Genomic DNA, 70,202 nt, shown 5'->3' on the forward strand with positions numbered 1-70,202 from the left:
TTTTTTACACAAAACTATATCGTACTCATTTAAATGCCATGGGGTTGACTCACACTAGCATGCCATTGTGATACTCCATTCCATTCTCCATTATTAGAGTAGTCATAAAAGATTTTGAAAAAAGAAAAGAAAAGAAAGGTTTTCCCTACAATAAATTAAAAAACTCATTGCACATTAAATACGTCAAAAGAATTTTTTTAAAAAAAAGGTCGAGAAAATGAGAATTTATAATAAAATTTTTTTTTTATAACGGATTAACTCGGATCCAAATCCAAATTGAATATGACCTGGACGGAACCAGGAACGTGTACTCCAGTTCATATGATGCGACGACGCCAATTCTACTCGCTCTAATAACGGAACAAAACTAACTACTCTGCTAACTCTGCATCCCAATATCCTACCCCACTCTGACCCGACCCGTTTAAATCTCTCTCTCTCCCCCGGTCCCTCCCTGTCTCTTTCTTCTCTCTCCTCGATCTCTCTCGCCATAGCAGACTCGAAGGTGAAAGTTAAGGAAGAAACACACAATTCTACGGTTTAATTCACTTTAATTGTCATTATCCAATTTCTGCCATTTTCACCTTAACTGGTTATCATCTCGTGTCAATTTCGCCTGAATTGGTTTGTTTTCTTCATCAAGTTTAATAATGGGTTTCAATTGAGATTTTATTTTCTTTCTGTAGTTCATCTTCATCAAGGTTTGACCTTTTTTGATAAAGGGTTATATTCTTCTCTATAACTTGTTTCAGGTACTAAGATATACAGTATACAGCAAGAATGGATTTAGTTTCCAAGTACCAGGTGATTATTTTATTTAATTTGCCATTTTATCTTATTAGTAGCTTGAGAATTTAATCTTAGCTATTGGTTCATCTGGAAGCTGAGACTTTTCAATTTCCTCCAGTTCTTTTTGTTGGTTTTAATATTCTGTATTCAGATAACGGAATGCATAGCTTGAATCTCGTTTTGCTCTAATTTTCAATTTTCTATTCCCTTAAAAAAAAAAAGAATTCCTTTTTGCTTTAGTGTGTATTAAAATTTTAATTCGCTGAGTATTACTAATTGTGCAGGGGTACGTTGGACGTGTCTTTGGAAATGAGAACTCGGGTTCGAGTGAAGATAGGTAAATTTCTTGTTTCGTGGATTGATTTATGTGTATGTGTACGAGTGTTAGCTTTGTTTGAAAATGACTGGGAATAAGGAGGAGGTAAAAACTTGACTAACTTGTCCACATAAGTGAGAAAGAAGTAGAATGTCAAGGAGTGTAGGAAATATAGCAAATGTAGGCCTTCTAACCAAGGGGTGTGCTATTAGATTCTAGTTGAGATTTTGAGCCGTGAGTTCTTCTTGTGAGTTTGGGACTGTCTTTCTTTCAATGTAGATTCTATATCTTGTTCTTAGTTCATGTATTGTGACAACAGTTATATCGAACGCTTACTTGACCGGATAAGCAATGGTGTACTGGCTGAGGATAGGAGGGCTGCTATGGCTGAACTGCAATCTGCTGTGCCTGAAAGTCAAGCTGCACAGTTGGCTTTTGGGGCAATGGGTAATTGCTTCTCTCTTATGGATGAATTTGGTTTTTTTTCCACAAGTGGGTAACTCACCCTTTGAATTAATGCTTTTCAGGCTTTCCAATACTTTTAAGCGTCTTAAAAGAGGAACGCGATGATCTTGAATTGGTTTGAATCCTTCTGTCTCCCTTTTTTCCTGTCCCTTTTCATATTTTGATTTTGATTATTGAATTTCTATATTTTTTTGTCAAAAATTCTTGAATTTCTATTATAGTTCCTTCATTTTGTGGTCTAAAATCTACATGTAGTGCTGGGAGTTCATTCTGGAAAAGTAAATGATGTTGATATCTAATTTACTGATTGTCCATGTGCTAATTTTGCTGAATATATTCGGGTATCTTCCCTTTGTGGGAGGCTTACATCGATCACTTTTGAATGTTTAAGCTTTCTGGTTGCACTTAGCACTGGTTGTTGTTTAGTCTCTAATATATGCCATCCCTGTTGTGGTATTCTCACTGTTCATACTTCTGGGTTGAGTAAAGTGTGTTTTTGCCCAACTATCAGAATAGAGATGAATAATTAGATGAATAAAACCCATTGTGATGATTTACGGTCGAGCACATTTCATGAATATAGAGTGTCTCTGGTTGTTAGATAACAATTTACACTGCTAAGTTGCACAATCTCAACTTTAAAGACGGAACACCTTTTGATCTTTTTCCTCACCATGCACTTGTATTAGATACTAAAATGTTATAATGTTGACTGTTTGAAGGTTCGTGGAGCTCTGGAAACTCTTCTGGGTGCCTTAACTCCAATTGCTCATAGCAGAGGTCCAAAAAATGAGGTTCAACCAGCTCTAATGAATAGCGATTTGCTTTCTAGAGAAGTAGACAGCATATCTCTTCTTTTAAGCTTGTTGGTAAGAAAACCAACTTTTGGACTAATAATCTGCATATGTTTTGGTTTTGGTTTTTCCTTTGCAATTGCTAATTTAGTGTTCTGGCAGTCGGACGAGGATTTCTATGTGCGCTACTTTACAATTCAGCTGTTAACAGCACTTCTAACAAACTCTCCTAGTAGGTAATTTTTCCTGAAATGTTTTATACATGATGTTGCTTAATCATTTCTCTTGTTGCTTTGTAACTTCTACTTTTCTTAGAATTTTAAATCGATTTTTCAGGCTGCAAGAAGCCATTCTCACCATTCCTCGTGGTATTACACGGCTTATGGATATGCTCATGGATCGTGAGGTATGAAACTATAACTAGCATTGAGTGGCTTTTAATCTAATCTCCCTGTTGTTGATGGATCATGAGTTACTTTTGTTTCTTTTTGTAGGTTATAAGAAATGAGGCTTTGTTACTCCTGACTTACTTGACCCGCGAAGCTGAGGTGACATTTGGCTATATTCTTGTCTCAGATTAATTTCGTTTTGCTTTTCTATTTGACCTGATTTCTTGCTGTAATCATATCAGGAAATTCAAAAAATAGTGGTTTTTGAAGGTGCTTTTGAGAAGATTTTTAGCATTGTCAAAGAGGAAGGAGGTTCAGAAGGAGGTGTAGTTGTTCAGGTGGTTTACAATTTAAATCACATGCATTTGTCATTATGGTGCAGTCATCTTTATATGTCTTTCTCCTCTTCCAAAAGACCCAAAATTTCCTTGTTTTCTATCACTTCTTTTTTGGTGGTGTATCAAATTCATTCTGAAGTTTTGCTTTTATAGCATTAACCTGATTAGGGTGTCTTCTTTACTGTTAACTACTGATACTTTTGCTTCTTTGTCAAAGATGGAGACTTGGCTTCCTAGGACATAGTGAATTTTTTTTTGGCTTACTTTTCATTTATGATGCAGAAAGAAGTTCAATTTCATTTGTTTAGATATCAAGTAAAACTAATACCTTGTACATTGTCCATTTTGATATCGTATGAACACCTTCTGGCTAACTTTTCATCTGTGAATGACAAACACAGGGGAATTGTTTTTTTTTTTTGGCTTACTTTTCATTTATGATGCAGAAAGAAGTTCAATTTCATTTGTTTAGATATCAAGTCAAACTAATACCTTGTACATTGTCCATTTTGATATCGTATGAATACCTTCTGGCTAACTTTTCATCTGTGAATGACAAACACGGGGTTATTATGGCCTTCTTAGGTGGTGGTGCATATAGGTTTAGTTCTGGTTATGTGAGGTTTATTGATATCTGTAACTATTTCACAGTCTTTTCATTCTTATTTGTATTTTATATGGATATGATTGTTCCTGGTTTCTCTTTGGTACTCTACAGGACTGTCTTGAGTTGTTGAACAATCTCCTGCGTAATAATGCATCTAATCAGGTTAGTTAAGATATTATTTGTGGTTAAATATGCCTAGCTCTTAATCTGCAACTAATTATTTTTGCCTGATTTAGGTACTGCTTAGAGAAACAATGGGCTTGGACCCTTTAATGTCAATTCTCCGAGGAACCACCTACAAGTTTACTCAACAAAAGGTTCAAAACTCAAGATTACATTATTACAAATGTCTTGCATCTAGTTTGAAATGATTGTCCCTGCTGGGCACGCTGTAGCAATTACTGATTTGCTTGTATAAGCCATCAAAGAAGCCTTTCTTATTTCATTTCTTTGTTCTTGTGAATCATTCAATTGCCAGTAGACAATAAATATACTCAGTGTTCTGGAAACGATTCATTTGCTCATGATTGGAGGTCGAGAAGCAGATCCTGGCAAGGAAAAAAATAGCCTGACTAACAAAACAGTCTTGGTTCAGGTTGGTTTCAATATTTCTCCTTTGTGAAGTTTCTCAAGGCTTTGACCTCAATTTTCTAAGCAATTACAGTTTATGTATATTGTAGAAAAAGGTTTTGGACCATTTGTTGATGTTGGGAGTTGAAAACCAATGGGCCCCTGTACCAGTGCGTTGCATGGTAATGAAACTTTAAATCCCTAGCCTGGTGATTTTTTTTTTTGATTCATGCTATCCTCTCAGTTTTCCTCTTCACTGGGAGAAGAATACAATGTAGAATTAACTGTTATGCAGGAAATAACAAGGTAATGAGAAATTGAACAACATATATTAGTCTTTTTTATTGACCATGAGGGCCATGGCTGTTCTTCAGAATATATCTAGTGACAATAATGAAAATTTGGAGACCTGTAATGCGCTTATCGATTTCACTTTCATACTATTCAGGCACTGCAATGCATTGGAGACCTGATTGCCGGTCATCCTCAAAATCGTGACTCTCTTGCAAGTAAAGTTCTTGGTGAGGAACCACATGTGGAGCCAGCTCTGAATTCTATACTCAGGATTATCTTACGCACTTCTAGTGTCCAAGAGTTTGTATCTGCAGACTATGTTTTTAAGAGCTTTTGTGAGGTTTGAATTATCAGCTTTATCTTTATGATGGTTTCCTATAATTTTTGCATCTCAAAATGCATTGTCAGTTACCAATGGCTTCAATTTCTAAGTTATCATATCTTCTCTCTGTTTGAGGTTTTATGATGCTTCTGTTCCCCCCCCCCCTTTCCCTTGTACATGTCTTCAATAACACTTAAAAAGTTTGATTTAATTATTGGAAGCAGAAAAATCCTGATGGTCAGACAATGTTGGCATCAACGCTAATACCACAGCCGCAACTGATGACTCATGCGCCCTTTGAAGACGATGTTCACATGTCATTTGGAAGGTAGTTCTATTTTCCTCTTGTTCCATTCTTGAGCTTTTTTTGGTTAACACTTAAGCTTGTGCTGGCAATGGTTATTTTGAAAACAAAGCATTTGGAAATATTTTCCTGTCTACCTCATGTTCTTTCTTAAACATTAATCCCTTGCAACCCCCCCCCCCCCCCCCCCCCGATGAAAAAAAAGAAAAAAAGGAGATGAAGGAAAAGGGTAGTTATAGTGAGGTCACAACGAGGGTAATGAAGAGAGGGAGAGAAAAGTAAATTTCCTTTTAGAATAATAAACTTTTATGAAACCTGTCTTGGCAGCATGCTGTTACATGGTCTTACAATGAGTGAAAGCAATGGTGATCTTGAGGTATGTATGCTGATCGTTATTGTTTTGTCTTAAAGGAAAAGCATGTAGAAGGATTTTCTGAATTTAGGAAGAGGATTTTATCTTCAAAATGAAGTTATGTTGTTGTTGTTATTTTTTTATTTTTTATTTTTTTTGGGTTACACTGGCATGTCCATTAGTTTGCTATGAATTTGAAACTGTAAGCTCATTATTGCAGAGCATTGATAGGTGGGAGAGAGACAGATGAAATTTCTTTTCATGAATCATTCCACTTAATATAAATTTTGTGTTTCTTAATGTCCCTATATGTAGGTTGTCCGTTGGGCTGTAATCTGACTTTGAGAATCCATTTCCATTTGGAAGTTAAAAATAGGGAAATCGTGTGAACTTTTTTACTTTTGCAAATTTAATGTTGAAATCTGACCTTAGATTTTATACAGTTCCTGAATATGATGAATTCTAGTAAATATGTTGTTAACCAGGTTTGGGTTTTGACTTTTATGACAGAGCTATGCCAAGTTTCTAAGTAGAAGACATTATGCTTGTTGCTTTTTATAGTGTACTTTTACTTTGTCAGTTTTTTGTTTTTTTGGGTCTAGATTGACCTGTGTGCTCTACATGACAAGGAACAGTTTGGGGATGATTAAAGAAGCCGATGAAAGAAAAAGATCATTTGTAGAAATGCAGTTCATTGTTTATTTCGTTTCTAGAGGTCCTGACGATGAACACTGTTCCAGTGCCATCTAAACTACTTTTGTTTCTAATTCTAGAGGTCCTGACGATGAAAACTGTTCATAGCCATCTAAACTATTTTTGTCCTCCTCTTGATTTAGTCGTCTCAGTATCTGAATCATATCTTGAATAAGTTTTCATGCCTTTCGTACTTTGGTTCTGTGGTCCTTGTTGCTCAACATGTAAAACCATTTATACTATATTTGAAATGCAGACTTGCTGCAGAGCTGCTAGTGTGCTTTCTCATGTCCTCAAGGATAATATGGAATGCAAAGAAAGGGTATGCAATTGCAACTTTCCATGTGAATTCTTGATGTCCTTACATTTTATTTTTTAGAAACAAATAAAGATTGAGAGTATTGGCTTTGAGTACAGTTGCGGAAGTCGGCCAAGTCTTATGGTTGTTTTTCATACTCTTTGATATATCATTTGGTGCAGGTCCTTAAAATTAAACTTGAAGCTCCAATGCCCTCATTAGGAGGTCCCGAGCCTTTAATGCACCGTATGGTGAAGTACCTTGCTCTTTCCTCTTCTATGAATGGTAACGATGGAAAATCAAGTGGGTCTGGCAATGCCTATGTCCAACCATTTATCTTGAAGCTACTAGTTATTTGGCTTTCTAGTTGTCCAAATGCAGTGCAGTGCTTCCTTGATTCACGCCCTCATCTAACCTATTTGCTTGAGTTGGTTTCAAATCGAGCCATGACTGTCTGTGTTAGGGGATTGGCTGCAGTGCTCTTGGGGGAATGTGTAATATTCAATAAATCTAATGACAGTGGAAGGGATGCTTTGAGCATAGCTGATGCCGTAAGCCAGAAAATTGGGTTAACATCATATTTTCTTAAATTTGACGAAATGCAGAAAAGCCTATTGTTTACATCTGCCAAGCCAACCCTGTCCCGCAAACAGTTAACCAGATCTAGTGCTGCTAGCATGGCAGAGATTGAAGATGTTGATGAAAATGAGGCAATTGATCTGAAAAATGATCATGCTATGCTGGTTTCTACATTGGATTCTCAGTTTGTCAACTTTCTGAAGCATTTGGAGGGTGAAATCAGAGAAAAGACTGTAGAAATCTACAGCCATCCAAAGAGCCAGGTGGCAGTGGTGCCAGCCGAACTAGAACAGAGAAATGGAGAAGCTGATGGTGACTATATTAAGCGGCTAAAGACATTTGTTGAGAAACAATGCCTCGAGATACAGGTATATTTTTGTGAATCTCTCCTTTCATTGTATTCTAATTTAAGGCTTCTTGTCCACTAAGTATGAGAACCGCCAATTTCATCAAGATTATGGGAATATAGCTCGATTAAGTGTAGTTGCAGTTTCCATAAGCATCCGATTTCTTGGAAGCAGGATGATATCAGACCTTTGCTTGACATTTAATTTTGAGGCAATGGTAGTCCTTGTATTTGTCTAATCAAACTAGAAAATCAAATGCAACGCAATGTTTGGCTTTTGCAGCCAACTTGGCCATCTTGCGGCGTTATTATGTGAGCACGACCACATGCACCTGTCTGTCTTACATGATTTTATTTTTTGCTACCTCTTGTCGAATAGGACCTTCTAAGTCGAAATGCAACTTTGGCGGAGGATCTTGCAAGGACAGGTGGGAATGGCTCATCGGAGCTTGAGCATAGACCTAGCGCCGGAGCAGAAAGAGTCCATGTTGAGGCACTTAGAAGAGACCTTCATGAGGCTTCTCAACGACTTGAGATGCTCAAGGCAGAGAAAACCAAGATTGAGTCTGAGGCTTCCATGTACCGAAATTTAGCCGGTAAGATGGAAGCCGATCTGAAAAGCTTATCCGATGCATACAACAGCTTGGAGCAGACAAACTTCCATTTGGAGAGGGAAGTAAAAGCTCTAAGTAGTGGTGGAGCTGTCCCCATCCCAGATGTGGAGACACTGAAAGCAGAAGCAAGAGAGGAAGCTCAAAAGGAGAGTGAAGCTGAATTAAACGATTTGTTTGTCTGTCTTGGACAGGAGCAGAGCAAGGTAGAGAGACTTAGTGCAAGATTAATGGAATTGGGTGAGGATGTTGGAAAACTGCTTGAAGACATTGGGGACGATCCAGGACTTCCTGAAGATGAAGAAGATGAAGATTGATCATGGTTTTCGCATTTTCGGTTTTAGGTTGTTTTTTAGTCTCTCCCTCTCTGTCTCTTTCACAGGGATGTCATTTGGACTACTTGTATATCTTTGGTGGAATGTACAGTACGGTGTTTTTTTTTTCCTTCCTTTGATGATGATGGAACTCGGCCTTTTTTTTCCCCTTTGTTAACTCTTTTTTAAATTTTGGGGCATTCCAGAAAATAAAAAAAAAAGAAAAATTGAAACATGCACATTCTTTTTCACGGCACTAGAATGTTTTTGCCACTAAACTTTCCGAGTTTTTTTATCGTTCTAGCTGAATTTCGAAAATAGGATGAAACTTTGGGCTTCGCTTCTCTATATAAACAGTACTGTTATATCCCCTTTGAGCTTTCAAAATTGATAAATTTTTTCACATTAGCCTCCGGATGATGGCACCCTACACCGGGGTCAATATCCGAGGGAGACTGGACGAAAGTTTGGGTAGAAAAAAAACTGCTGATGTTTCACTTTCAGGAAGATTGGATGATGGAAGTTTGAGTTTGACTAGTGAGGTTGTTGATTTTTCACGTAACTCTGGTGGCGTAGTTTTGCCGTGACTGAAATCAGGCTTTTTTTTTTTTTTGGGGATTAATGATTCCTGGGATTTGAAAGGAAATAAAATCGGCCCAATCAAGACAAGGTGGTGGGACTGACTGTCTTCCATTGCAGACATTCCAGGGCTGCAGGTAGTTGTATTCAAGCGATTGTGGCCCATGGGATTCCATCCGGGTCGACTCTTGAGAACTTGCTAAAATTAATTTTCCATTTTTGTATTTGATGCTCCAGTAATTAATTCATTAGACCCGATTGAATTGAGGCACTACACCTCTATTTTGTACTTTTTGAGGTGCAAAACACTAATATTTTTATTACGAAAAGCCCTTTCAATGTGGAGTGTCGGCCGTGGGCTGAAATTAGAGATATTTCAATCGTGGAAACTTGGACGGAAAAGAAAAAAAGATTGTAAGTTCAAAATTTTTCATTTATATATAAAAAAAAATTCTTATTATTTCAATAGTAGTGTAACAACTGGAAAAAGTGTTGATTTCTTTTCCTATATGATTGAAACGAAGAAAATGATTTGACTTCAACTCGTCTCTTTTTTTTTTTATAACCCTTGGAGAAAAGTTAGCTCAGATTTATCACAAAAAGAAAAAGAGAAAGAGGACAAGTAAAGTTGAAATAGAGTAGGAAGGGAAGGACGGTGCCCTTTTTCTCGGGGCAGCTACTTACCACATGCCCGATTTAGAACTATTGGTTTCACTGGATTTTTGAGTCCGTACCAATGTCGGTGCTCTTTTTCATTTTCATTTTCTTTTATCCTTTTGATTTGAAAAATGATCTCATGCCCAAAAGTTTCTACCACACTCCAACATGTGCTGGTGATTCATGATGAAGAGAGAGGAAGACACAATTATTGAATAACCCAATTCACAACAATTGCAATGTATAACTAATTCTGCCAAAAATATATATATATATATATATGTGTGTGTGTGTGTGTGTGTGTGTGTTTCTTTGTCATAATATTGCATTGTTTCAAGCAAAATAAGCTAGGCTAATGGCATCACATCTCTTTGTCTCAGATTTTCTTTTCTCTAAACGATTTTTGGAAAAAAAAAAAAAGGGGGGGTTCTTTTGTATTTAAGAGAAGACTCAAGTTTTATAAGAGGGAAGGGAAATGTAAAGAGTTTGAAAGTCGAATCAATAATTTTACGTTAACATCCTTATCAACGAAACTGGGCAAAATTTTATCTACAATAATGTTAGAAAGTTTGGAAGATGTTTCTTGAACTTTGAAAAAATTAACAGAAGAAGAAGTTGGAGCTAATGGGTTTTGCTTCAACTCTACAATAAATTAGAACCCTCAAATTAAAATAGACTTCTTGTTTTTTTCAAGAATCTAAACTTGTTTGTTGGATCAGTTCTTCCTTCATGTTTTTCCAAGGGGCCAGGCTGTAGATATTACCGGTCCCAGAAAGCTCCAATACAAGGCACTAGAAGTCTAGACCGGCAGAAAACAATTATACAACGAGTAGCATGAGAGACCCATCTCCGCTTGTCGGCTCCACCTCCAATGAGTGATCGCAGCTGCAATAGTTATAAGTTAATAATCCCTGGGTGTAATTGTCGATAATAGCCGGACGGGTACAATGATCGTCAATGAAGTGGACAGAGGAGTAGGGAGTAGAGACCCGTAGTGGACGATCTAATTTCAACAACTAACTGGGGTCTCTCCTGCTTTTTTAATTGAGACATCGATTTTTGTCCCCAGAGTCGCATTCATCACTACTCTCCTAGTCATTAGTTTTAAGTCGCTTTCTTATTCTCTTGAATTGATTTTTCCTTGCAGGGAATGCAGGATTTAAAAAGCCGGCGAGCGAGGGGAAGGGAGATTTGAATTCCGAACTTCTGATTCTTGAAACTCTAATCTTAAATCGCTTTCTTAGCAAGACCTAAACAAATTGATAGTTATCACCGTAGAATAAACTATAGGGACATTAATTAGATGATTATAAGGTCCGTGATTCAATTTTCAAAAACTTTCCTTTTCTTTTTTGGTTTTCTTGAAAAGTTTGAAGTCTATTTTTTAAATAAAAAAAATAGACAGTATAGTTCTTTTCTTTTAGTTTTGTCAAACCAACAACGCCACTATAAAGTAGTTGTACTCCTTGTTCGAAATGATCGCATTTTCAGTGCTCCTCAACCTTTTCTGTAATCTAATAGGAGTAGTTCTTTTTGCATCGCCGGTGGTGGGGGTGGAGAAGTGGGGTGGTGTGTTATCAAATACGCTTTCCCAAGTCATGTCCTCAGAAAGAAAGCTTGCGTAAACAAAAATTTGAGATGGCAGTCCGCCTTTCCATAGAAAATAAAAAAGAAAAGAAAGTTATATTAACAAAAAGGGTAAATCTTATATACACACGTCACGTAACGATGGTATATACATCGTTCGGTTGAATATACGACACATACGTAAAAGTTGAGTTTCAAATTCAAATTTGAATTATGTGTCATGCATCTAACAATGAAATTGTATATGTTGTCAGTGTATAAAAGATTAATTTTAACTAAAATATGTTAATAAAATATTTCAAAAAAAATTGTATTTCCAAGTCAAACAAAGTGACAGATGGTTTCCCACCTTTCGGGATAGGGTAACAACAATGAGCAATGAGCACCATGTAAGATGGTTGGACGAGATTGCATATTGTTATTTTATTACTGTGATCTGTCGCTCGTTCCGACCTGCCTCAGTCCACACATAATAATAATCTTTTTTATGCTTGCTTACACCAAATTTTTAATAGCAACACAGGTTATCCAAAAGGCAAAAGTTGATTGAAATTGTTGTACCATATAATATAGGGTCCACGACAGCATAATTTAGAATTTCACATGCAAAAATGCGTTTCCACGGTCCACTGGATGATCTTCTTGGCTAATCTTGAACAAAAATATTACTGCATGCACTTTTAAGACATGAAGAATTACCTCTATATTCAGAAATGATTATGAAATTACAGGACAACCACCGGCACCAACCCTTGCCAAGAAAGCCTAAAGCATTCTCAAGAAAGGGCAGGGCGGGCACGCTGAATTCCCCCTCGAAGCAAAGTAATCTTTGCCATTGATTACATGGTCAACCTGCTCTCCTCCATCTCACTGTTGTTAACACACACAACTATCAAAGCAAAACTAATCAATGCTCTTAACTTTAAGCAGCATGGTTCGCATGGTTTAAGGCATAAGCTATGCTACCATGCTCCTTCGTTCACAAGTATGCCTTTTTGACTTTAAAAGAAAAAAAAAAAAACACATGCCACCACCATAGGAAGAACAGAATGAATGAATGAATCTTTCAACAACAACATCAGCAGCGTATAAACCAACTCTAAATAACATTTGATTCTGTTATCAACTCCACGAAACCCCTCAATGTTTGGGGTGACATCAAAAACTACATTGGATGCAATAATCACATCAATGTCGAACGCGTACAGCTACAAACATTTTTACAGTAAATCCTCCATCCCTGCCTCTTCCCCCAACAATCTTCCTAAATTCCTACTATGCCGATGAACTTGGAAAGACCTTCCAACAATAGTGACGGCCTTAACTTAACAAATAAAGATATAAAACTACAAATTGAACTGCAAAAAAGTTGGTACAAGTGGAAATAGGGAGAGAAACAAAACCAAAAATAGCTCATGAATTTCACAGTTACTGTATCTCACTTATCTCCCCTTCTCTACATACACCTACTTCTATAGCCAGGCTTTTCTTCTTGGAGTCCAAGATTCTGCAACAGTTTCTCCTTGGAGACTGCCACAATACAATTCACAAGAGGGGTTAGAGAGAACAAAATGTAGCAGTTGAAGAGAAAAAAAAAAACCAAACTTTCCCACTTTCTGCCATGGTTCAAGTATGAGTTGAATTTCCTGTTACTCATGTAATGAGTGGAATGTTGACATGGACAAATGGGTTAAATGAGCATTCACAGGATTGCCTAAGCCGATCTTCACTACGCCCAAAATAATTTTTTGAAATACAAAATTCTAATAGATGATTTATCCAGCAGCATACGCATTGGAAGCTAAAATGTTAATTTTCAAGAAGAGTTGCTTACCCTGTTCCATAGTTCTGGATCGGGCTTCTTATAAACCTCTACTTTGTCAAGTTGAGCAGGATCCACCATCTTCCATTTGCAAGCTGGATGAGGAACGCGATGCTTAACGTACTCAGTAATTGTTAAATTTCTGGAAGAATCAATTCTAGCCCCAGATAAATAAAACACGAAGGGCTTTTGACATGGGTTCCTCATAACGGGCCTGGTGTTAAAGGCGTAAGCTGTATAATCTGCTCTCCTGTACCAATTCAAGAAAGTCCTTGATGGCATTTCTATCTCTCGAGGAGATAATACACCACGAAATATTTGAATGGCAAATCCCCAGGACACTGACACTGTCCAACTTCTACGGCTGTCATAACAAATGGATTGTTGCATTAAACCAGCTGAGTCAAGCTTCATAGGAACTAAGAGTCTCTGAAGAGCTTGAACTCGAGTCACATTAGGGAAGATCGGCTCCACGACATCAAGATGGTGTAATGTCACAAATGGAGCCACTGGGTGTGCAGCTAATAGACCAAACAAGTTCCCATACACATCGTACTGAATCAGCCACCGCACAAGAAGAAATTTGGTGTTAGAACTGATTGACAACTGGTTTGGTGAGCAGCAAAAATAAATTAAAACCATTCACACTCCATGCCAAACTTTAAGCTGTATTTGAGCCACATGGCGCATGGCCTGGGGACTATTGTGCCACCAAATTATTCTTGAAAAAGGAAAAACGCTCTTAGTCTACCCAAAATAGCCAACAACCTCACGCTAAGCACAATTGTCAGATTACACAATGAACACATTAACCTAAACTGTCCCAAAAGAACTTCTGTATTTTACAGTTTAGGTTCCAAACCTATCATTTAAAGCGCAGCAATTCTAGCTATGAACCAGCAACATTTATCATAAAATCTTAGTGTAGAAACAGAGTAGAAGTAAACTTTTATTTTGCTAGTGCAACTAATTCTATACAAGCTTCTCCTTTTATGTTTTTCCCCTTTTAGGACTCTGGATGGGGTGGGGAGGAACTGCAACTCTTCGTCTAGACTAATGCTACAAGATTTACTAATCCTACTAGAATAATACAAGTAGCTGGAACTGATTAAACATAATAACACAACTTAAATGCTATAGTTTACTTTAGATATTGTACGACAAAATCCATTCTAGATAGTATTGCTATTTAAGGCTTTAAGCCCTGTACTAAATAACTGTTGGGCTGTTGCCAAGGTGGAAACCGAAATGTAGGCGTAGATAAAACCGACATTTACTGCACTGCAATTATACTCCATTAATGGCACTTTTCAGCATATGCACTGTCGGCAAGGAGACCGAAAATTGGAAAAAAGACTGACCTGGTGAAAACCGAGTTCTTTGGTGAGTGGTACACCGAGTTCAGCCATACAAGCTTGCATTCTGTCATCAGAACCATACAATCCAGGGTACCTCTGAATACAACTATCTTGCATTTTCTCAAGAGCCTTAGCCAAAGGGTAACTAATAGCAAATCCACCACCCCCATATGCCATCCCATAAGAAAAATAAATATTCTGCAAATGAGACTCGCTCAAACTACCAATATAATAATATTGATTGTGATCATACTTATTCAGAACCCTCACTAAATTCTCGGTAACAAAAACAGTGTCATCATCTCCCATCACAAACCACCTCACATTTTCCATCCCCATCCTCAACGTCTCCGAAACAATCCGCGAGATCCGAATCGCTGACCGGTGGCCCTGCCGGTTAGTATAAGCAAATTTCGAAGTGTCCCCTGAAATTCTTAGCTCCGGAAGAGTATCGCTTTCCTCTTCCCGGGTTTTGACGGGATTATCAAGCCAAACAATGCCCCTCATTTTCTCCCCCTTCCACCAGAGTTTAATGTAGTTTTTTCTCTTATCCCATAACTTAGCAGAAGCAGCAATGCCGAAAACTATGTGGTCTAATCCGGTTTTTTCTTCTTTCGGGGGCAATGTTTCGTTTTTGTTATTGAAAGTATTGAAGACTAGAGAGGAAGTGTTGCGCCCAGAGCCGATGGACAAACTACGGTGGGGGGTTGGGAGAAAATCGTCGTCGCAAGAACGAGAGTTGTTGAGAAGCTTCAAAGTATAAACAACATAGGTGGCAGAGACAAACAGAATCAGCCAAACCATAAACTTTGGTAAAGCTCGATTGTGGGAGCCGGTGACTCCAATGGGCGTCCCGGAGGGACTTCTCATCTGATCCCAGATGAATTTCTCCGGATCCTTCTGGTTTCCTTTCATTGTCTTGCTCAAGAACTCCCAAAAAGACAAACAATTACAACAAAACAACGGCAATATATTAATACTAATAATACACTAGCCAAAAAAATATGCCCCGAAATGAAGAGAAAGAAATATCAACGATAAAATCAGCTGACGGTGATTTTCCTCAGCGTTGGTGGGAAGTTTTAGCAAAGATTGAGGACCCTGTACCGGGTTATTTAAGAGGATGATATTTTGCCATGGTTGTGGGAAGATTTGGGGGGTAGACACATTAGATCTGTGGAAACAAAAGGTGATAACTTATAAAGGACACCGCCGGGAGAAAAAGGAGAAGGCGGTAGAAGGAAGGGGTAGAGGAAAGAGGAGAGAAGAGGGTTGAAGGGGATCCCGAATGGAAGAAGAAAGCATGCAATGGTGCGAGGTTGCAGCAGAGTCTCCCTCCCGGATGGGAGCTGCAGCGCACGGGGGCAGCACCTTATCAAATACTTCGATGAGAGCTGTGAATCGCCAGGGATTCACTGTCCCTGCCCTATACTACTACTACTACTACTACTACTACTGCTACGATTCCTTTCCCATACCCACCACTTATAATTCCCTCTTCCCTACAATACTAATTATAATACTAAGAGAATGTAGGAATACTAATGTATGCTTTGTTTGCCCCGTGTTCCTATACACTAAAAAATCTCGCGCAAGTATATCTATATATTTTTTTAAAATACATATGGCAAACCCATACACTGATTTTAAAATTGTCCATGGAGATGGGATTGGAACGGTGAAAATCGCACATTTATTACTCGTATAAGACAAGGGAAATGGGCTTGCCTTCTAATGTGTTTTTTTTGTTTGGCTGGCACAGGCTTATGCCAGACTAAGTCCGTGCAGTAGTGCAAAGTCTGTTCTAAGGATGCACCACATGGATGGTAGACATCGAAGGTCGACCTGATGACCGAAGGAGGTATCATCCGATCTGAGCTTCTAATGTGTTTAATTCTTCTACGTGGTCGTCTCGTGTAGGATGGTTTCTTTTAAGTCCATCTACGGCAAAGGACATTTGAGGCGTTGTAAACTGCAGTTGTAACGCCAGCAAAGCCATGGGATGGGCCTCGAGCAATTTTTCTTTTGGTTAAAAAACAAATATAAAGATTTAGATGAATTGGAGTTCAATCAATATTATGGATCAAGGCATGATCTCGAAACATACATCGTACATTTTTATAGAATGTCTATTAACGTAATTTCCATGCCAATAGTGAGACTTAAAAGCATAATCTTCATTAAAGAAATAATCCGTTCTCATCAATTGAATTAACATCAATTGAATTAACGCATGCTAATTAGGCCTGTGGCGATTGCCCCCACACTTCCCTGGGGTGTAGACTGCAGAGCATTTTTTTTTTTTCCCTGTGAATGATTGATAGTTTTGCTAACAAAAAAGATTCTAGCGGCATCATACGCGCATTGTATAACTTTGAATGGTTGTTTGCACATTATAATTTTGAAAGGTTTTTTGTGATATTTAAAAAATTCACGAAAGTGTCTAATAATTAGGAATAGAATTGTCTAAAATACGAGAACTATAAAAAGAAAAAAAAAAAGAGATTTGGAAAGAGTGGTCACAATCATATTTTCCTTAACAAAAATATTTTTTTGGATTGTGATTTTCAGCACAAAATATTTAAGTTTTTTTTGTAAATATACTTTTAATTATTATTTTATCTCATGTACATCAAATTATTCTAATATACTTTTTAATAAAAATTTTTAAAAATAACAATCCAAACTGATAAGTGAGTCCTCCTTAATTCTGCGAGTATAGACACGAAGGGCTCACCCTACTCAATTGATGGGACAGGATTGATGTTAGTATATCCAGTAAAAGTAGGCCATACATTACATTCTCATTTATCGCCAAAGTTTCTTTTGGACTAGCATGTGGATAGATATGTTTTGTAATTCAATAAAACAAAAAAAAAAAAAAGTTAAATAGTGGGGTTCATTGGGGAGCACTATCGGACTTTTGAGTTTAAAAAAAAAAAAAAATTCCTCAATGCTTTTATACAAACATGAAACGACGGTCCAATCCTCCTAATTATTGGTCTTAATAAAAGAGAAAAAGGGAAACAGCCCGCATGGTGATGTACTGGACTATGGTGGACCATGGGCGCGGTCGGTAGAGTGTAGACGCCTAACGTGTTGATCCGGTTTAGGATGATAGCTCACTTGAAAGAGAGAGAGAGAGAACGAGAGGCTAATAATGACGCGAGACGGATATAATCTTAGTTCTAGTCAGCATTAACGTAGACCTATCAGCATAATTTACGCTAGGCCAAAGTACAAATACCATATTGATCCGACTACTGTTTCTGGCCTCGACGTAGAGAGTTGATTCATGCGTGGGAATAGGAAAGCCCGCATCTTTTCTACGAGTAGGAGTATTTGACTAGTAGTATTTGTCAATGAAAGAACGCGTATTAATTTGTAGCGAACTTGAAGATGATCCTACTCTGTTAACCTTGAACACGTGCACTAAATAATCTTGACATTTAAATGATACTTAATGCTAGGTCAAATTTAATGGAAGCACCTTTTTTGCTTGTATATCTAGATTGGAGGGTTTGCTTATAGTTTTGAATGTTTGGATCAATTTGCTGAGAAATTTTTTTTGATAGATTGGGCGTTTATACTAGGAGTATGACCAATCTCTATTTGGATTAACTGTGTTTTGGGGTGTTTTTGAAAAAATTTTACTGTAACAGTGTATATGAAAATTTTTTAAAATATTTGATATATTGTATGGATAGGATATTTTTTGAGTTATTGTGTATTACTGTAGTATTGTATTTAAAAAATTTATTTTTGAAAAAATGATCAATCCAAACGGAGCCTATATACTTTTACATTAATTACAGTAAAAATATTGATGAAAGTTGCACCGTTCAATGCACAGCAATTGTTGAATAAGATAGGTTACACTAACGAAGTATATCAAAATAAGGGTATTTTAAAATAGTTAAAAGTTTATGAATATATTTTTCAATTGAAATGTGAACCATAACTTTGAACGGACGAATAAGAAAAACGGGATGATGACTAGTTTAGGTTAAATGATCATGGTAATATAAGCAAAAAGAAGAAAGGACTCAGCGTCCGAGTAAATTAGCCTCGAAGATCAAAATTCACAGAAACCATCAACTAACCGTTGACCTGGTTTGAAAATGATGGTCTAATACTGCTTGCTGCATCGCTTGATCGATCTAAGTCATGTCACTTTGGAGTTTGGACTGATTAGGTGATTTGTTAAACCACTAGTATTTCCCGAGCACATTCATGAAAGCAACCGATCGATTATGGATTCAAGGTAAGCCTAGAAATTTGGCGAGGAAACTACGGAGATTTCTAGTTGTGGTCCATAGAAACCAGGGATTGACGTATACTTTGCGGCCTACTCGTTTGTTTCACATTACCTTTATTTTAATGTTACCGTAAAACATACGATGCCAGATGTAGAATACTACCATATAAATTCCTGTTATTAAAAGCCAATAACCTTCTTATATTTTGGTATGATTTTCATGATTTCAGTTTAACATGTTAAGATTGTTGATACACATATTCACAATAGTTATAATAATAGGATATCCTTAAAATAGTTTATCTGCTTACGTGCTAAAATATCCTTAACTGAAAAATGTTCTGCAAATTCTTAAAACTTTTTTTTTTCTAGTCGTTTTTTCAGTGAGTGCGTCTTTTTACTTCTCTAATTTCCTTGGAAATCCATACACCAGAGGTTGATGATTAGCTAACGATTAAACACTTGTATTTTCTCTGAGACTTTAATGACTTTTTGAAAACTAAAAGCATTTTTATATGCATATTTTGCAATGAGAAATTAGTTCAAAACCGCCTTTTAAAATAATACACAACCAATTAGAGTAGTACTGTAGTATTTATTTTTCAAGGAACCTCGTTTCCATCAAACCCAGGCCCAAAATTCGATTCGAACTATAGTACTCCGACAAAAAAGAATAAAAAAGTGCCAATACTTTTTTGTTTAAAGCCCGGATAGGCAATTGGACTGTTCTGGACTGATCCTAGCCCCAAAATAATTCGAATGTACCATCATCACGCAATCGCAACTTATACAGTCTTGTCATTCCTCTTAAGCCCATGCTTTAATCATCTCAAAAAAAAAAAAAAAACTCTCAAATTTCAACAAGAGGGCATCAAGGACAGATCTTTCCCTTTGATTATCAGCAATAGTAGTGTTTATTCTTGTCGTTGCCAATACAAAGAGATGGTTGAGCGATTTGAAGTTTGTTATTACACACCAAAAATATGGTTGAAAATGTGGCTAGCTTATTATGTAAATAAGTAAAAAGAAAAAGTTAAATTCTATTTTTTTTTTGGGCACTGAATGCACTTCCTCCTATACATTATAATATTGAGTGTGTTTGGTTTACACGTTATTTACATTTTATTCACACACACACTGATTTACTTGTATTATCAACAACATTTTCGAATTATCTTTTTATCTCACATATATCATATTAAAAAAGTGTTATAGTATTTTTCAAAAAAATTATCCCAAATAATTTTCTATCCAAACACATTCATTGTCTTGTAGGAGACGTGATGTAAAGATTGATGAGCTCGGATAAAGCTTAAAGCTTGACAAACACAATTTGAATCACACATTTGTAAGTTTTAGTGAGCTAAATTGGGGTTTAAAAATATTCTGTGAGCAAAGTGTGAAACATACTAGAACTCAGCTCAGAAAACTCAAGCCTGAGTAAAAGAACAAAAAATAATCATTTGTTTGGATGAAGCTTCTTTTCAATTTTTTTTTACAACTCTAAATACATTGTGCATTTACCTAATAAGAGCAGAGTATTTCACTGATCGGTAATCGAGATTTCCTTTTTCTTTCTTTATTTGGTTTTGGGGTGCGAGACTGGTCCTCAAATTGGTGTCCAAAGTTTAATTTGATTGATTGGAAATGGGTAAATTGCTTTTCGGTGAGGTTATAATAAACGGCTGACTGTAGAATTGCAAAAACCCAGACTCCGGCCAAGCAAGGCCAACAGGTGATGGATATTAGATAGTGGTTCTAGCTAATCTGCAGAGTCCAAGTCCCGGACCCCCGCCAAAACTAATCATGAATGAAGAAAGTCACCGCCAAAAGTATCCCCCCCGCCTTCACCGCCATCAAATCTTTCCTCCGCCAAAACCTCTTTCCGCAGGCCCTGAAAGCCTCCTTCTCACTCCCCACTCCAAATCTCACCATCACGGACGCCCTTTATTCTCTCTTCATCAAATCAGGTTTCACTCTCCACCCCTTTCTCTCCGCTTCTCTCATCTCCCATTCCTCTATCACACTCCCCACTGCCACTTCATTCTTCCCGCGCGCCATCAACCTCCTCAATGACACCGTCTTCCCTGACGTCGTAGTTTACAACTCTATCCTTTCTGGGTTGGCCCGTTTCAGCCAACCCGACCCTGTATTTCTGGTCTTTAACCAGTTGAGGCAACAGGGTCTCAAGCCTGATGCTTATAGTTTAAGTTCTTTAATAAAGGCTTGTGTTGAAATTAACCACAATGGGATGGCTCATGCTGTTTCAGTTAAACTGGGGTTTGCTAAAAATGCGTTCTTGATAAGTGGGCTGATTGAAAATTATTCGAAAAATGGGCTTTTGACTGGTGCTGAAGTGTGTTTTCAGGATAATAGGTGTTTGGATTCTGTGGTCTGGACTTCTATGATTAATGGTTATGTCTGGAACAATGAGTTTGATAAGGCTAAGGATGTTTTTAAGGAAATGAGAGGATTGGGTTTGGAAACGAATGAGTTTACTCTGACTACCATGCTTGGTGGAGTTTTGGAGGTGAAAGAAGGGGAGCAAATACATGGGTTTAGTCAAAAGATTGGATTCTTAAATGGGATCTCAATCTGTTTGAGCAATGCAATTATGAGTATGTATGGTAGGTTTGGGTGGACGGTTGATGCAATTAAAGTGTTTGAAGAAATTCCGGAACGAGATGCTGTGTCTTGGACACAGAGGATTAGGATAGCTTATAATGGACTGGAAGCTTTTGAGGTGTTCCGGTTTTGCATTTCTGGAAACTTAGAAGTGAATGAATATACAGTAGTTAATGTTCTATCAAGAATTGAAGGATTAAAAATGCAAAAGTTAGGAAAGCAGGTTCATGCATTCTGTCACAAGGATAATTATCAGTCTGTGGTCTCTGTGTGCAATGCCTTGATTTCCATGTATGGGAAGGTTGGCGAAGTGTTAAAAGCTGAATGTGTTTTTAACGAGATGATTGCTAAAGATTCTGTTTCTTGGAATGCTTTGATTACTGCTTATGCAGATAATGGAGTCACCGGTAAAGTTATTTCTTTGTTCTCTCAGATGCGTAAACTTGCCTTGGGCCCTAGCGAATATACTATTGCAAGCATTCTTGACGTTCTCTCTGGTTCAAACTCCTTGGGATTGGCAATGCAGATCCATTCATTTCTGATCAAATGGGGATCTATGTCAGATGATTCCATGCTGTCTTGTCTCTTGAATTCTTATGGAAAATGCAATGGAATCTATCATTCTAGGAGGGTATTTGACGACATTGATGTAGTGGATGTGAAACTTTTGAATGCTATGTTAAGTGCATTGGGTCATGCTGGTAACTACAGCGAGATTCTAGAATTATTTCAAACAAGATGGAGCTCATCCCCTGAAGTTGATAATGTGACTTTTAGTTTAGTTCTCAAAGCTTGTGGACTTCTGACGGAAATGGAACAAGGCAGGGCTATTCATTCTTTGGCACTTAAGTCGGGTGCTGATGTGGATTACTATGTGGAAAGTGCTATCGTAGACGTTTATTGCAAGTGTGGAAGCTTAGATGATGCCGAGCATGCTTTCAGGTGTACAAGCAAAGATAATTTGGCTGCTTGGAATGCCATGATGATGGGTTATGCACATTGTGGTTTCTACGACAAAGTTCTTGATATCTTCAGTGGCATGGTGGAATCTGGAAATCAGCCTGATGAGATTAGTTATCTTGCAATTCTGAGTTCATGTTGCCATGCAGGTTTAGTTAACGAGGCTCACTATTACTTGAATACCATGTTCAAAATTGATAAAATAATCCCAAAGTTAGAACACTATGCCTGTGTTGTCAACCTGCTTGGTCATGTTGGACTTCTGGAAGAAGCATTGAATATCATTGATGAAATGCCCATTCTCCCTGATGCTCATATATGGCAGATTCTTTTATCAGCTTGTACTATAAACAATAATATAGATCTAGGAAAAGTTGCAGCCAAAAAGCTCCTCGAACTCCAGCCTGAGAATGATTCTGCATTCATTCTTCTCGCAAATCTCTATGCTTCAGCTGAGATATGGAATGAAGCTGTAGATTTGAGGAAGGAAATGGAAGAAAAAGTGGTTACTAAGGAGACTGGTTACAGTTGGATTCAAGTTAGATGATTCACTAACAATTGATGAAATCCCATCCTATCATGAAACCAGTGTGAAACTGCAATACTTACAAGGCAGATGCTAGGAGGGGAGAATGAAACTTTAACTTTTGCAGGATTTGGATATTTTCTCATACTATTAGTGGCAGTGGTTCCTTGATGATGCTCTGAAGAAGGTGAGTGGTCTTTCTTATGTTAATGAAAATATTGCTATAAGCGCACACTTTTAGCCCTGCAATGAGATAGCACAGTGCTACCTCCTTTATTTTTTGGGCGCCTTCTCGAACTTATTTAGGCTAAGAGCAGCTCTTTTGAAATTGATAAAAGCTACTTTGGAAAAGCAGGCTTTGGATTGCTTTCCAGACCAGCTTTTAACTTTCCTAAGTATGGAAAATGGAATCATCATTCAGTTTTTTCAACAGATTATCATATCTACCTTTTTCAGTTTTGAAGAAAGCTGCTTATAGCTTTTCGTAGGCTGTTTAGAATAAGGCCTCGGTATAGTTTGAACTTGTCATGAGCATATGAAATTTATTGTATGTACAACCGTACAAAGACGTGTGTATACCTGTATGCAGACAGGTTTTTAACATATGTGAAAATGTATACGGAAATATATGCTTTGGAAATGTTTCCTTGCCTCTGCAGCGCTTTGATATGGTTCTTCTACAGATTCATGTTTGGTTTGTTCGGTGGTATCTGCATAAAGCCAGCTGTTTGAATAGCCAAAAAAAGGAACAAGAAAAAAGAAAATTTGAATAACTGGTGGTTTATGCTGCAACCGGCAATGATATTTATGACAAAAGTAATATGGCACCCTCCATGATAAATAACACTACAAATTGCAATTACAATCAATGGCAAAAAAGATAGGATTAATACTGGTGACATCCGAGCTCTTATGATTTCACTCTCTCTTGGTTTGTTTTTCCTGTAGAATAGTGGTGATGGAATGAGGCCCTTGACAGCACCGTAGCAATAGAATGAAAAGCATTGGCTGCAATTCTTGATTTTATCTGCCCCCTCCTAGGTAAGGGCCTTGCCCTCCTCAAACTTTCCATTGTCACTGCAGAGACTGCACCGAATCTGTGATTCATGATTGAAGATTCAATGAGATCACTCTTAGGTGTGGATTGGCAGATACGTGATCCTTGTTTCAGCTGTTGAGAAAATTAGCTGATCTATACAGCTGGTCTTGTTTTCTCAAGCCATCCTGAGGGTCAGTGGTTTAAATAGCAGAAAAGTGAAGCACTGTAGCAGCAGTTGTTGCTTGGGATGAGATTATCGAGGAGATTGGATATTACTAGTCTATTTTTATTTTAAGGCGGGGGTTTGGGTGGCATGCCAGCAGGATAATTTGTCCGGTCAAGATTCTATGCGCCCCAACTTGCAGCAAATCAAATGCTCAAGATGACTTAAAATTATTGCTTGATGAGATTGATGACCAAAATTATGTGCCCTTCATCATGGTTTAGACTTCCTGGGAAGCAAACACGTGTGGGGTTGACCCACAGCAGGATGGATTAGTTGCCAAATACCTCTGGTTTTTCTTTGGATGGATGGGATTGCAAACTGCGGGATGGATTAATCAAGCATTGCATATTGGTAAGATTTGGCTGCTTTTTTTTGTTTCTGATATCTGACAGCTGGATTAATTGATTCCAGTGCAATGAGGAAGGTTGTAGGGTGTGGTAACAGACCGTGCCTGCCCACAGGCAAAACTATGCCGTTTCATGTACCTTAGCACAACATCAGGAGACATATAGTTTGACCATGCTGCGCATCGTCAAGCAGCAGCTTTGCCAGCAAAGTATGATATTGGCATGCATAATCAGAAGAAAGATGACGTTTGCCATGTCGTCACTGATGGTCCTTTAGCATGTCCTAAAATTTGCCTACAAGACAAATGCTACTAGTAATTATATGCGGTTTTGCGATGTTCCCGAAGAGTAAACAGTGCGACACATTGCACCCATTGGCAAGTGGATTGCTGCCTGTGGCAATGGTTAAGGATTTTGCATGAGCGACGTCACTAGTGTTTATCGTCCACCTAAAATCAAAACCGGCACGAGGTTTAAGACATCCTCCTTTTGCTTCTTCTGTTTTTTTTTATTCCCCATCCCCATAGGAGACAAATTAGACGACTTTGTTCAGCCACACTAATGAAAAAGAAACATTTTTTCTTCTTTAAATAAAGCAAGATGGTACCTTGGGCACCAAGAAAGCCGAAACTGATTAAGGAGAAGAAACGAGGTGAGGAGGTTTTGTGAAATTGCTTGCGGCGAATCTTTCGAGGTCAAACACTTGAGTTGGCAATGCCCCGCCTAGAAGGCTACTACCTAGTGCAGAAGAATCAGAAAGTCAGAAGCCTGGCTGGCTGGTTGCCATGGAGCAGCCCCAACAATATGAATGTTGTCTGTTCATCAGCTACCGTTCTACCGAACCAACAATAATGACAGCCTGGACTCTTTCTGCCAAGGCCTTTATTTAGTTGATTCTGAAGCTGCTGTTGCAGCTGCACTAGAGAAAAGTAGAAGTTCAGGACAAGGTTTGCTTAATAGTCCCTAAGCGCGGAACAATCAAGAGAAGAATAGCAGCAAAGGCATTTCAGGGACTTGTAGTCTGTAATTAAGGTGCCCCCTGTTGGAAGTTCAGATTTTACCAACTAATCTTTAGTTAGAAAGCAGCTCATGCTGTTTAACCACTTCGTTCGTGCTATATTTTCATCAGTTCTTTGATTGTAGCAAAAGATTTTTGTCATTGAGCTTATGCATGTTACTTAAAAGAAGCATGTAAAAACCCATCCATCTCGTTAGCCTTTGGACTATTGACAAAGCATTTCTACAGAATTCGAGATTTTAACAAAGCAAGAATTAGCGTCCATTCCACAGTCAAAACTATAAAGTAGAGACAAAGAAAGGATTGGTGCCAGTGGACAAATTCTTGGAGATTTCCGTATAACCATTGTTGAAATTAAAGTTATATGTTACTGCCAATTTGCTCGCGGTTTGGCTCAGATGAATTGTAGCTCTAGACGGTAAACTGATTCCAGTGTAATATACTCAAAAAGGTTGGTTCTTTGATTACGGGCCACTCCACAAAACACCATATAGATCCAACAAACAAAGATTACGGAAGACCCCGAAATGATGCCTTTTCTCCATCGCAAGGCAAAACAGCAGCACTCATTCTCTTAGATTCTCCAAACCCATGTATCTAGTCTCACGCTAAGCCTTAGATTTTAAGATGGCAACAACTGCTAAATATTACTGATCTGAAACTAGAAGGACCTTTCTCGATGGCTGTGACAATGTCTGGAAGAACCATTCGACCGGGTTGTTTCGCAGCAACGGGAACGCGCTCACCCATTGTCTTTTCAAAAAGAGCACTAAAACTTCAGCATACCGAAATCAATGGACCGAGAGAGCTAATGTTCAGAAAGGGCAAAGTACAGAGCAAACCATTATCACAGGTGGCTTTGGCAACGGACAGTGCTGATATCAGCATTAATACCCCCGCAACATCCAACTCAATTATGCAGTTCTACAAAAGTATCAACGACAAGAAGTTGAAACAACTAGAGCAGCTCTTGTCTGATGATTGTTTCTTTGATGATTACTCATTCCCTAAACCATTCGAAGGGAAACAGGTATAACTTGGTACTTTTGTTTACAGAATAAATTTACGTTTTATTTAGTTATTTAATAAGCTTTTGCAAATAACTGCAGGAGGTAATTAAATTTCTTGAGCAACTAATCACATCTATGGGCCAGCACACGGAGTTCAGTGTAGAGCATATTTGTGAAGGGGATGACCTCACAGCTGCAGTAAATTGGCACCTAGGTATCGCATCTCGCAAGTCACGAGCATGAATTTTTCCTACCAGCTAAGTATGAATAGTATTGCAATCAAATATGACCAGAGAAGTTAAAACAAGAAAATTTCCGGTTGACTGCAGATTGGAAGAAGAAACAGGTCCCATTTACAAGAGGCTCCAGCTATTTTGGATTTGCAAGAGATGGGGAAACGTTGGTCATCAAGTACACTAACCCACTAGCTTCCATACAATTTTGAACCAAAGACCTATTTAACTAAAAACAAACATGACATTCTTATCTGTGTGCAGAAAAGTGCAGGCAGTTATCGAATCACCAATCAAACCTGGAGGCCTGGCACTGGTGCTTCCTTATACCTACTCCAGAAATAATAGAAAACTGATACACCATTAAGTCAATAGTCAATTCGCATATTCTACTTCTTCTAGTTATCATTTTGGAGTGTGCGTGCACAAAAGATTGATCCTTCATTTTCTTCTTCTTGTTATTGTTTTGGATTGTGTGTGCATGTGAGATTGATCCTTCATTTTCTTCTGTCCCCTTTCACTGACAACTTGATGTTCTAATCTGGAAAATCAGGGTCTATTCAAGATTATCACTTCATTATTTGATGCGTTCCCGGGGGCTGCAGAGAGTACGTTTGTCTTATTTGCACATTATGGATTGCTGTAAGATTTTATTTAGCTGACTTGCTCTGGCTCATGCAGGGTTCCTAAAAAGTCCCCATGTTATATTTACGCTGTTGCTAAAGATCTACAACATAATTCTACAGCCCATTCTGAACCCACTGATAGCATGGTATCTCAAGTTGTGGAGTTTCACAGTCGGCATTATCAGCATCACACTCAAGATATTGCAGTACATTGCAAAGAGTATTAGCTCGTAAATGCCATAACAGTTTTATTTGCGAGCAGTAACTTTTCAACTTCACATTCAAGAAAACATGTACATACACATTTCAGAGTGGGCTTATCTACAAAAAGAGGACAACCAAAACTTGCATTTGAAGCAACTATTCACAATTCATTAGCTTACTCAAGGGAAGGCCTTAGTTCAACTTTCAATCATCATCGCCATCCCGTTGTAACCATGACTCCAACAGTGAGAAAGCAACTAATGGTCCAAGAACAGGTGGAAGCGGAGGTGGTCTGCCGAAAGCAACAGTTGGATCAGGATTAGCCTTAGTCTCTACCATGTGTCCTTCCTCAGCATCATCATTAGCTTGTTTCTTCGGAGTCATAGTGCCCACTATCCAGTTTGTGAAATTAGATTACTGTCAGTTAAGTAGCATAAAATTTTAATAATGAAGTAAATTAAAAGATTATGATCCATGTATTTACCCCATCTTCCTTCTGAAAAATACATCCATCTACAATTCTTGACAACATTCCATAAAGCAGTCGTTCTCAACATATGGAAATTTGCTCTATCCGTTCTTCAACCAAGTGAAGTGAGAGTCCTGCAAAAGAAAGTACAGTATCAAGAGGGTATTCAACCCTTGAATATTTGGTTTCAACAAGATAATGCAGAACCCAATGCAAATTTTGATTTCATCAACTGAATTCCTTGCGATTTGCACCTAAAAAATATGCTTCATCTATCAAACATTTAGCCATGTCGCGCTTACCAATCTCATTCTCTTAAAATTTTCCTAAAGTAAAGAATTTGCTTCCAGGAGCATATCTCCCAGCAACATATACAGAGGCAACCTCCAGGCCAACAACATTCACAACACGGACAAATTAGAAATTAGCTACAGCCCAGAAACCAGCCTAATTTATTTTGGATCTTAGACCACAAATCATTAATCAGCAAAATCATACATCCTCTTAAGTCCTTAATAACCGGGGATAGCTTTTAAGAGTAAATCATAGAAAAATGAAATCAACACAGGACCATAGTTTTATCATATTGATTATGCCTGCAAGAAACAGAAAGCTTTTGCCTTTTAGCATTGCTAGATTGCCTTAAATGGCGCTCCATTACGCGAAGAACAAAATAAACGAACTACAAATAAATGATTTAAATACAAACTAAAATAAAGAAATATTACAAGGCAAGGATACCCGATTACCAGTAATGGGTTTTGCCCGGGCCCGACGGAGGTGAAGGAGAGATTTTTTCTTTTTTCCCTACAGCAGTGAGCGGAGTACGACGTATCGGAGCTTTTCAGAAGAAGGTAAAACCAAAAGGCAAATAAAAAACAAAAAAAACAAAATGAAGGCCTGCAGAAAGTTCTTGAAATTTCGGGCGTATTGAATTTGGGTGGGCTTAGGTTAGCATTAGCGGTAGTATGGGCCGAAAAAGAATGATATGGAACCACTTTTGAGATCACCATGAGTAGCCCATGTAAATTTGGCCAATCTATTTCAGAATGTTGCCATTTGCTACATAGCTTACAAGGACGCTCCCGATGTTGTTAAAGCACATGGCTCTTAACACTTGGTCACACTTTTTTTTACCCTCAGCTTTAAAAATTTATATTTCACTCCCATGAAGACTAGTTAATTTTAAAAATCTTAACTCCGTAGGGGGAGGGATGGATTTAGCCTCAACTTTAAAAATTTATATTTCACTCCTATGAAGACTGGTTAATTTTAGAAATATTAATTCCATAGGGAGAGGAATGGATTGGATGGTACGAGAGGAGACTGGAGAGGAAGTATTAGTCATTTGTGAGAGGTTTCAAATTTGATACCTCCTATTTATACTAAAAAAAAAAAAAAAAGAACTTCATTAAGAAAAAGTGAGTGTTATGATGACATTGCCCTTTTGTTGCCAAAATTATTTATAATTTTTAAATATTACCCTTTTCTGGGCAAAAACTAGTGAAATTTGATTCAATCTCTATTTTCCTCCTATAAATTTAAAAATGAGACGTATCAACCCTTTTAACAATTTTTGTTAAATATTTAATATTTGACTAATTTAACAAATAGATAATAATAATAATAATAATTACTTTTTATATTACATAAACTAATACAATAAAAGGGCAATCAACAAAATAATATATTATTGTTTTAATAGTTTACATAAACTAATACAATAAATAATTACTTTTTAATATTACATTATATTTGCAAAATTTTGCTAACTCAATTTATTATTATTGTGTTATTTATCTTTATTATTTGATTTGAAGTCTAATAAATTGAATAAAATATATATAAAAGTGAACATTAATCCAATAGAAAAAAATTGAGAATGATAAAATAAATGTAATTATTTTTATCTTTTATCTATTTAATATTTTTGTATAGTATATAACATAGAGAAGATGTATATTTTTTTTAACAATAAAAGGGAAATATAATAAGTTATATATAATCTCACAAACAAAAAGGCAATACTATCATTGCACTGACATTTTACATATTTATAATTTTGACTAGTTTTCATAGTATGTAAATCATATATTTTTAAGGTTGAGTTTGATAAAGTGTGATTAGCACCAAAGTTCAAGTGTGATTAACCCTAAACTTACCATCTCATCATATTAAGGTTTGATGCCATGTATAATAGACACAATCATCTCTTGCAGTCCAGGGGACAGACCATCCTATCAACGGAGGCTTTTCCACAATCGGGATAGCACCAGATTGCAGTCCAGGGACAGACCAGATAGTATTTGAAATGCACCAGATTGCACCCAACTAGGCAGTTATTTACCTCTTGAAGCAGCGTTTTAGCGGATTCTTTACATGCAATGAAGCTTAAGTCTGCACTTTTTGCACTTTAGAACAGCACTTAATTAACTACTGATTTCTCTTTAAAGATCCATTAAAATATAAACGTTGCCACCAGTTTGTCTCTTGAGGGCCATTGACATCATACTTTCCTTCTTCGCAACTATTCCAGGTGCTGGTCTGGCCATATTTTTTTCGTATTTATCGAGAGTTTGCACTGTGGAATACTGTTATTGCATGGGCTTGATTGAAACAAAAGTAGTAGTCCCCTCCCTTCGGTACACCGAAAAATAATTAAAGTTGACTAATGGTCCGTTTGGGGTGTGGTGCATTTATAAAAAAAAAAAAAATCTCTTTTAAATACTACAAGTACTTTTAGGATGTTTTGTAACTAATTTTTGATAAGTTAAGTAACAAAACTTTTGATAATTTAAAAATACTTTTATTAAAAGCACTTGCGTCAAAAATATTCTCTTGTAAGCCACTTCAATTCCAATCGAGACCTAACTCTAACATGCTACCCCAATATACTCACAAGTTAAATTTTGAGATTAAACTTTGTGTTTTTTGTGGCTCTCATTGAGGTCAAAGTAACAAAAGATCACGTGACTGCTTGTCATCTTTTAAAAGTCTTAAGAATTGATGCAAGCGTTTACCTTGAAGAGGGAGTGGGATTAGTTGGGCCCTGTAAGAATTGATCCGAACATCCACTCCGTCAGAAAAAAAAAAAAAAAAAAGAAAGGAAATTAATCTTGGTACGTTTACCTTCATTAGTTTACTATTTTTTTTTGGCAAAACTAGGGAGATTTGAGATGTGTAGACAACTAATTTATGTAAAATGCGTCCAATATAAAAGTTTTGAGTTGCAAAGTGACAATGCTTGGTATATAAAAATGTGATGTGTGACATGTTCAAGATAAAAGCTTAAAAGGCAAAATAAAAAATGATTTCTTTTTAAAAAAAAATCCATTTAGGGTGGGTGCGAAATGTAATTATACCTTTTTATTTATTTATTTATTTGGTACATGGAATAACTTGCAATCAAGAATGAAGTTTGAAGAATATAACATTCCTTGGCCACATCGAAGCACAAGACAGCAATCAAAGGAAGGATTAGTTAAACGGAGATGGGTTTGCCCCACAAGCTCCCCGCCAACCGGACTCTAAATGCCGATCTCCACGGAACCAGTTAGTTCCGTTCCGTCAGCATGTACATGATTTTTCAGGGAAAACCGACCATTATTGCCCCAACAGTTACACTAGCTAGCTAGGTCAATCAAGCTGTCATTTCCGTCCTTTTTCATTTCTGTGAAAGTAATGCCTTATCTTGATTTAACCCCATTAATCATCCTCCTTTTGGCTATTAAAGGAGTTAATGGTGTTGATAGCTGATACCCGATAATAGCACCTGCTGTGATTGATGATGGATAGTTGAATCGCAGAGAGCAATAGACCCCGAGATCGAATAACCTTTATCCAAGTGTTATTATATGACCTTGAATCTCAAAAGTTAGGCTTTATTTATGATGTTCTAAGTTTGATTAATTAGTTCCGGCCTTGAATTGAAATCAGGAGCCCACAAATCTCAGCCACCATGGCCAAAAATCTTGCTTTCTTGTACACCACTTCTTCTATTTGCTTGCTTGTTTGCTTTGTTTTTGGTGGAAGTTTACCAATTATTTCTGAGGCGGGGAATTTCAATATATACATGGGTTGTCTGTGCGGAAAATGAGCTATAGCTACTTCGGATGATGTTTTCATCAGCTGGGTACGCTAAATCCATACCACAACGTACTTTGAAATCATGATTATTCCTTCTTGAAAAGGATATTCACCTGCCTGATCTTGACATTTTACCAATTTCCACGTCGAAGTAGAATGATGAAATTTTATTTTATTTTTAATGTTCTTGTAATCTGCATACACGTCATATAAGTCTAAATCTATGAGATTTTGGCACTTAAAACAAACCTTAACTTCTGTTGCGGATCTCTATTATAACATTTTTAGGCGTTGGATATCCAGACTTGGGAAAATGACATCTGTGGAAAGCGTGTGCATTTCTTGTTTCAAGCGTGAATCATTCTGAAATTCTACAATTTGTTAAGCCACCGTGACTGACAATCCCAATGCATGTTCGAGTTTCAAGTGACGTACACTATAGACAGACAGGTTTATTATTATTGTCAATTGCAATCAATCAATGGAGTAATTAGACTAAGAAGCTCCATGATACAAGTTCCCGCAAATCCTATTCACCTTGTAGATCATGAAACTTTATACAAACATTTAGGTGATGAAGTGCCAGATGCCATTTTAGTAGTTGAATTGATAATTCTCGAGCTAGGAGTTTAGATTCTAGGATTGATAGCTTGACGACTCAATCTGGCTGGCCATAAATAATAATTGATTCTAGAAATTCTCACCAAAAATCAAAATGCATTTTATTAATTCTGCTTCTACATCTGTCTTCGAATTGTTTCTACAACTCCTCCTGGCTACGCTATCAAAGATTACAGTATTTTACTCCTTTGTCATCAAATACTAAACCATTCCTTACATATTGTGTTGAGAATGGCAGATTTCTTGCATATGTTGAAGGAGTATTCTGATTAAAAAAAAAAAAATTCGGAACATCAGGTGTAATGTAATGCACACTTTTTCTATCAGCATGTATAAAAAGGTACCAGATAGATTGCTTCATTGAAAAGATACAAGATTTTTACATTTAGCACACATATATTTTCCTCACGCAGCGAGATGATCGATTTGATTCAACTTTCACATGAATAATATGGTTTAGATCAGTGGCAGAATTAAAACCTAGATGTTAGGGGTGAAATCTCTTTGACAAATGCATTTCTATAAAGATTGAAAACAAAATAATTTTTAGTAGTCATTGAAGCCAAAATTAAGAGACCTTCACATTGTATCTATTCCGGTAATGGTAGTTTAAATTTTCATCAATAGGACAAAAAGTAAATGAAGGAGTTCAACAAAAAAAAAATAGTGAGGGCAATATGGAGGCTAAAGGGAGTTTTGAAAATTTAAGGGGATGCAAATATAAGACAAACTAAAAAATTTAACTTTTACCAACCAAATTTGCAATTGCTCACCTTTGGCTATAAGATGGCTCCGCCCAGAGTTTGGGATATCTACGTCTCTTAACCTGTCTTAAGATTCAATTCGACATTTACATGTTTATAATTCAAATCAAGTTCATACCAAATTTTCATATGCTAATGAGATATTTTGGCCAAGAGGATTTAACCAGTGACAAGTCATTGGAGATTACACTATATAAGGTCTCATTTTGGGTAGAAACTAAAACCCGATCTCTACAAGTAATCAAGGGAAATTCTTTTGTAGATGATGCGACAATCGATAGCACTATCTGAAGAGGTGAATTTTGTACCGCTGGAGTAAACCTTCGAGTTACCCTAGGTGGTCCACTGGGACGAGGTCACCTGCTTAGATCACAAGAGGGGCTGAATCCCCCGGTAGAACTCCGAAGCTTAAGTCAGCTCGGGAGTGAGGGAATAGCTAAATAGAAGAGAGTATTAATATGTTTTTTACCAGAAGATTGGTCATCCCCCCTCTCAGTAGAGGTGTTGGGTATTTATAGAAGACGGATAAGAGAGAGAGACTGCCAGCACGGGTCCCTAGAGATCTGATATGGTCACCGCATCTGTTGGACTTGACTGCTCTCTATGAAAGGACGTGATGGGACATCCGTCAGGCTTAGGCGGTGTGTCAGAGCAGCTTTCCGTCAGAGGTGTCAGAGGTCACATGTCCAATGCCCAGGTGTCACCTCGGCTAAGGCCGTTAGCCGAGACGGTGATGAGGTAGATGTTACCTCCACTGGGAACCGCCGAGGTGGCGGTTCAAGAGATATCTCTGGACGAGACCTCGGGATAGCCGAACCGGAATAACCACCCTCAATATCCGAACTGTGCACCAGGGGTGGTCTCGAACTGAGAGGAACCGAACTGGTACCGATGGGACAATTCCAAACTGACCTGCAAAAGAGTAAACAGCGGGGCTAGTTCCCCATTCTGACTCGGACGATTAAGTCAGTTATGGCTACAAGTAAAATAATGGTGTTGTTTACTGTAGATGGCGTACCTTACTTTGTCCCGTCGTGTGGTATTTATAAAGTCCTCAATAGTTGTTTCCTTGTGGAATTATGAGCTCTACTAGGTTACTAGTGGTGGATTCCTTTTTGGACTCTACCTCCGGTCTTATCCCAAGGGGTCAAGGATCATCGGCCCATTCAGCCTACTCATGGAGAGGCGGTGGTCGTGCTCGAACTGACCTCCCTGTCAGTTCGAATAAGCATGTCCGAACTGACGCGTGTTAGTGGCGGATTGGCTCCTCCACAGTAGATGTATTCACAAATGGCGAAACTCAAAGCCACCCTGCTGCAGGTATTAGATGTGGCCGGTGTCTAATGGCTAACCCCAATCATGGAACGACCTAAATCAGGTTATGAGCCTTTAGTTTAAAAATGTATTATTCTTTACTACAATTGCGTTAAGATTGTGAAATAGATTTTAAAGTACTTGTGCTTCATAGCAGTCTGCCAGTCGTGCCAAAGAAATGCTAAGGACTAAATTTTCAGATGAAAGATTAACAAATGGAAATGTTGAAAAAGTACTCAAGAATTAAATAAATCCTTCTGAAAAAGTGTAAGGGCCTTTAAGATTAATATAACCATGTCTTCTGTACCTTTTACACTAGTAATGTACGTTTTACGCCTCACATGACTATGAAAACCGCGAGCTTGAGTATTGAATTTGAAGGAAAACCTCAAGAAATGTCGTACGTGGAATTTTAGACATTTGATCAAAGAAAAAAAAAAAAGATATAAAGAACTAGCAAGTTGTACATTACCTGCAACAAAACTGTTGTGGGACGATCACAAAGATTGGAGTGCCAATTAGTTCAGCCTCAAGTTCATCAATAATTACAATGTAATTGTGTATAAAGGTGTCTCAGGGACAATGACTACATCATTGGATACCTGTTCCTCACACTCGGATGTCTTTAGGTGCTGTTTGGATTGCCAATTTTTTGAAAAAAATTTTGAAATATTTTCTCGACATATTTCTTAATCACTTTTTTTTTATCTCGCATAAATAGTATGTACATCATCTCGCTATACTATATTTTTCTGCAAAAATCCTCAAAAACTCTGATCCAAACGGGCAGTATGGCATGATTTTCCCATGGTACTTAGACTGTGTTATAAACAGTAGTCATAACAAGGTTGTCCCAATGCCCCTATGTATCATCCATCACCAAACATATTATAAATGCATAAGCTCACTCAACCACACAAAACATAGCTTTTAGATCGAACCCTTTTGATCATTCTTAGTGAAATAAAGACTCCAAAGGCAAGCATGAGCAGACGTGAGAGCTACGGTGGTGGTCAGAGTTCTTTAGGCTATCTCTTTGGTTCCGATGATAAGAAGAAAGATACAGCACCAACAGCCACACCAGTAGTTTTTGCTCCGCCATATGGGATCGACACCGGTGAGGAGGAGAAGCCACCAGACAATCCTTCAGCGTCGTCTAAAGGAAATGTCTCTGGAGACCCAAAGAGATCACCTAAAGACCTCAATTCCGGAAAGAGCATTACTGTGAGTTACCATGTTTAGTGTATTAAATTGGCTCAGATGTATTGTGTGACATAAAAACAATTTTTTATTTTTTTTGCAAGTAGCAGTCTAAATTGGTGCCTTACCTTTCAGATTCGGCCTTCAACAAAGGTGAAATCAGTTCCAGGTGGAGATTCAAGCCTTGGCTACTTGTTTGGAGATAAGTCATGATACTTTCTTCATGGACAAAGTTAGAAAACCTTTTAAGTATGGCAGTGGTCTGCGATGGTTGACCAATTAAGTCAATAATGGAATCCAGCAAGTTGTACTTTGCTGTTTGTGCATTGCTTGTGTCTGATCCTCCTATGGATGTTTACAGTGTATTTGTGTGCAAACTGATGAAGTTTAATCAGGGTTTCTAGGGTTTACTATGTGTGAGGTTCTTAATTACATGGAAAATTACTAAAAAGAACGAAGTTAGGGTTTAAATTGTATCAATGCTTGGGTATTGTCATGCACTTGAATAAGAGCTCGTGCTTTTATTTGTCCTAAGTTCCTAATAGCAAAATTTGGTAAGGATTAAACAAATGGTTTCCACTTTGTGATCAGTTGTCAGTGCTATGTCTATTTTATGTATTAGCAGATGTGAGAAGTCCTTGGAGTAATATACTACTCAATTTAGTATATAAAGTATGGGAGTTCAGACCATTGATGTGCACTCGAAAAAGTTTTTCAGACAAAATTTCTGCATGTCTCTCTTCGACACTCCCATTATGCGCTTGCAATCTTTTGGCATTAGAGTTAGGTTGACTCCTGCAAAAGCGAGGAGCAAAGACTAAAACTGCCTTAGTCTACTTGAAATACCTGCAGATAACGTATATTTGTCTAGAACCAAATTAATGGATCTCCATATAAGAGAATGAAACAGCTGGAGTCTTGACGTTTTCCCTTGATTAAATGAAAGCAGAGCATTTCAAGAACTGAAAGCAGCCTAATTTAAGATTAAAGAGATTCAGACTTACTCAATTCAAACAGCTTGAACTTAAATCAAAGTTCACAGATTTGGGTTGATACTGGCTCTGCTATTATACTAGAGTCGTATGTGGCTTAAAGATACTTTTTTTTTTTCAATGAAATTCACTTTACAGTCCTTGAAGGTAGGATAGCTCTTTGGATCATATCTTTGGTGATCTTTCATTTAAATTGACAGGGGTCCTAGACTCTATCAAAATATTCTCCCTATTCACAAACCAGGCTTCCTAGTTTAGTGAGATCAATGCACCATCACTACCAAACTCTGAAGCATTTCTTAGTTCTTTTTTAAGACTGCATAAACCCTTTTGTAAGAAATCTCATTTCTACATTATTTAAGATCAAAGAACTTCATTTTTCATCCTCCAAAATCATAACTTCCCCTAAAGGAGAAGACATGGATGTGGGCTTGTGCTGTAGAGGCCAAATTAATCATCGTATGCAATATTGTCTGGCCAACTGTGGAGATAAGGCTTGCATGGTTTAACATGCAAGGCTTCCAAATTTTAAAGAATGCAACAAATTCGCAGGTGGCGGTGATAGTTAGATCATGGCATTTTATATATCCTGATATTACTCGTGGCTACCATTGGTTAAAAGCAAAGCTTAAACACAAAGCTATGTGCGTAGCTGGAACGCCCTATTTGGCCATAGAGTAGGACCAAATTAGCAAAAGGTGATTTGGTGAAATTTGTCTGGAGCTTATCGTCTTATCTCATTAAACCACTCTTGCATCATGAGGTTAAAGTAAATAACAAAAAGGCGTATCCTGAGTTATTGCGATAAATCATTCATGTATTAACAGCTTGCTAATTGATGGAAACCTCATAGGCTACTTATTCTAAGTGGTTGCTGCGGATGAGCTTCTCCACTAATCATGCATGTCGATAGATTAACTTTCACCTTCCTAGGATGTATTTTAGCGAAAGAGTCAAGGCTCTATGTTTTACTAGCTTATTACGGCACTCTCGGGAGATTAACAGATGTCAATGTGTATTTATGCAGAACCCTCTCACCCTTCAAGGCAATGGGATCATTTAAATAAAAGGATTGTAAGTCTGAGTCTACTAATATCTTAAAATGCAGCACAAGGGATGTGGGACATCAATAAATCTTTGTGCCAGTTTCAAAAAGCAATTAAATTTCTCATTGAAGCTGTAATGTGAAGAACTCTAGTTGTTAACTAAGATTTCTCAGCTCACGCCGTCAACACCGAAACATATTGGAAACCTAATTCTTTGGCAGAAGGAAACATTAGTCCATTTGCTTTTCTCGTCCTTAGTGCAAGAACTTCCTAACCCCAAAAAAGAAAAGAAAAGAAATCCTTAATGAGATTGGTACGATTTATAGAACTTTTGATTGAGCAACTTATAAAGCACGGCGGACCAATATGGTCCGTCCTCCTTTCATCAATAACAATTTCTTGATTCAGCCTCGCCCGCCATCCAAATGAATTAATAGTGTGATGAGTATCGTCCTTTCAAATTTCTATTTTTCGTTATTGCTAGATTTGTATTGGCATGAAACTTGGGATCTAAAGGTCTCACCAGTTGAGTTTCATTTAGTCCGACCCGTTAATATAATTTTTCTACCATCTAGTATAAATTCATACAAATTTTGAAGCAATCAAAAAATTTGTAAACTCATGCAATTAAACGGTGTAAAATCTACGAGTACGCCGGAACTGTACGAATGTATATCAAATATTGTAAACAAAAATTACAGCAGGCGGACCGAATTAGGCGGAACCCAAAGAGACCATTACTTTGAACTTCGTTGAGAAAATTACAACGATACGCAGAAAAGAAAAGTGGTTGGGCTTGTCCAGTACCCGACAAGCATGAGCGGTTCAAAGGAGTGGGCTCACTTCATGGGCTCTAAAACTCTCATGGTAGCTTGCCCCCTCCTAAAAGACGGCAGAATGAGCAAGAGCTGAAATTATCAAACAGATCCTTGAAACCCGTTATGGTACAAAGAAAGCCCGTTATCATAACTCATAACAGCAAATCCTTGCAGCCCATTGTGGTGGTGAAAAGAAGTAGAGCAGAAAATAGAAACTGTTTCCTTTAGTCGTACCTGTTACCACTTCGAATCTCTGACAACGAATGAACAGAATCTAAGGAAACTGAAACCCTTTTGTCACTCGTGCGTTTTTAAACCCCTAACCTTAATAAACTCATGGCAACCCAACCCTAAGCTTATTGAGCAAAAATTTGCTAGATCTTGGTTGATTTTTTGTTTTGGAAAAAAAAAAAAAGATTTGCACTTGATTTTCAGGGGGCTAGAGGCTGTGTTTTAATTGACCCATGGCAAATTGGTGCGAGCTCCAATATGACATGCTGGAAGTTATTGCACAGCACCTCACCAAGATTGAAGACTACGTGGCTTTCGGTGCAGTTTGCACCTCATGGCGAGCTGCGGCGGCAAACAAGAAGAAGAATTTTAGAGGGATTCCGTTATGGAAGCAGATTCCTTGTCTCATGGTTGCTGCAAAAGATGAAAACGATGTCGGTGATCGGGAGTTCTACAGTTTGCTGGAGAATGAAGTTGTGGCCAAAGTGAATCTACCAAAACTTAAAGGTAAGAGGTGGCTGGAATCGTTAGGATGGTTATTAGTTATAGAAGAAAAAGGGGACATGAGTTTGCTGAATCCCTTCTCGTCGGGTCCCGAAATTCCGTTACCCAACCAGAATACTATTCCAGGGTACGATCGCTATGAACCCGATGCGTTTATTTTCGTGGAAAAATTCGCGTTGTCTGCAAGGCCAAGCGAGGCCGAGGAGGAGGAGGAGGACTATGTGGTAATGCTCATTTGTGGATCCGTTAGATTCTTGGCATTCTGGAAGCCAGGGGACCAAAGCTGGAACAGAGTTGTGCTGCGAGTGTCTGTATACAGCGACGTCACCTATTACGACGGCCAAATCTATGCAGTTGATAAGAAGGGAAATGTTGTGGTTTGCAACCCCAAGAATAATGGAGAAGCTAGGATTCTTGCTACTTTATGCTATCGCTTTTGGGACCTCAAGCAGTTATACATTGCAGAATCTGAGAGGGAGGAGTCGCTCCTGGTCGTTACTAGAGATAATTTCCCCTTTTTTGACGACGACGTGGAAGACCGTGAGCCTAGGTACGGCACTGCTGAATTTAAGGTTTTTGAGCTGGATTTATCGGCAGGAGGAGGCAGAGGGGGACAAGGACAAGGGGGGTCATGGTCATCATCTCGATTGTGTTTGAAAGAAATCAAGAGCTTGGGAAACAGAGCGCTTTTTCTTGGCCATAGTGCTACAGTTTCGTTTGAGGTCCCTTCAAATGGTAAACTAGCCCCAGGAATCAAACCCAATCATATTTACTTCACAGACGATTGCTGGTTGGGATACGGCGCCACTGCAGGAGGTGGAGGCAAAGACATGGGTGTCTACAACATGGAAACAGGAACCGTCGAGCCCTTTTACCATGCCCCTAAGGTGCTCAGCTATATTTGCCCCTCTGCCTGGATTACACCCAACTTTTAGGTAGTCTTTTTCAGTTTTCTGACTCTATTCCTCACCGCCGGCAGTTTAATTTATTCGTTCCGCAACGGGCCGGCAACCCGCCTTCTTTTCGTTCCTCACCTGGTTATGTGTTAGCTGGGCCCGGGCAGTTTGTTCATTCCTCACCGCCGGCGCCGGGCCGGGGTGTTTCTTGCTGTCCACTTGGTGATGTATTAGCTGGGGGACAGTCAGCGCCCTCTTTTCTTTTCTTTTCTTTTCTTTTCTTTTCTTTTTTATCGTCTTTTTTTAATTTTTATTTTCATGTACTCCTACTCTTCTTGGAACACTAAGAAGAGGAGGTAAACAATACATGGGATCGTGACTTCCCGAGTCTCTCTAGTTGATTCTGTTCAATTCAGTCCAATTATTATAATTCTTACAACCTTTAGCATAACAAGTTCGTACAATTTTCGTATATTGTGAATTAATAAAAAAAAATTGTGAATTAATTGTTTAAGTTTACAAAATTCACGTTTACACTAAATTGTAACTTTACACCAAATGTTTACACAACTTGACAGAAATGATCCATATAGGACTTATTCGTACCATAAATTAATGTGATGCTCTGAAATCGTAGCCATTAATGTTTCAATTTACTCTTTACGGTATGTATACCCTTGCTGCGGATGCTGGAATTTGTTCGCAAGTCGTATTTGTTTTCTACCCGCGGCCTAATAATAGACCTACAAAGCAAGCAGGATCATGTAGCTTGGCGCGATAATGAATCACAGACGCAGCACTTTGACATTCTTTGTCTTGGTATTAATTTTACGCCAATTGTTATTCGCACCAAATTTTAACTGGCCGCTCGACGCTCATTTTTTTCATTACTTAGCACTAGAGGTGGCAAAATGGGCGGGATGGGCGGGATTTGCTTGGGTTTGAGATGGAACCGAGTCATATGGGTTTGGGCCCAACCTTACCCATATGTGTTTTGGGACTAACTTGAGCGGGATCATTTTGGGATGGGTTTAGATTGATCCCGCCCAATACCCAAATCTATTTTCTACATATTTTTTTTCCTTTAATTCATTTTTATTTTTTATATAATTTTAATATTTTTGATTTATTAAATTTTTTTTAGTTTTATTAAATAAACATGCAAGTGCTTTATACTCAGGATTCCCATAAAAAATTGGATTAACAAATAAAGGAAAAAATAGATATACAGTCATATTCCAACATATATCAAGATGACCAAGGTACTTAAGGTGTTGAATATTTATCCTCATCATTGTCCAAAGATGACAGGTCTAAATTGACTGAAATGTTGAAAATTCTTGTGGATAATGACTAGAAAAACTACTAGATTATATTCTCTAGTATGACTATAAAAATTGTTAAAGATAATTTTTGAATCTAAGATTCCGTTTGGATTGACTTTTTTTTCAAAAAATAAGTTTTTCAAATACAATGTTACAGTAATATACAATAGCTCAAGAAACATCCCATCCATATTAATATATCAAATATTTCAAAAAAAATTTATAGTAAAAATTTTTCATATACACTGCTACAATAAAATATTTCAAAAACACCTACCAAAAACAGCTAATCCAAACGGAGCCCTTGCCATTTGAGCCCAATGGGTACCCAAGTATTTCCCATTCATTAATGGGTATAGTTGGGATGTGTCCCAACTTAAACCCAATACCAAATTATAATACCCATCCCGCCCAAAGTTCCTTTGGGCATGGGTAGCCCATTGGGACTTGGGACAAATTGCCAGCTCTACTTAGCACGAAACTGCTAAACATTAAATCTGATATGAAAATGAACCACCTTAGTGGTCCATTAGCAGCTTGAGCTACCGATTCTAGCGAATCGCAACAATTTTCATTAACAATTTTGTGAGGAAAGAATTTCGTTTGAGAAGAAAAATAAATATGTAGGACTCAATCTGTAGTCTAAATCCACATCCCTAGCACCAAAATGATAGAAAAGCTCATAATATTTATGGGATTTTGGTAAAGATTTTTTTTTCTTCACTACCAAAATTTAGACTTTGGGTGGCACAAAAATATATAAATGTGCTAAATAATTCGTAGTACTCCCATCTCTCTCTCTCTCTCTTGATAATCTAGCACTCCTATATGTTAATGCGTCTTTTCATCTCTTTGCCTTGCTTTTCAATATTGAAAAATAACAATAACTATCACTCATTTAAACTGTCATTTATCAACTTGTTGGATGGAAAGCACTGTTTTAATTCAAATTCAAATTTTACTCATGTGTTATGCATCAAATCATAATAATATATATATTGTCAGTATATATAAAAAAAAAATGAACTCTTATTATTAGGTTAATTGTCAAGAAATGGAATTTGTATGGAGAGCTCTGATTTGATCCCATGTATGTGTATGTGTGTTTGTTTGTGTACACACACACACACACGTGCTTTTACTAAAAAGGAAAAGAAAAATTGCTGTAAGCTTTGAGAAGGGAAATGTTGTTCACGGTTCAACTTCAATTTGCCAGTTTAGGGTTCAATTTGCCTACATTTAGCATTGCCGCGTGGAGAGTACATCCTTGTTTCCCTTTCCCCCCCGCCCCCCCCCCCCTTCCCTGAATAATGAAGGAATCCATATCAAACACGAGTAAATTTTGTCTCTCGACCACATACATTTTCAATAGTTTGATAATTCTGTGCTTTGCAGTTTGCACGGGGTGATAAACTACTCTAATTAATGTCAAAATGGCCTAAGAAAATCATTTGATCACGTAGGAGAGAATCGAGCGGGGTACTAATCATTTTTCGATAAAACAAAAAAATTTCCTTCTCTTTTTTGGTCAAAGTAGATTTCTATTGTATAACTAGCATAATTTGTAAAAAAAAAAGAAAAAAAGAAAAAAGAGAGAGTAAAATTTCGATCGTACAACTGACGTGCAAAGGATAAATGCATTTTGTTCGCAGAATTCACTCCTTAAATTTATCTGTGTCTCAAACCCTTCCTGAGTTTGTAGTTGTTCAGGTGTGCATGCATTTCATCGGCTTTAAAACCTGACCTATATTGCATGTGTAATCGGAAAGATTCACTTCCATGGTTTCTAAGGCTAATTATGATTTTCACCCTTTTTGCCATTATTATTATTTTCATTCTTAAAATAGTACTTTTGCTTTGCTGATGTTTTGCTGGCTGGTTATACGCATGTCCGTATGCATATGGTTGTGGACCGTGCTACGCTACTACTTTCCACCAAAAAAAGAAGACCCGGCTTTAGCTTGTTCTTGCACCAATCAAAATGCTTTCTTGTCATTCTCTTGCACTATTTTAAGTCTTCACAGTGCATAAATTCAAAGTATTTATTACTTGGATTTGGCTATATAGGGAAAGGAAAAACAGAGGAAGGATAAATCTTGGAGAATGAGACAGTACAACAGAATCTTGGAGAATGGAGAGTGTGTGTGTGTGCGCTCGCGCGTATATATATATATATATATGTATATGTATGTATATATGTATGTATGTATGTTTGTATGAATGCATGAATGTATATTAAGAAGTCAAAAGTTCTAAAAATGAAGCAAAATTACTTAAAAGCCAAAATTTTATAGAATGACAAAGTTTGTAAGACAGCAGTAAGAAGGATGATTAAGTAAATTAGCATACCAAATAGTACATGTTTTGTTTTATATATGTGATCATCCTACGTGAGTGTAATAACCATAGTAGAGTGCAAAACAAACAGCCTGACCGACCTATTGCATGAAGGCTTTATTTCTGAGGGCGAGAAGGTGATCGCCTTTTTCTGTATATATATGGTCCCAATAGGTGGAGGAAAAGAGATCCACAATTCCCTGTTTAGAAGCAGAGTGGCTGTCGAACGCTACTTAATTCAGTAGTAGTCTAAGGAAAATTATGATGTTTGTTCACCCTTTTTGCCATCATCATTTTAATTCTTTAAATAGCTTTCTTGTACGTCCTTTTGCCTCGCGGAGTTTTGCCGGTTATATGCATATATAGAGTAGTGAGAACTATCGTGGATTGTGGTACGCTACTTTCTGTTGAAAAAAAAAAGACTCCGATTTAGCTTGTTCTTGCACAAGTCGAATGGTTGCTTTTCCTTCTCCTGCACTATTAAAGTCTTCCGCAGTGCATTTAATTGTTTGCATTACTACCATGTTGTTGAATTTTGCTATATTGGGTTTGTTGGCATTATCAAGTGCCCTTTGAGTCTTTACTTCCCAATTTCACTGTAGCACGCAACAGAAGAATTAAGGAAAGAAAAGGCAAAGCAGAGGGGGAAGCATAAATCTCCAATTGCCAGAACAAAATGTGATACAACACAACACAATCAGACGACCACACGCACCCAAAAAAAAAAAAAAAAAAACTATTTAAGAACCAAAAGTTCTAAAACATGAAGCAAAAGTTTTATAGAATAGAATGACAAAGCAGTAGAGGTGGCAATTTGTCCCAAGTCCCAATGGGTTACCCATGCCCATGGGGACTTTGGGCGGGATGGGTATTGGATTTTGATATTGGGTTTAAAATGGGACAAATCCCAATTGTACCCATTAATTGATGGGAATACTTGGGAAATACTTGGGTACCCATTGGGCTCAAATAACAAGGGCTCTGTTTGGTTTAGCTATTTTTGGGGGGTATTTTTGAAATATTTTATTATAGCAGTGTATATGAAAAATTTTTACTATAATTTTTTTTTGAAATATTTGATATACTAATATGGATGGGATGTTTTTTGAGTTATTGCATATTACTGTAACATTGTATTTGAAAAACTTATTTTTTGAAAAAATAGCCAATCCAAACGGAGTCTTAGATTCAAAAATTATCTTTAACAATTTTTATAGCCATACTAGAGAATATAATCTAGTAGTTTTCTTAGTCATTATCCATAAGAATTTTCAACATTTCAGTCAATTTAGACCTGTCATCTTTGAACAATGATGATGATAAATATTCAACACCTTAAGTATCTTGGCCATCTTGATATATGTTGGAATATGACTGTATATCTATTTTTTCCTTTATTTGTTAATCCAATTTTTAATGGGAATCCTGAGTATAAAGCACTTGCATGTTTATTTAATAAAACTAAAAAAAATTTAATAAATCAAAAATATTAAAATTATATAAAAAAGTAAAAATGAATTAAAGGAAAAAATATATATAGAAAATAGATTTGGGCATTGGGCGGGATCAATCTAAACCCATCCCAAAGTGATCCCGCCCAAGTTAGTCCCAAAACACATATGGGTAAGATTGGGCCCAAGCCCATATGACTCGGTTCCATCACAAACCCAAGCAAATCCCGCCCATCCCGCCCATTTTGCCACCTCTACAAAGCAGTAAGAAGGATCATTAAGCATACCCTACAAATACATATGTTCTGTACGAAGGATCATTAAGCATACCCTACAAATACATATGTTCTGTACGAGGGGTGCAATAACACAGTAGAGTATCAAACAACCGCAAAGCCTCAAAGTCCTTTAAATTAGTGTTTAGTGTGTTTTCTCCTTGCTGACATTCTACAATCCCTTTGACCCTTTGAGCCTTCTCCTGCCCCAAGTGATTTTACATCCCTCTGCTTCCTTTCTTCACTCACATTCCACCAACTTCATACCTCCTCTTGCATGGACAATGAAGGCCAGCAACCTCCACCACCACTTCGGCCTCCGCCAATGGTATACCGCAGACATGGCCGCCATCCTTTTGTAGAATTGGGCTATTGCATTTATTATGATAGCCGCTTCCATTAAAAGGGTGGACTTCAAGAACACAATGGCATTGTCGAAGCATTCTGAGTTTATCAGCTACCCAATTCATCTCTTACAAGAAAGATCCACGGCAGTCTCGAAAGCATTGTAGCATTTGCCACAGTGATGATCGAATTTTCTATGGACAGTTCCATTGTGTTCTTGAAGTCTACCTTTTGTATGGAAGCGGCTATCACAATAAATGCAATAGCCCAACTCCACAGAAGGATGGCGGCCATGTCCGAGGAATAACAATGGCGGAGGCTGAAGCGGTGGTGGAGGTTGCTAGCCTTCATTGTCCATGCAAGAGGAGGTATGAAGTTGGTGGAATGTGAGTGAAGAAAGGAAGCAGAGGGATGTAAAATCACTTGGGGCAGGAGAGGGCTCAAAGGGTCAAAGGGGTTGTAGAATGGCAGCAAGGAGAAAACACACTAAACACTATCTTGCTTCGACAGCCTGCAGAGATTACCAGGGAGGAGTATGCAGTCTTCTACAAGAGTCTAATAGATGATTTGAAGGATCACTTTGCTGTGAAACACTTCTCTGTTGAAGGGAAGCCAGGTTTCCAAGCCTTGAATATTCAACCAGATTACATATGATACAGAAATGAGCTGCGAGAATTTTATACAGCGACATCACCTATTGCAATGAGGAAATATTGCCGACTGCAATCCCAGTGTTGGAGAAGTTTGGATTCTTGCTACTTAAGATTATCCGTTTTGGTACCTGAAGGAGTTATACATTTGTAGAATCTGAGAGGGAGGAGTCGCTTCTGGTTGTTGCTAGAGATAATTTTGCCCATTACCCTCATGGCGTGGATGATCCTGAGCCTAAGTACTGTACAGCCCAACTTAAGATAGTTGAGGTGGATTTATCAGGAGGAGGAGGAGGAGGAGGAGGGAAAGGGGGGGTCATCCCCTCGATTGAAACAAGTCAAGAGCTTGGGAAACAGAGAGCTTTTTATTGGCCATAGTGCTTCAACTTCGTCTGAGGTTCCTTCCGATGATAATCCGACTCCCGGAGTCAAACCCAATCATATTTACTTCACGGACGATTGCTGGTCCGGATATATCAATATTAAAGGAGGAGGAGGCAAAGAAATTGGTGTCTATGACATGATGAAAACGGGAACCATTGAGCCCTTCTACCATGGACCTCAAATGCTCAGCAGCATTTGCCCCTCAGCCTCGATTACACCCAAGTTTTAGTAGTAGATGCTAGCGAAACCCTCATGTTGTTTATTGTTCATGCAAATTGTCCCTTGTCTTTTTTGAAATCACTTTGTTTATCCCCTCAAATAATTTCTTTGTAGGGCACCGATCATTTTTTTAATTTCTGTTTCATTTTACTGTCAGCTGGCGCTGATAATCTAATGTAACGTAAATCCTAGCCAAATTATACTTATTTCCCGACAAATTTATTTACTGCTTCTGTTAAAAAATAAATGCTGAAACTGGTGATTTCAATGTCCTGAAACTGAACTGTCTTCGTAATTGATTTCGAGCAACCAGGAAATTTATCACCTAAAATACTGATATAGCTTTGACATTCTTGCATTCTACAGGGAGAAGAATTTAATTATGTTCCTCAGGAGCTTCTCCATCAACTTCTGTTACATCAACATTGGAGATCTATAATCTAATAATTGTCTTCCGATATTTTCTATCATTTAGCTTCTATACTCGATGATCACACGATGCACAGTGGTTTTGTTACCTTTACGTTCTGAACATATCCACTTTCCCTTGAATATTAAACTAGATTACAGATGGTACAGCGATGAGTTAGTCTTAAACCAGCCTCTTCCATCCAGTTTCCTACTTCATTTGCATGAAGGAATACTAAGACAAGTAAGAAGTCTTGTGACTTGCATTACATAGCTAATGTCCCTTGCAAATACAGTCTTGTACAATCTTGGGTAGATCTTGTAAGGTTTATCATTCATAAATTTGCATGATAGTATATGCTAATGTCGATGCTTTAATCGTATCAGGGAAAAAGGTATCGTGATTCATGACATTGCTAATCCCTGTATTCAGTAACGTGAAGATTCTTTAACAAAAATTATTCTGTGATTGCCCATTGTGATGGGCCCATCGGTAACATGCATTTACGTTGGTGATTAACCTTGCTTGTATTTGCATAGTTGTTAATGGTTTTAGATGTTAAAAGGTGGGTTAAGTGAAAAGCGTAAAGCATTTTTGGTACACTCAATAGTGTACTGCGCTTTCCGTTGTTCATCTCATTCATTCCTAGAAATTGACTTTGATGTTAAAAGACAATTGTAGTCGAGCAGAAATACCAGTACAAGAATATTAGATTTTGGTAACTTGTCCGATTACTCTAAGTTAAGATATCAAACTCTATTGGTAATAGTAACGATGAATATGTGCTTAGGACAATGCTTTAGTAACGATAGTTATAGTAACGAAATAGTTTTTTACCTGATGTAATAGGTTGTTGCAATTTTAGCGACCATTTGATTACTTGATGGACCTATCCACCTAAATAAGATAACACTTAAAAATAAGAAAGTAAGTGTCCCATCTAAAATAGTAAGTTAGCCATAATAAATTAGTAACTTTTATACTTCAAAAGATAAATTGGAATAACTATTAAACTTACTTTTTAAATAAATAAATTACTACTTTATATCACAAACTTACTTTTTAGAGAGTAAGTTTAATTCAAGAAATAGTAAGTTTTTATACATAAATAGTAATTCTTACTGATAACATGGTAAATTTGATTAATAATCAAAACTTACTAATTTATGAGACACATGTACTATTTTACTTTAAAAGATATTTCAAACTAGTATTAGGAAATTTATTTGAAATAATGATAAGATGTTTTGTTAATGATTAATGCTTAGTACCTTAGTTAGTAAGTACTCGTAATATACCTGTATAATACATGATTATATGTACAATTTAAAAAAATTTGTATTTATATATTTTAAAATACTATGAAAAATATTTTGACTTTTCACATAATCTCGTAAATATGTAATAAAATTTTGTCGTATTGTAAATTTTTAATCATTTTCAATTTTTGAAAAGTTTGAAAGTTTGGATAACAATAACGACAAATTTTCCTAGTTATATATAGAATATCACTTGTTTATATATCATAATTTTTATAATTTAACGCCTATGAATATAATAAGATGACAAAGTTTTAATAAATTTACATCTAGGGCACAAGAAATAATAAGAGTTAAAGCCCAAACAAAATGAGAAATAATATAACAATAAAAATGACAAAATTAGTATAACAATTAATATAAGAAAATCAGTATGATCTGGACTTTTTTCCTTGGGAGATTGTTCATGAAAATGGGATCCAACAATTATAAATGAAAATCACATGCATATATAATCTATTGTATAATTTAAATTAAATTTAGTTCACATATAAAATGGTCCTAAAATAATTAGTACACTATGATACAATGTTATTTTAACAACAATTTTTTTTCACTACGAGTCTCAAATACAATTAACTAGAGCTTGAAATGGAATTAAATTTAATTAGTATTTTACTGCTAACAACTTTGACCCCATTTAATGGTTAAAGAAAAAAATAAAAGAGACGGAGAGATTGAGATTGGTTCCCTAGTGTGAAAAAGGAAAGTTGCTCTAAAGTAATGCTGCATGAAATTCTGGTTGCATATGAAATTAGAAATGTGATAACTTTGCAATTCATTTTTATTCATGATGAATTTTTTTTGATATAGAATCGCAATTTTTTCTAGAATCGCAATTTTTTCATTCAGCTTGAAAATATTCTTTTTTTGTCATACTGATGGCTTTTGCTTTTAAGATTATCTACATGTCGGTGGTTAGTATTATTGACAAGGTTAGAGGTCATGGAAAATGTTACTAATTTTAGGAGAAATTATGTATTGTAAAAATGGTTTAATAATTTTCTACTAAGCATAACTACTACATACAAAAGGAAAAGCTATTTGATTTTATTTTGCTTTGATTAGAAGAACTTGTACTAGTAATAAAGAAAATTTCAATTCAACAATCAAGGTACATATGATTGCAGTAATTTTTTAGTCAATTAGACTAATATACGCCATAAAGTAATAAGATTTAGTCATTTTTGAATTGATAATTTTAACAGTTTACATAACATTCATCTATAAAAAATTATGATTATTATAAAATACATTTTATAATAATTTACATACCATTTGCCAATAAAAAAAGAGTTTGATAGAAAAAATATGGATACAAATCCATAATGTAAATGATACAAAGTATGTTTGAAAGTCACAGAACTTAACATATGGGTAATTTTACTATAATTTTCAAAGATTATGCTACGTTAATGCAACTTTCATTTTTATACTTGTGACCTAGAAAAATAAATTTATTAAAAATTTAACATTTTATTAAATTCATAGGCATTAATATATGAAAATTGTGATGTATAAGTAAGTGCTATTTTATATACAACTCAAAAGATTTGTTGTTATTATAATACAACTTTAACTTTTATACTTGTGACCCAGTAAATAAATTAAATTAAAACTTTACCATTTTATTATATTGATAGGTATTAATATATGGAAATTGCGATGTATAGATAAGTGCAATTCTATATATAACTCGAAAGATTTGTTGTTATTGTCATCCAAACTTTCTAATCTTTCACAAATTCAAAAATAATTCAAAATTTATAATATGACAAATTATTCTTGCATATTTTATAAGGTCATATGCAAAAAAAAAAAAAAAATAGTTTTCATAGTATATTTAAAATGCTTAAAACATATAGCATTTATAAATGATACGTACAATTGTGTATCATACATTTACATTACGAGTAATTACTAACTATAATACTAAGTTTCAATCATTAATAAAAAAATCTTAGCATTATTTCAAATAAACTTTCTAATACTTGTTTCATATAAGTTTTTTAAGTAAAATAGTAAATTTACACCACAAATTAGTAGGTTTTGACCACTAACCAAATTTACTATTCTATCAACAATATTTACTATTAATCTATAAAAACTTACTATTACTTGAACTAAACTTACTCTTCAAAAAGTAAGTTTCGGATATAGAGTAGTAATTTATTTTTAAAAAAAAGTAAGTTCCATATTTATTCCAATTTACTTTTTGAAACATAAAAGTTACTAATTTATCGAGTTAACTTACTATTTTTTATGTAAAACTTACTAACCAAATTTTTAGGCACTATCTTATTTAGATGACCAGTACAATAGGTAATCAAATAGTCATTAAAAGTGTTTTTACCTGTTATATCAGGTAAAAACAGTTTCGTTACCATAACGATCGTTACTTCAGACTTTTCCTAAGTGCTTAAGTCATAAAAAGTATAGTTTTACATCACAAATAAATAGCAGTATGATATTCATTTACGTAAATGCAGGAACTATGAAAAGAAAAAAAGATAGATTTGGAAAGAGTAGTCACAATATCTATAAAATTCATATTTTCCTCAACAAAAATAAAATTTTGGATTGTGATTTTTCGTAAAAAAATTTTTAAATTTTCAATGAATATATTTTTTAATTATTATTTTATTTCACGTATATCAAATTATTTCAATATATTTTTTTGCATAAATTTTTAAAAAGAGCAATCCAAACAAATAAGCGTGTCCTCCTTAATTCTGCGAGTACAGACATGAAGGACTCACCCTACTCAATTGATGGGACAGGATTGATGTTAGTATATCCAGTAAAAGTAGGCCATACAATACACTCTCATTTATCGCCTAAGTTTCTTTTGGACTAGCATATAGATAGATATGTTTTGTAATTCAATAAAACGAAAAACCAACCAAAAAAAAAAAGTGAAATAGTGGGGTTCACTGGGGAGCACTATCGGACTTTTGAGTTTTTTTAAAATTAAAAAAAAAAATCCTCAATGCTTTTATACAAACATAAACCGACGGTCCAATCCTCCTAATTATTGGTCTTAAAAGAGAAAAAGGGCAACAGCCCGCATGGTGATGTACTGGACTAATGGTGGACCATGGGCGCGGTCGGTAGAGTGTAGACGCCTAACGTGTTGATCCGGTTTAGGATGATAGCTCGCTTGAACGAGAGAGAGAGAGAGAGAGAGAGGCTAATAATGACGCGAGACAGATACAATCTTAGTTCTAGTCTGCATTAACGTAGACCTATCAGCATAATTTACGCTAGGCCAAAGTACAAGCACCATATTGATTTTACTACTGTTTTTGGCCTCGACATAGAGAATTGATTCATGCATCTTCTCTACGAGTAGGAGTAGTTGACTAGTAGTATTTGTCAATGAAAGAACGCGTGATAAAAATTAATTTGTAGCGAACTTGAAGCTGATCGTACTCTGTTAACCTTGAACACGTGCATCAAATAATCTTTGACATTTAAATGATACTTAATGCTAGGTCAAATTTAATTGAAGCACCTTTTTTGCTTTTATATCTAGATTGGAGGGTTTGCTTATAGTTCTAAATGTTTGGATAAATTTGCTGAGAATTTTTTTTGATAGACTGGATGTCTATATTAGGAGTATGACCGATCTTTATAGGTTCCGTTTGGATTAACTGTTTTTTGAGGTGTTTTTAAAAAAATTTACCGTAACAATGCACATGAAAATTTTTTGATATATTGTATGGATGAGATATATTATTACTGTAGCATTGTATTTGAAAAATAGTCAACCCAAACGAAGCCTATACTTTTACATTAATTATAACAAAAATATTGATAAAAGTTGCACCGTTCAACTCATAGCAATCGTTGAATAAGGTAGGTTATACTAACGAAGTATATCAAAATATGGATATTTTAAAATAGTTAAAAGTTTGTGAATATATTTTTTAATTGAAATGTGAACCATAACTTGGAACGGACGAATAAGAAAAGCGGGATGATGACTAGTTCAGGTTAAATGATCATGGTAATAAGCAAAGGAGAAAGGACTCAGCGTCCGAGTAAATTAGCCTCGAAGATCAAACTTCACAGAAACCATCAACTAACCGTTGACCTGGTTTGAAAATGATGGTATAATACTGCTTGCTGCATCGCTTGATCTATCTAAGTTATGTCACTTTGGAGTTTGGACTGATTAGGTGATTTGTTAAACCACTAGTATTTCCGGAGCACATTTATGAAAGCAACGGATGGTTATGGATTCTAGGCAAGCCTAGAAAGTTGGCGAGGAAACTACGGAGATTTCTAGTTTTGGTCCATAGAAACCAGGGATTGACGTATACTTTGCGGCCTACTCGTTTGTTTCACATTACCTTTGTTTTAATGTTACCGTAAAACATACGATGCCAAATATAGAATACTACCATAAACTAGTGTGAATAGCCGTGCTACGCACGGTGCTGACATTATTAAAAAAAATAAAAATAAAACTGGTCTTGTTTTCTCAAGCTATTCTGAGGGTCAGTAGTTTAAATAGCAGAAAAGTGAAGCACTGTAGCAGCAGCTGTTGCTGCTTGGGATGAGATTATCGAGGAGATTGGATATTACAGTACTAGTCTATTTTTATTTTTAGGCGGGGGTTTGGGTGGCATGCCACCAGGATAATTTGTCCGGTCAAGATTCAATGCGCCCCAACTTGCGGCAAATCAAATGCTTAAGATGACTTAAATTATTGCTTGATGACATTGATGACCAAAATTATGTACCCTTCATCATGGTTTAGACTTTCTGGGAAGCAAACACGTGTGGGGTTAACCCACAGGAGGAGGATTAGTTGCCTAATATCTGGTTTTTCTTTGGATGTACGGGATTGCAAACTGCGGGATGGATTAATCAAGCATTGCATATTGGTAAGATTTGGCTGCTTTTTTTGATTTTGATATTTGACAGCTGGATTAATTGATTCCAGTGCAATGAGGAAGCCAGTAGGGAGTGATAGCAAACCGTGCCTGCCCACAGGCAAAACTATGCCGTTTCATATACCTTAGCACGACCATACTGCGTATCGTCAAGCAGCAGCTTGCCAGCAAAGTACGGTATGATATTGGCATGCATAATCAGAACTAGGAGGCATAAACGCGCTTAGCGCGATGGAAATATAAAATACCTTGCCCACTTTTGAAATATAAAATACCTTGCCCAAATTTGAAATAATAAAAATAGTAATTTATGCAAAAAAAAAAAAAAAAGTATGTTGATTAGTAGTAAAGTCCTAAAGAGATGGATCCTTAAACATGTAGTCTATGGAGATTAGCTTGTTCAGTAATTTGTTTTGCATATGAAAACTATTTGCAAAAGAAATTGCAAGAACTAATTATTAGTTTAAAAAAAAAAAAAAAAAAGACATCGAAGTAACCAAAGAAACACTTTAAACATTCACTATTAAAGCTTGATAAATACAGCCAGTAGTTTAACATTAATTTTCTGGCTAAGCATTCATTACCAAGGTTTGAATTGCTTTGAAAACATTTTTCCAACCAGAACTTATGCTGTATTAAGAACAGAAGTGCATGCGTTTCAGCAACCAAGGGACAAAAATTGCATTCAAGCAGCAACGGTGCTTAATAATGTATTGGTTTTCCTATAGAATAGATACACAAATGCACTTCTTTCCTTCCAAATCAAAGTAAGAAATAAAAAATTTTCTATCTCTGATGCAGAACCATTATACTAAAACTAACACCAAGAGATGAATCGAACAGTTGTTTCCAATGTATGCCAGTATTTGTGGTACCGACAGGACGAAGCCATATCTACCCATTAGTAATGTAAATGTTGGGATCCAAATGACTGACAGTTTTAAAAGAAGCCAATGAAATTGTTAGAAACCTCAAGAGAGATTTCTGAAATTATCCCAAAATGAAAGGTAAACTAACCGTGTTGGATTTGCCAAGAAAGAATGGGAATTGATTTCGACATCAAAATTGCTATATTTGAGTGATTTACTATTTGTTTTCATATGTTAGTCATTAACATTCAAATTCTTGGCATGAATTATAATTAATTACTTGCAGTCAGTCCCTTAAATGTTAGATCAGAACCAAAAAGAATATGTGCGCTATTGCAGAGATAATAACACAAGTAAATATTGTTTGCGATTTTGCACTACTACAATCAATCAAATGAACAATCTAATAAACCAAAACAACAATTCAAGCTTTCATATCTTCAGGCACATTAATATTGCTTTTCTCGTCCTTAGTGCAAGAACTTCCTAACCCCAAAAAAGAAAAGAAAAGAAATCCTTAATGAGATTGGTACGATTTATAGAACTTTTGATTGAGCAACTTATAAAGCACGGCGGACCAATATGGTCCGTCCTCCTTTCATCAATAACAATTTCTTGATTCAGCCTCGCCCGCCATCCAAATGAATTAATAGTGTGATGAGTATCGTCCTTTCAAATTTCTATTTTTCGTTATTGCTAGATTTGTATTGGCATGAAACTTGGGATCTAAAGGTCTCACCAGTTGAGTTTCATTTAGTCCGACCCGTTAATATAATTTTTCTACCATCTAGTATAAATTCATACAAATTTTGAAGCAATCAAAAAATTTGTAAACTCATGCAATTAAACGGTGTAAAATCTACGAGTACGCCGGAACTGTACGAATGTATATCAAATATTGTAAACAAAAATTACAGCAGGCGGACCGAATTAGGCGGAACCCAAAGAGACCATTACTTTGAACTTCGTTGAGAAAATTACAACGATACGCAGAAAAGAAAAGTGGTTGGGCTTGTCCAGTACCCGACAAGCATGAGCGGTTCAAAGGAGTGGGCTCACTTCATGGGCTCTAAAACTCTCATGGTAGCTTGCCCCCTCCTAAAAGACGGCAGAATGAGCAAGAGCTGAAATTATCAAACAGATCCTTGAAACCCGTTATGGTACAAAGAAAGCCCGTTATCATAACTAATAACAACAGCAAATCCTTGCAGCCCATTGTGGTGAAGGGAAGTAGAGCAGAAAATAGAAACTGTTTCCTCTAGTCGTACCTGTTACCACTTCGAATCTCTGACAACGAATGAACAGAATCTAAGGAAACTGAAACCCTTTTAGTCACTCGTGCGTTTTTAAACCCCTAACCTTGATAAACTCATGGCAACCCAACCCTAACCTTCTAACCCTAAACCTTATTGGGCAAAAATTTGCTAGATCTTGGTTGATTTTTTGTTTTGGAAAAAAAAAAAAAGATTTGCACTTGATTTTCAGGGGGCTAGAGGCTGTGTTTTAATTGACCCATGGCAAATTGGTGCGAGCTCCAATATGACATGCTGGAAGTTATTGCACAGCACCTCACCAAGATTGAAGACTACGTGGCTTTCGGTGCAGTTTGCACCTCATGGCGAGCTGCGGCGGCAAACAAGAAGAAGAATTTTAGAGGGATTCCGTTATGGAAGCAGATTCCTTGTCTCATGGTTGCTGCAAAAGATGAAAACGATGTCGGTGATCGGGAGTTCTACAGTTTGCTGGAGAATGAAGTTGTGGCCAAAGTGAATCTACCAAAACTTAAAGGTAAGAGGTGTCTGGAATCGTTCGGATGGTTATTAGTTATCGAAGAAAATGGGGACATGAGTTTGCTGAATCCCTTCTCGTCGGGTCCCGAAATTCCGTTACCCAACCAGAATACTGTTCCAGGGTACGATCGCTATGAACCCGATGCGTTTATTTTCGTGGAAAAGTTCGCGTTGTCTGCAAGGCCAAGCGAGGCCGAGGAGGAGGACTATGTGGTAATGCTCATTTGTGGATCCGTTAGATTCTTGGCATTCTGGAAGCCAGGGGACCAAAGCTGGAACAGAGTTGTGCTGCGAGTGTCTGTATACAGCGACGTCACCTATTACAACGGCCAAATCTATGCAGTTGATAAGAAGGGAAATGTTGTGGTTTGCAACCCCAAGATTAATGGAGAAGCTAGGATTCTTGCTACTTTATGCTATCGCTTTTGGTACCTCAAGCAGTTATACATTGCAGAATCTGAGAGGGAGGAGTCGCTCCTGGTCGTTACTAGAGATAATTTCCCCTTTTTTGACGACGACGTGGAAGGCCGTGAGCCTAGGTACGGCACTGCTGAATTTAAGGTTTTTGAGCTGGATTTATCGGCAGGAGGAGGAGGAGGAGGACAAGGACAAGGGGGGTCATGGTCATCATCTCGATTGTGTTTGAAAGAAATCAAGAGCTTGGGAAACAGAGCGCTTTTTCTTGGCCATAGTGCTACAGTTTCGTTTGAGGTCCCTTCAAATGGTAAACTAGCCCCAGGAATCAAACCCAATCATATTTATTTCACAGACGATTGCTGGTTGGGATACGGCGCCACTGCAGGAGGTGGAGGCAAAGACATGGGTGTCTACAACATGGAAACAGGAACCGTCGAGCCCTTTTACCATGCCCCTAAGGTGCTCAGCTATATTTGCCCCTCTGCCTGGATTACACCCAACTTTTAGGTAGTCTTTTTCAGTTTTCTGACTCTATTCCTCACCGCCGGCAGTTTAATTTATTCGTTCCGCAACGGGACGGCAACCCGCCTTCTTTTCGTTCCTCACCTGGTTATGTGTTAGCTGGGCCCGGGCAGTTTGTTCATTCCTCACCGCCGGCGCCGGGCCGGGGGGTTTCTTGCTGTCCACTTGGTGATGTATTAGCTGGGGGACAGTCAGCGCCCTCTTTTCTTTTCTTTTCTTTTTTATCGTCTTTTTAAAATTTTTATTTTCATGTACTCCTACTCTTCTTGGAACGCTAAGAAGAGGAGGTAAACACTACATGGGATCGTGACTTCCCGAGTCTCTCTAGTTGATTCTGTTCAATTCAGTCCAATTATTATAATTCTTACAACCTTTAGCGTAACAAGTTCGTACAATTTTGGTATATTGTGAATTAATAAAAAAAAATTGTGAATTAATTGTTTAAGTTTACAAAATTCACGTTTATACTAAATTGTAACTTTACACCAAATGTTTACACCACTTGACAGAAATGAGAAGAAAACTCCTGATCCATATAGGACTTATTCGTACCATAAATTAATGTGATGCTCTGAAATCCTAGCCATTAATATTTCCATTTACTCTTTACGGTATAGAGCTGTTAATCGAGTCGAGTATTTGGCTGCCGTGCTTGACTCGAGTTTAATTCGAGCCGAGCTCGACTCGAGCTTGTCAGGAAAACGAGCTTTAAAATGTGTTCGAACTCGACTCGTTAAATGTACATGTGGCTCGAACTCGACTCGTTTATCACAAACGAGTCGAGCTTCACGAGCTCGAGTTCGAATTCGTGCAAATTAACCTTAATAAAAATCTATAATTTTTAATTTTTATAATTTTAATTTCTAAAATGACAAATATATCCTTCATTAACGAGCCCTAACGAGCTACTCGAGTATCAAACGAGCCGAGCTTACTCGGCTCGTTAACTAAACGAACATGTTTCGAGCTCGAGCTCTGATTCGTTAACCAAAATTAACGAGCCGAACTCGAGCTTTAACGAGTCGAGCTCTAACGAGTTTTCGAGTTACTCGATTGACTTAACAGCTCTAGGTATGTATACCCTTGCTGCGGATGCTGGAATTTGTTCGCGAGTTGTATTTGTTTTCTACCCGCGGCCTAATAATAGACCTACAAAGCAAGCAGGATCATGTAGCTTGGCGCGATAATGAATCACAGATGCAGCACTTTGACATTCTTTGTCTTGGTATTAATTTTACGCCAATTGTTATTCGCACCAAATTTTAACTGGCCGCTCGACGCTCATTTTTTTCATTACTTAGCACGAAACTGCTAAACATTAAACCTGATATGAAAATGAACCACCTTAGTGGTCCATTACCAGCTTGAGCTACCGATTCTAGCGAATCGCAACAATTTTCATTAACAATTTTGTGAGGAAAGAATTTCGTTTGAGAAGAAAAATAAATATGTACGACTCAATCTGTGGTCTCAATCCACATCCCTAGCACCAAAATGATAGAAAAGCTCATAATATTTATGGGATTTTGGTAAAGATTTTTTTTTCTTCACTACCAAAATTTAGACTTTTGGTGGCAACAAAAATATATAAATGTGCTAAATAATTCGTAGTACTCCCATCTCTCTCTCTCTCTCTCTCTCTCGATAATCTAGCACTCCTATATGTTAATGCGTCTTTTCATCTCTTTGCCTTACTTTTCAATATTGAAAAATAACAATAACTATCACTCATTTAAACTGTCATTTATCAACTTGTTGGATGGAAAGCACTGTTTTAATTCAAATTCAAATTTTACTCACGTGTTATGCATCAAATCATAATAATATATATATTTTCAGTATATATAAAAAAAAAATGAACTCTTATTATTAGGTTAATTGTCAAGAAATGGAATTTGTATGGAGAGCTCTGATTTGATCCCATGTATGTGTATGTGTGTTTGTTTGTGTACACACACACACACGTGCTTTTACTAAAAAGGAAAAGAAAAATTGCTGTAAGCTTTGAGAAGGGAAATGTTGTTCACGGTTCAACTTCAATTTGCCAGTTTAGGGTTCAATTTGCCTACATTTAGCATTGCCGCGTGGAGAGTACATCCTTGTTTCCCTTCCCCCCCCCCCCCCCCCCCTCCCTGAATAATGAAGGAATCCACATATCAAACACGAGTAAATTTTGTCTCTCGACCACATACATTTTCAATCGTTTGATAATTCTGTGCTTTGCAGTTTGCACGGGGTGATAAACTACTCTAATTAATGTCAAAATGGCCTAAGAAAATCATTTGATCACGTAGGAGAGAATCGAGCGGGGTACTAATCATTTTTCGATAAAACAAAAAAAATTCCTTCTCTTTTTTGGTCAAAGTAGATTTCTATTGTATAATTAGCATAATTTGTAAAAAAAAAAAAAAAAGAGAGAGTAAAATTTCGATCGTACAACTGACGTGCAAAGGATAAATGCATTTTGTTCGCAGAATTCACTCCTTAAATTTATCTGTGTCTCAAACCCTTCCTGAGTTTGTAGTTGTTCAGGTGTGCATGCATTTCATCGGCTTTAAAACCTGACCTATATTGCATGTGTAATCGGAAAGATTCACTTCCATGGTTTCTAAGGCTAATTATGATTTTCACCCTTTTTGCCATTATTATTATTTTCATTCTTAAAATAGTACTTTTGCTTTGCTGATGTTTTGCTGGCTGGTTATACGCATGTCCGTATGCATATGGTTGTGGACCGTGCTACGCTACTACTTTCCACCAAAAAAAGAAGACCCGGCTTTAGCTTGTTCTTGCACCAGTCAAAATGCTTTCTTGTCATTCTCTTGCACTATTTTAAGTCTTCACAGTGCATAAATTCAAAGTATTTATTACTTGGATTTGGCTATATAGGGAAAAAGGAAAAACAGAGGAAGGATAAAAACTTGGAGAATGGCACAGTACAACAGAATCGGACAATATACATACGTGTGTGTATATATATATATGTGTGTGTATATGTATGTATGAATGCATGAATGTATATTAAAAAGTCAAAAGTTCTAAAAATGAAGCAAAATTACTCAAAAGCCAAAATTTCATAGAATGACAAAGTTTGTAAGACAGCAGTTGTAAGAAGGATGATTAAGTAAATTAGCATAACAAATAGTACATGTTTTATTTTATATATATATATATATGTGTGTGTGTGTGTGTGTGATCATCCTACGTGAGTGTAATAACCACAGCAGAGTGCAAAACAAACAGCCTGACTGACCTATTGCATGAAGGCTTTATTTCTGAGGGCGAGAAGGTGATCGCCTTTTTCTGTATATGGTCCCAAGTAACTGATCCCAATAGGTGGAGTAAAAGAGATCCACAATTCCCTGTTTGGAAGCAGAGTGGCTGTCGAACGCTACTTAATTCAGTAGTAGTCTAAGGAAAATTATGATGTTTGTTCACCCTTTTTGCCATCATCATTTTAATTCTTTAAATATTTTTATTGCACGTACTTTTGCCTTGCGGAGTTTTGTGGGTTATATGCATATAAAGAGTAGTGAGAACTATCGTGCATATAAAGAGTAGTGAGAACTATCGTGGATTGTGGTACGCTAGTTTCTTTTGAAAAAAAAAAAAAGAGAGAGAGAAAGACTCCGATTTAGCTTGTTCTTGCACAAGTCGAATGGTTGCTTTTCCTTCTCCTGCACTATTAAAGTCTTCCGCAGTGCATTTAATTGTTTGCATTACTACCATGGTGTTGGATTTTGCTATATTGGGTCTGTTGGCATTGTCAAGTGCCCTTTGAGTCTTTACTTCCCAATTTCACTGTAGCACGCAACAGAAGAATTAAGGGAAAGAAAAGGCAAAGCAGAGGGGGAAGGATAAATCTCCAATTGCTAGAACAGCATGTGATACAACACAACACAATCAGACGACAGCCTCAAAGTCCTATAAATTAGTGCTTAGTGTGCTCTCTTCTTGCTCACATTCTACAATCTCTTGACCCTTTGAGCCTTCTCCTGCCCCCAAGTGATTTTACATCCTCTGCCTCCTTTCTTCACTCACATTCCACCAACTTCATACCTCGGCTTGCATGGACAATGAAGGCCAGCAACCTCCACCACCACTTCCGCCTCCACCAGTGGTATTCCTCGGACATGGCGGCCATGTCCGAGGAATACCACTGGCGGAGGCTGAAGCGGTGGTGGAGGTTGCTGGCCTTCATTGTCCATGCAAGAGGAGGTATAAAGTTGGTGGAATGTGAGTGAAGAAAGGAACCAGAGGGATGTAAAATCACTTGGGGCAGGAGAAGGTTCAATGGGTCAAAGGGATTGTAGAATGTCAGCAAGGAGAAAACACACTAAACACTATCTTGCTTCGACAGCCTGCAGAGATTACCAGGGAGGAGTATGCAGTCTTCTACAAGAGTCTAATAGATGATTTGAAGGATCACTTTGCTGTGAAACACTTCTCTGTTGAAGGGAAGCCAGGTTTCCAAGCCTTGAATATTCAACCAGATTACATATGATACAGAAATGAGCTGCGAGAATTTTATACAGCGACGTCACCTATTGCAATGAGGAAATATTGCCGACTGCAATCCCAGTGTTGGAGAAGTTTGGATTCTTGCTACTTAAGATTATCCGTTTTGGTACCTGAAGGAGTTATACATTTGTAGAATCTGAGAGGGAGGAGTCGCTTCTGGTTGTTGCTAGAGATAATTTTGCCCATTACCCTCATGGCGTGGATGATCCTGAGCCTAAGTACTGTACAGCCCAACTAAAGATAGTTGAGGTGGATTTATGAGGAGGAGGAGGAGGAGGAGGGAAAGGGGTGGTCATCCCCTCGATTGAAACAAGTCAAGAGCTTGGGAAACAGAGAGCTTTTTATTGGCCATAGTGCTTCAACTTCGTCTGAGGTTCCTTCCGATGATAATCCGACTCCCGGAGTCAAACCCAATCATATTTACTTCACGGACGATTGCTGGTCCGGATATAACAATATTAAAGGAGGAGGAGGCAAAGAAATTGGTGTCTATGACATGATGAAAACGGGAACCATTGAGCCCTTCTACCATGGACCTCAAATGCTCAGCAGCATTTGCCCCTCAGCCTCGATTACACCCAAGTTTTAGTAGTAGATGCTAGCGAAACCCTCATGTTGTTTATTGTTCATGCAAATTGTCCCTTGGTCTTTTTTGAAATCACTTTGTTTATCCCCTCAAATAATTTCTTTGTAGGGCACTGATCATTTTTTTTAATTTCTGTTTCATTTTACTGTCAGCTGGCGCTGATAATCTAATGTAACGTAAATCCTACCCAAATTATACTTATTTCCCGTCAAATTTATTTACTGCTTCTGTTAAAAAATAAATGCTGAAACTGGTGATTTCAATGTCCTGAAACTGAACTGTCTTCGTAATTGATTTCGAGCAACCAGGATATCATATAGCTTTGACATTCTTGCATTCTACAGGGAGAAGAATTTAAGTGCATTCCTCAGGAGCTTCTCCATCAACTTCTGTTACATCAACATTTGAGATGTATAATCTAATAATTGCCTTCCGATATTTTCTATCATTTACCTTCTATACTTGATGATCACACGATGCACAGTGGTTTTGTTGCCTTTACATTCTAAACATATCCACTTTCCCTTGAATATTAAACCAGATTACAGATGGTACAGCGATGAGTTAGCCTTAAACTCTAGCCTCTTCGATCCAGTTTCCTACTTCATTTGCAAGCTTAATTATAAGATTATAGGTGTCTCGTACGTAGGATGGAAAACGTCAAATTTATTTTTCTTTTGTTTGAAGGAATACTAAGACAAGCAAGAAGTCCTGTGACTTGCATTACATAGCTAATGTCCCTTGCAAATACAGTCTTGGGTAGATCTTGTAAAGGTTTATCATTCATAAATTTGCATGATAGTATATGCTAAGGTAGATGCTTTAATCGTATCAGGGAAGAAGGGATCGTGATTCGTGACATTGCTATTCCCTGTATTCAGTAATGTGAAGATTCTTTAACAAAAATGATTCATAGTCTTCGGTGATTACCCATTGTGATGGCCTACTGGTAACATACATTTACGGAACATTAGGATAAAGCATTTATGCTGGTGATTAACCTCGCTTTTATCTGCATAGTTGTTATGGTTTTAGACGTTAAAAGGAGGGTTAAGTGAAAAGCGTAAAGCAATTTTGGTACCCTCAATAGCGTACTGCGCTTTCCGTTGTTCATCTCATATATTCATTCCTAGAAACTGACTTTGATTCTAATGAGTAACTTACATTAATTGCACCTGTTGATATATTTATTACTAGGTAGGGTAGGAATGGCTTTTCAATTTGGACGTATTATCTTCGGCCAAATTTGTGGTTGTGGTGAATATTGTTGATTTTGAGAACCTATTTACATTAGTTTCAAAAAACTTGAAAACCATGACGTAGCTTAAGTCACATGTTTCTAGTCCATAGGAAGAAGGTAAGTTGAATATTTCACAGAGAATTTTTTTTGGTATTTAATCCGTTTATTTATAGGGCAAAAAATCTATTTTTTGGTATTTATTCCATGGCGGATGGCGAAGTGCGGCAGCAGCAGCAGGGAGAACTGCAGAACGACGATGCAGAGAATCCACATCCCATTATCCATCTGGACCATGGCCTTCATCCGGTTGGCTATCGTATTGCTTGTAATCGCGACAATGACACGCAATATCAAGTTGGAAGATACTTTCCAAAATATCTTTTTTAGTTATAAAATCTTTTAAAAAAATATTCTACAAATTATCAATTAACTAAAGTAATTCAAATAACCATTTTATCTATTCAACTGCGTCTTTATCTCATACACATAAAATTTCAAAAATCAATATAATGCTGCTCTTAAAAAAAAAAATTTATAAATAATATTCTATCCAAGCACAAGTACATGTAAAATTGCTGCCTTATCAGATCACATCTCTGTTAATGTGAATTGGCTCATGAAAATAACTCATGAATTGGCTCTTTTTGCCAATCCTTTGGAATTCTTTGCCAACTTTTGTCAATTATTTGTGAGTGGACGATTTCTAGCAATCTTAATAATAAAATTTCTTTTTTTTTCGTATGTATAAAAAAAACACAAGCACATATATTTGCTTCTTTTTCATTCGAGTTGTAGTTAAGTTACGGCTAATGCCCCTCGGTCACTTTCGAATAGTTAGTTGGTCCAATGCATAACCCAAACCCGTGACTCGTAAAGTCGTTAGTGAAGATGCGGGCACTTCACGATGGCATGCAAACTTGGACCCAACCACCCACCCAACCGCTGACCAATCTCCTCAGCATCATTCCACAACAATACACAAAATTCCCACAACAAACCCACTAACTTTTTTTTTTTTGTTATTATTATCTGGAGAATCTCATTATTATTAAAGTACTTTGTTATTATTATTTTGTCCCCAGGAGGAGAACTACGTCCACGTCAGACAGTCAAAATGAACATTAAAGAATGCATTCAGAAAATATTTTTGTCTATGTATGGGATCCTGTATTCGTTGCCATATGAGATCCCAAAATCACGTGGCTGATGGAAATATTACTAATAGTACCCAAGATTCATTTTAGCCTTGTTTGGACAGTAACGTTTCCAATCATTTTTTGAGTGAACACGTGGCATGTATTGCCGCATAGAGATAAATAAGTTTTGTTTTGCCAATATATTGAAATTATAAATGCTTAAATTCTGTACAATATATATTAAAAGTGCTGAGCTAGCAGTGTTGGAAAATTCCTCCCCTTTGGCAAAAGCTGAGCTAGCATTAACTAATTAGATTAAACCAGGGTCACGGGTCCACCTGCAATCGATTTCTTGCATCTAAAAAGAACAACCAAAAGATCACTTCATCTTACATAATGTAAGAAGGATATTTTAGAAGGACAATAATAGGTTAGATTTACTTTTCTTATAAAGTTAATTAATTTTTTTTTAATTATATGAATAAAAAAATCAAAACCATCAAAATAGGATGAGGGAACCATTATGTCCATTAAGCAAATTATTATACAATAATAAAAAAGTTTTGAATTGATATGTTTTAAAATTTTTATAAAATATATATATATTATCGCAATTTGATATATATAAAATTTTTTAAAAAATAAAAAATATATTTACGACAAATCTAAATTTTTTTTAAAGAAATAAATGACTTTTCAAACAAGGCAATATGACTTCTATGTTCGGATACATTGACACGAGTGAAATGGACAAGAATTTCCCACCTTATAAAGACAGGTGATGACGTTCCTATTTCCTATGCAATGAAACGAACCTACAACTACCTCTCCTTGAAGTCACAGAAGCCCAAGATGGGGTTAAAGCAAAGTCATACAAGAATTCAAGTAAAGCTTCTTGTTTTTTCCCCTCTTCTTCACATTACTCCTATCAGTTTCAATCAACCCCTTCTTAAATTGCTCTCCAAAAAAGCTGATCTTCTTGATGTTTTGACAGGTTATCAACATAGTTTTCGTCCTTGCTGCTGTGATTCTGACGAGTTCAAGAGATGTTAATGGCAGAAAAGTTCACCACAGGGAATATTATTTCGAGTATTCCAGCATAAACTGCAGAGAACATAGTGGTTCCTTGACAGATTTTGGAGGGGTTGGTGATGGAACAACATCAAATACAAAGGCTTTCCAGGATGCCATCAATTATCTCAGCCAATTTGAATCAGAGGGTGGATCCATTCTCTACGTTCCTCCTGGAAAATGGTTGACAGGAAGCTTTAACATCACCAGCGATCATTTCACCCTCTTCCTCCACCAAGATGCCGTTCTCCTTGCTTCTCAGGTTTGTTTTGCGACTAATTTCAAACAAAAGAGAAAACGAAAATCGAATTAGGATCCTTCAGTCAACTTCAAAGCAGTTACAACTTTCATTCCTCGCGTGCATATATCTTTATGTTTCTCAATCTGTTCGTATCTTCGTCTGGAGCATGGCCTTTATCTATGCATAAACTCTATTTCCACCACTTTTACTAACGGTTGCTTTAAGAGCCCTAATTAGATAGGTGCTAGGAGAGAAGTAACCTAAGTGCTTCATCTTTCACATCTTAATTTGTGGTGGAGAATGGACCAACTTGCTTCAGTCTCCAGATGGGTCACTTTTATAGCGCAAAATCGAAAGCGTTAGAGTAGTGGCGTAAATGGAGGACATATGGATATGCTAGTCCACATAGAAATCCAATTATTGAAATGGGAAAGTGACACTCGGCCGCCCACATTCCAAGAAGCATTTTGACAATTTCTATGTGCACGTGTGGACTAAAGCCACATTAGGATTTAGGACTTGTCCCATGCAGCCAAACGGTTCTCCCTTTTCTGTTATTTTAACAACAATTTAATACACATAGAGGGTTTTGATGGTCAGCACCTGTAAACCAAGTATTTTTGGTATAGGCAGTCGAATCAAGAAAAAATTTTGCCATCTGTGTTTGCGGGCAAGACATAAAAGTGTTAAACTACCTGCTTGAAAGTATCAAGAATGGTTAAACATTGATTAAGCTATCAATTTCTGAGTTAGATTTCCATTGGATTGATGGACACAGAGAAAGATCTTTGCATATCTAATATCACAGCTTGAACATTTTTTATTTTGGTTTAGGATGAAAGTGAGTGGACTGTAATTGAACCCCTGCCATCATATGGTCGAGGGAGAGACACTGAGGGTGGAAGATATATCAGTTTTATATTCGGAACTAACCTCACTGACGTTGTTATAACAGGTACCACCACAATTGATTTTGTTATGTGAGAAGTTTCTGGTAGTTCGGAAGTAGATTTAGATGGAGCAAGAAACTCACTGTTAGTTCGTTTTCAGGGGACAATGGCACAATTGATGGTCAAGGCGAGCCCTGGTGGGACAAATTTCACAAAGGAGAACTTCAATATACACGTCCTTACCTTATTGAGCTTTTGTACTCTGATAATATCCAGATATCCAATCTTACGTTGGTTAATTCTCCATCATGGAATATACATCCAACTTATAGCAGGTAACTGGGCTTTTTTCTCTTAACCCCCCCCCCCCCCCAAGGCGGCGGGGGCGGCATAAGCAAGAGTAAGCAAATGTTCTATCAAGTCCATTTATTAAACTTCATGATGCATCTAAACGTAAATGTTTCATAAAATGATGCAGCAACGTAATTGTCCAAGGCGTCACTATTACAGCACCAGTAACATCCCCAAATACTGATGGCATCAACCCGGGTAAACCAGTGGAATATCGGAAACTTTGTTTAGTTCTCATTTACCAACATTGAATTTGAAAGTCATTCTTGATTGACACATCCTTTGCCCTTCTGGTATAATATTCAGATTCTTGCACAAATGTTCGAATTCAGGACTGCTATATTGTCTCTGGGGATGATTGCGTTGCAGTTAAGAGTGGTTGGGATGAGTATGGAATTGCTTTTGGGATGCCGACCAAGCAGCTCTTCATCAAACGACTGACCTGTATCTCCCCATCCAGTGCAACCATCGCGCTAGGCAGTGAGATGTCCGGAGGAATTGAAGATGTCAGAGCAGAAGACATAGTAGCAATCAATACAGAATCTGGAGTCAGGATCAAAACAGCAGTTGGAAGGGGAGGCTACGTGAAAGATATATATGTGAAAGGGATGACCTTGAAAACTATGAAATATGTATTCTGGATGACAGGAAACTATGGGTCTCATCCTGATAATAATTATGATCCAAATGCCCTCCCTGCAGTTGAAAATATCAACTATCGTGACATAGTAGCGGAAAACGTTACCATGGCTGGGCGGTTGGAAGGGATTCCTGGTGATCCCTTTACTGGAATATGCATATCAAATGTCACCATTGAGCTGGCACAGAATGCAAAGAAATTACCTTGGAACTGCACTGACATTTCTGGGATTTCAAGTGCTGTCACTCCTCAGCCTTGTGCTTTATTGACACAGCAGGGAGAGGAATACAGTCCATCATGTGACTTCCCCACAGAACATCTACTGATTGATTAGGTTGAAGTCCAGTCTTGTTCCTGCAATACTAAATTACTGAAAAGGAATGCCTAGTAAAAACACCATGTTTGGAAATCTTTCATATTGATGCCAAGAAGATGGTTGCATTGATGGAATGTAGGATTTTATTTACGCAAATTGACCGCATAATCAAGCTAAGGTCCCTTGCTTTCAATTATGAATGAAAGAAACACGATATAATATCATCTGTGGGAAAACGCTTTACCTCTTCTGGCAAAGGACTTCAAGCCGAGCTAATGTAGCAACACACTCCAGTTCTGCGTGCAATATAATCCACTCCTCCTCGTCTAGATTTCAAATATGTTAACACTTTTTTTTTTAACCCAAGGATATGCTATATACTGCCAATTACTGACACCACATTTACAAACAGAGTAGCATAGGATTGCATCAATCTCAAAACATTAAGGTCCAAAACATCCACTAACAGCGAAGGAGATCTTTGACGGCCTGCAGCGTGTTTGGATTGCTGAATAATTTCACATAGTATTTTGTTAGTATTATAAACACATTTTTCAATCCACCTTTTTATATTTCCAACTACTTTTTTATCTCATATAAATCACATCACAAAAAGCGTTACGGTAATTATCCCAACTAATACTCTATCCAAACACACTCGAAATCCTGTTCAACAAGGAAGCTTGCCGGTTGTGAGCAGGTCCCCTCGCTGAAGAAGGTTCTAGATAACACTAACTTGCAGCATTGCAAATTACATAACTAGAGAACAAAACCACTTTTGAGTGGCGTACGGAATCTCCTAACACATAACTAGAGTCTTACAGCATTGCAAATCATAACTTCCCCATCACACCTTGCATTATTTCCAACATTTTGTACAACAAATGCTAATGTTACATCTAACTGATTAACAAGTTGGGTCAGGGTTCAACTTCACTGCTTCCTTCCAGATGAGATCCTTGACGTTTTCTTCAGTTATTGATGGTTCCTCAAAATCAAAATGGAAAGGTCTTGGGCAAACTGGCTCATCATTGATATCATGAAGAGATTTCAAGAATGGATGACAAAGCGCTTCCTCAACTGATGCAAATCCAAAGAAAAAATTAAACTAACAGGGTAAAATCTTTAAGGCTAAGAAGTTCTCAAATACGAGGGTCGGAGGTACAGAAGTTCATATTTGAAGTGCCTTTACCTGTAATACGTTTGCTGGGATCAAAGACAAGCATCTTTTCTAGCAAATCGACAGCCAGAGGAGACATGTTTGGAAATCTAGCCGTTAATTGTTGTTTTGGGTATTGAGGAAGTTGCCTGACATACTTCCGAGCATTATCACTTCGCAGGAATCTAAGGCTTGCATCATCAGGAGTACCCAAGAGCTGAAGTAAAAGGATTAGCATGAATACAATATGCAATGGCATGGAGTAGTTCAATTGAAATAGCGTCAAATATCACTTTATTTTATTCTTTTGCTGTGTCAAATAACCCTCATCAACAACCTTCTCCTTCTCCACAAGTTTTACTTCTTATAAATCCAAAATTAATAATAGCTCATGTAGCCATGTAAGAAGAGCAAGAGAGATTGATTCTAAAGATGAAATGT

The 70,202-nt window shown here is 37.0% G+C and overlaps 8 protein-coding genes across 10 annotated transcripts in view; 6 read left to right on the plus strand and 2 right to left on the minus strand.

The window, feature by feature from the left end:
• The first annotated feature begins 368 nt into the window (after positions 1-368).
• On the plus strand, positions 369-8,553 carry LOC113779610 (golgin candidate 6). Of its 2 annotated transcripts, none has more exons than XM_027325253.1 (20): positions 369-505; positions 753-804; positions 1,074-1,126; positions 1,425-1,552; positions 1,633-1,685; positions 2,293-2,439; positions 2,527-2,600; positions 2,701-2,770; positions 2,859-2,912; positions 2,996-3,091; positions 3,810-3,860; positions 3,935-4,015; positions 4,180-4,293; positions 4,379-4,450; positions 4,717-4,902; positions 5,109-5,212; positions 5,516-5,564; positions 6,490-6,555; positions 6,714-7,478; positions 7,836-8,553. In XM_027325253.1, the coding sequence occupies exons 2-20, from the start codon at positions 781-783 to the stop codon at positions 8,382-8,384; spliced, it is 2,736 nt and encodes a 911-aa protein (XP_027181054.1). In that variant the 5' UTR covers positions 369-505; positions 753-780; the 3' UTR covers positions 8,385-8,553. The 2 variants fall into 2 exon arrangements, with proteins under 2 accessions (XP_027181054.1, XP_027181055.1); XM_027325254.1 differs by lacking the exon at positions 369-505 and adding an exon at positions 521-624.
• Positions 8,554-12,291: 3,738 nt separating this feature from the next.
• LOC113779731 lies at positions 12,292-15,812 on the minus strand. Its single transcript, XM_027325434.1, has 3 exons — positions 14,388-15,812; positions 13,039-13,581; positions 12,292-12,734 (listed from the first exon to the last, which is right to left on the minus strand). Exons 1-3 carry the CDS (start codon positions 15,297-15,299, stop codon positions 12,633-12,635), a joined length of 1,557 nt encoding a protein of 518 aa, XP_027181235.1. The 5' UTR covers positions 15,300-15,812; the 3' UTR covers positions 12,292-12,632.
• A 4,640-nt stretch (positions 15,813-20,452) lies between these two features.
• On the plus strand, positions 20,453-23,975 carry LOC113780901 (pentatricopeptide repeat-containing protein At4g13650-like). Its single transcript, XM_027326683.1, has 2 exons — positions 20,453-22,940; positions 23,702-23,975. The coding sequence occupies exon 1, from the start codon at positions 20,453-20,455 to the stop codon at positions 22,772-22,774; it is 2,322 nt and encodes a 773-aa protein (XP_027182484.1). The 3' UTR covers positions 22,775-22,940; positions 23,702-23,975.
• Positions 23,976-26,051: 2,076 nt separating this feature from the next.
• Positions 26,052-27,663, plus strand: LOC113779951. 2 transcript variants are annotated; one of them, XM_027325749.1, is made up of 6 exons: positions 26,052-26,413; positions 26,493-26,607; positions 26,723-26,804; positions 26,891-26,942; positions 27,180-27,234; positions 27,308-27,663. In XM_027325749.1, exons 1-6 carry the CDS (start codon positions 26,063-26,065, stop codon positions 27,484-27,486), a joined length of 834 nt encoding a protein of 277 aa, XP_027181550.1. In that variant the 5' UTR covers positions 26,052-26,062; the 3' UTR covers positions 27,487-27,663. The 2 variants fall into 2 exon arrangements, with proteins under 2 accessions (XP_027181550.1, XP_027181551.1); XM_027325750.1 differs by having other exon boundaries at positions 26,723-26,792.
• Positions 27,664-35,612: 7,949 nt separating this feature from the next.
• LOC113781411 (protein SPIRAL1-like 5) lies at positions 35,613-36,444 on the plus strand. Its single transcript, XM_027327344.1, has 2 exons — positions 35,613-35,934; positions 36,046-36,444. The coding sequence occupies exons 1-2, from the start codon at positions 35,695-35,697 to the stop codon at positions 36,121-36,123; spliced, it is 318 nt and encodes a 105-aa protein (XP_027183145.1). The 5' UTR covers positions 35,613-35,694; the 3' UTR covers positions 36,124-36,444.
• A 19,951-nt stretch (positions 36,445-56,395) lies between these two features.
• On the plus strand, positions 56,396-57,595 carry LOC113780902 (putative F-box protein At5g55150). The gene has a single exon (XM_027326684.1). It carries the CDS (start codon positions 56,396-56,398, stop codon positions 57,593-57,595), a length of 1,200 nt encoding a protein of 399 aa, XP_027182485.1.
• An 8,246-nt stretch (positions 57,596-65,841) lies between these two features.
• On the plus strand, positions 65,842-68,826 carry LOC113779319 (probable polygalacturonase). Its single transcript, XM_027324870.1, has 6 exons — positions 65,842-65,978; positions 66,088-66,426; positions 67,240-67,360; positions 67,456-67,630; positions 67,774-67,844; positions 67,953-68,826. The coding sequence occupies exons 1-6, from the start codon at positions 65,898-65,900 to the stop codon at positions 68,618-68,620; spliced, it is 1,455 nt and encodes a 484-aa protein (XP_027180671.1). The 5' UTR covers positions 65,842-65,897; the 3' UTR covers positions 68,621-68,826.
• A 431-nt stretch (positions 68,827-69,257) lies between these two features.
• The window catches only part of LOC113781495 (mitogen-activated protein kinase homolog MMK2-like), a 3,008-nt gene continuing 2,063 nt past the window's right edge, over positions 69,258-70,202 (minus strand). Inside the window, exons 5-6 of the mRNA XM_027327440.1 lie at positions 69,795-69,978; positions 69,258-69,682 (exon numbers count right to left, since the gene is read on the minus strand). Of these exons, the coding sequence (XP_027183241.1) occupies positions 69,510-69,682; positions 69,795-69,978 (357 nt within the window). The 3' untranslated portion in view covers positions 69,258-69,509. The remainder of the gene's footprint in view (positions 69,683-69,794; positions 69,979-70,202) is intronic.

This window comes from Coffea eugenioides, chromosome 8, assembly GCF_003713205.1.
Source record: "Coffea eugenioides isolate CCC68of chromosome 8, Ceug_1.0, whole genome shotgun sequence".
Classification (NCBI taxonomy): domain Eukaryota; kingdom Viridiplantae; phylum Streptophyta; class Magnoliopsida; order Gentianales; family Rubiaceae; genus Coffea; species Coffea eugenioides.

What these genes read in the sequence shown, in the direction of transcription:
- LOC113780902 (XM_027326684.1), top strand. Translation starts at nt 56,396, where the DNA reads ATGGCAAATTGGTGCGAGCTCCAATATGACATGCTGGAAGTTATTGCA.
- LOC113779610 (XM_027325253.1), top strand. Translation starts at nt 781, where the DNA reads ATGGATTTAGTTTCCAAGTACCAG. An exon ending in TCGGGTTCGAGTGAAGATAG is followed by an intron (nt 1,127 to 1,424) that starts GTAAATTTCTTG and finishes TTGTGACAACAG; the next exon opens with TTATATCGAACGCTTACTTG. An exon ending in TTTTTAAGAGCTTTTGTGAG is followed by an intron (nt 4,903 to 5,108) that starts GTTTGAATTATC and finishes TATTGGAAGCAG; the next exon opens with AAAAATCCTGATGGTCAGAC.
- LOC113779951 (XM_027325749.1), top strand. Translation starts at nt 26,063, where the DNA reads ATGGCTGTGACAATGTCTGGAAGAACCATTCGACCGGGTTGTTTCGCA. An exon ending in AACCATTCGAAGGGAAACAG is followed by an intron (nt 26,414 to 26,492) that starts GTATAACTTGGT and finishes AAATAACTGCAG; the next exon opens with GAGGTAATTAAATTTCTTGA. An exon ending in GTTCCCGGGGGCTGCAGAGA is followed by an intron (nt 27,235 to 27,307) that starts GTACGTTTGTCT and finishes TGGCTCATGCAG; the next exon opens with GGTTCCTAAAAAGTCCCCAT.
- LOC113780901 (XM_027326683.1), top strand. Translation starts at nt 20,453, where the DNA reads ATGAAGAAAGTCACCGCCAAAAGTATCCCCCCCGCCTTCACCGCCATC.
- LOC113781411 (XM_027327344.1), top strand. Translation starts at nt 35,695, where the DNA reads ATGAGCAGACGTGAGAGCTACGGTGGTGGTCAGAGTTCTTTAGGCTAT. An exon ending in ATTCCGGAAAGAGCATTACT is followed by an intron (nt 35,935 to 36,045) that starts GTGAGTTACCAT and finishes CTTACCTTTCAG; the next exon opens with ATTCGGCCTTCAACAAAGGT.
- LOC113779731 (XM_027325434.1), bottom strand. Translation starts at nt 15,299, where the DNA reads ATGAAAGGAAACCAGAAGGATCCGGAGAAATTCATCTGGGATCAGATG. An exon ending in AAGAACTCGGTTTTCACCAG is followed by an intron (nt 13,582 to 14,387) that starts GTCAGTCTTTTT and finishes TGGCTGATTCAG; the next exon opens with TACGATGTGTATGGGAACTT. An exon ending in ATCCAGAACTATGGAACAGG is followed by an intron (nt 12,735 to 13,038) that starts GTAAGCAACTCT and finishes GTATTGTGGCAG; the next exon opens with TCTCCAAGGAGAAACTGTTG.
- LOC113779319 (XM_027324870.1), top strand. Translation starts at nt 65,898, where the DNA reads ATGAAACGAACCTACAACTACCTCTCCTTGAAGTCACAGAAGCCCAAG. An exon ending in AAAGTCATACAAGAATTCAA is followed by an intron (nt 65,979 to 66,087) that starts GTAAAGCTTCTT and finishes ATGTTTTGACAG; the next exon opens with GTTATCAACATAGTTTTCGT. An exon ending in ATACATCCAACTTATAGCAG is followed by an intron (nt 67,631 to 67,773) that starts GTAACTGGGCTT and finishes AAAATGATGCAG; the next exon opens with CAACGTAATTGTCCAAGGCG.